This window comes from Rissa tridactyla, chromosome Z (assembly GCF_028500815.1).
Source record: "Rissa tridactyla isolate bRisTri1 chromosome Z, bRisTri1.patW.cur.20221130, whole genome shotgun sequence".
Lineage (NCBI taxonomy): Eukaryota > Metazoa > Chordata > Aves > Charadriiformes > Laridae > Rissa > Rissa tridactyla.
This window is the reverse complement of record NC_071497.1, coordinates 1,377,325-1,440,939: the sequence shown is the minus strand read 5'-3', so window position 1 is coordinate 1,440,939 and position 63,615 is coordinate 1,377,325. Positions and strand designations below refer to the sequence as shown.

General features: G+C 45.9%; 2 protein-coding genes across 2 annotated transcripts; one reads left to right on the top strand and one right to left on the bottom strand.

The window, feature by feature from the left end:
* The first annotated feature begins 9,832 nt into the window (after positions 1-9,832).
* On the top strand, positions 9,833-42,887 carry RHOBTB3 (Rho related BTB domain containing 3). Its single transcript, XM_054185479.1, has 12 exons — positions 9,833-10,267; positions 10,445-10,661; positions 20,228-20,420; positions 22,796-22,947; positions 24,802-24,913; positions 25,725-26,078; positions 28,336-28,448; positions 30,057-30,168; positions 33,956-34,129; positions 35,338-35,504; positions 36,503-36,599; positions 39,046-42,887. Coding segments are annotated over exons 1-12 (1,809 nt in total). The 5' UTR covers positions 9,833-10,265; the 3' UTR covers positions 39,162-42,887.
* A 4,292-nt stretch (positions 42,888-47,179) lies between these two features.
* Positions 47,180-54,329, bottom strand: GLRX (glutaredoxin). Its single transcript, XM_054185481.1, has 4 exons — positions 54,004-54,329; positions 50,611-50,712; positions 49,832-49,946; positions 47,180-47,461 (listed from the first exon to the last, which is right to left on the bottom strand). Exons 1-3 carry the CDS (start codon positions 54,193-54,195, stop codon positions 49,839-49,841), a joined length of 402 nt encoding a protein of 133 aa, XP_054041456.1. The 5' UTR covers positions 54,196-54,329; the 3' UTR covers positions 47,180-47,461; positions 49,832-49,838.
* Positions 54,330-63,615: the final 9,286 nt, after the last annotated feature.

Genomic DNA, 63,615 nt, shown 5'->3' with positions numbered 1-63,615 from the left:
GCACGTCGACTGCACCACTCAGCTTGGTGGCATCGGCCAACTTGCTGAGGGTGCACCTGATCCTACTGTCTAAATCATTGATGAAGATACTGAACAGCACCGGTCCCAGCACGGATCCCTGAGGGACACCCCTTGTCACCCCTCTCCATCTGGACATCGAGCCATTGACCACTACCCTCTGGATGCGACCATCCAGCCAGGTCCTTATCCACCGACCAGTCCACCCATCGAATCCCTATCTCTCCAACTGAGAGAGAAGGATGTTGTGGAGGATGGTGTCAAAGGCCGTGTCAAAGATGTTTACTGATATTATAATTACTGATTATTATTACTGATATCCCCAGTCACTGTGTGCTGGTTTGGGCTGGGATGGAGTCGACTTTCTTGAGGCAGCTGGCGCAGCGCTGTGTTTTGGGTTTGGGTTGGGAATGGTGTTGGTAACACACCAGTGGTTTTGGGTGTTCTACACTCCCAAGGCCGTTCCTGCTCTTGCACCGCCCCGCCAGCAATGGGATGGGGGAGCACGAGGAGTTGGGAGGGGACACAGCCGGGACCCCGGCTGACCACAGGGACGTTCCCTGCCATTCCATGCTCGGAATATAAAGCTGGGGAAGAAGAAAGAAGGGGGGGATGCTGGGAGCGATGGCGTTTGTCTTCCCAAGTCACCGTTAGGCGGGATGGAGCCCGGCTTTCCTGGGGATGGCTGAACAGCTGCCTGCGATGGGGAGCAGGGAATGAATTTATTGTTGTGCTTTGCCTGCGTGTGTGACTTTTGCTTTTGCTTCTTAAACTGTCTTTATCTCAATCCACAACTTTTCTCACTTTTACTCTTCTGATTCTCTCCCCCACTCTCTGGGGGGAGCGAGCAAGAGTCTAACGTGGTGCTTAGCTGCTGGCTGGGGTTAAACCACGACACAGGGGAATACGGGCATTTTAAATCTCTGAACGTTTTACAATACCTGGAAGAGAAGTTTGCTGCTGCTTAACTGGTAACATTCTGCACCAAAACCACCTTGCCTCACTGCCAATGCAGTTAATATTGTACTTCCGTGTGCGGCCGACGCAGACAAGTACTCTTCATTGCGAGTAGCGCTGAAGTTTCAGTGAGGAAGAAACGAATAGCAAAATTCAGAGTTTTCCTTTCAAATACAGCGTATTTCTATGGTGGAACCCATGTCAATAAGAAAGTAACCTCCTTTTTTTTTTTCAAGAAAAAGTAAAACGAAAGACAAGGTTGCAGTTGCTTCAACAAAACAAAACCAGACACAAAACAAATAAAAAAGCCCAAACCCCATCAGCTCCTGGAAGATGGACTGATTAAGTTGTGTGAATAGAAGATTTTTCACTTGAGACAGTCCATACTAGGCACTTGCTGACAATTTCTCATTTAGTTCCAGAGCTCGAACATCTCCATTAGCTTTGGCATTTTCTACAAGCACCTGCCGGGAAAAACAAACAACGAAGAACTGAAAATTTAATATTTTACTGTTAGTACTTTACTGGCAATCTCAAACGCATTTTAATTTCTGCTGTGCGGTTTCCCTGGAAGAGAAGGTAACGCGGAAGCCCAGGTAGGAAATATCAAACACTACGCATCAGCTTCCTCAAAGCATCGGGCACGTAAACACCCCACCCTCTAGCGACTTGCTAAATCGCAATGGGCTACAGCAGCATCCCTGGCCACCTGAGGCTGAGACCAGGTCTGACAAGTCTGTCACCTGCTGGCAATGAAACAAGCCGAGCTACGCGAGACCCCTCTCCCTTGCCTCCTGCGAGGACGTTTGTATAAATCGACATTTGCCAAACAGGAGCATTCTCCTCAGCTACTTAAAACTGCCAAGGCACCCTTTTGCCTTCCCCATGCAAATTTACCCCTCTTTGATTTACTTTCCACACCTCCTGTTTCCAGCGTTTCTACTAGTTAAGAAAGCTCCCATGGCAGCCTAATGTTCACAGATGTTCATGAAGCTTCTGGCATTTTGCCCTGGTTTCAGTGGGGATAGGGTTAATTCTCCCCAGACTCCAGCAGGGACACAGGTATTCCATCCCATGTGAGCCATGCCCAGGCTGTAGCCAGGAGTGTCGCCGCTGGGAAGCAGGCTGGTGCGTCCTGGGTCTGGTTGAGGAGTGGTGGTACTGTCATCTTGTTCGTACATTCCTCTGTCTGTGTTGTTGTTGTTTTCTCTTGTTCCCTTTGCTGTTCTCTTAAACTGCCTTTGTCTCAACCCACGAGTTTTGCCTTTTTCTTCCAACTATCCCCTCGTGGGGGGAGTTTGAGAGAGTGGCCACATGGTTCTTTGTTGCCGTTTGAGGCTAAACCACAACAATGTCCTTTTATCACGTGCCATTTCTCACATCACACGTATAGTTCATCACCCAGCAAAGACTGCTGAGCAGTCAAATACCTCTTGAGAGTGTGCTCCAGCATTGGAATAAGTAATATAAGAGTGCAGAAGAACGCGAGAGGGTATGAGACAAAAATTAAGTGATTTTTCTCTTGCAGTGAAAGCATTATGGGCAACAGTCAAATCCATGGAAAACATCTAGCTTCCACAGAGATCATCCTCTCTCTTGCTGCCTTGATACATGCTTCTCTAGTTAGAGTTCTATGGTCTATGGACAGCAGAGGAGGCTGAGAACTCATGAGAACAAGAAGGAGTATTAAATAGCTGTGAAATCATAACAGAAGGGAAAAAAAAGAAAGCAGGAATAAGATAAATAAATAAACAGCCTATTTGAAGGCTAGACCTGGACTGGATTTGGTGATTTCTGGAAACAAAAACAATTTTTCAAACATGAAGTGACCATCCAATGACCACTTGGAAGATGTTTAACATCTGTATCAGGAAAGCTAATAATAATGTGCTCTGTGTTTTAATTGTGGAGAAGTGCAGTTGTATAAAAAAGGTTAGAAGGTAAGTTTAAATAGAAAATTTACTCCTTGTGAAGTTTTATTTACTTATTAAGAATTTACAACATTGATAGGTGAATAATTAGTGCTGTTTTGCATACACATATGGTGGATATTTGTATATCTAGGTATAATCTCTAATTTTCGTTTTCTTAAAGTGTACATTAACTCACGTGTTTAGCTGACACTATCAGACCATGTTCCTTTGCCTGATGTAATGAATGTTGTCTGCACTCCTGCAATGCATTTTTAGTAATAAAAACTTGAAATTTTATACATTGCTGAACAAAACTGTGGGCGGGCAAAGGGCAGAGCTTCTGCAGGAGCATAAGTAGTTTGAGGCACTTCTCTCTGTAGAATTCACGTGCTGGGTCACTCAGTCTTATGTGCTTAACCAGGGGATCATAAAGTGGATTAAAATAGCCCAGAGCTTTCAAAACAGAGTGTATGCCATGCCTTCCCTGCCCCCAGACTACTGCAGCATCTCCTGCCAAGATGATCCTACACCTCACCGAGCTCCTTGTGGAAGGGGAGACACCCAGGCAGCAGAGACCTGTGGAGCGGTTTTAGCAGTACATAAAGCCAAGCCACCCTAGAAGACACCTTCCCCACCTCTGTGGTGGGGAGTACCTCTCCTTTCCCCATCTCCCTTGGTGCTTGCTCCATGCCCACTTCTCCTTGCGGCTTAGCCACAGCACAAGGCCAAGCCAACAAGCCTTGGCAAGGAGAACCAGGGCAGGCTGGGGTGGGGATGGTTCTCCTCTGCGTGACATGGTGGTCCGTATCCACCCTGGGGTGATGGCTTTTGTTTCTAAAACAGCAGAAATAACATATGAACTACTTTTTTTGGACTCATCTTGACAATGACATGAGAATTACACGGTGCAGCCATACGTCTACAGTTGGGGATTCTTACCACGGTGAATGGGGTGTCATCTGCTGCAGCGTGTAGTGTTTTTAGCCCTTCATCTCTGCAGCAGAATGGGGCATGTCAGTAGCAGATGGGTCACCTTCTTGTGCTACGGGACCTTGTTCCCTTCCCCGCCAAAGGCAGCAAGACTGGAGGACAGACCTTGCCCTGGGCTTCTGCAGCAGCAGAGCTGGCTTCAGGTAATCCACAGATCACCGTCACAGTGCTAGCAGTTTTCCACAACTCCATACTTGCTTTCACCACTCTGTTCTGCTACAACTGGATTGGGTTTAATTTTAAAAAGTATCATTTTTCTGTCTCCTTCTCCTCCCATAGGATGATTTTCCACCCCATTCATACTTTTGATTCAATATTGGGCTGATATTACGTTACTTGATCTGACACAGTAACACTAGAAAAATAGTCAAAGTAGATGTTAGTAAGTGGCCAGGAGCAGATAACATTTATGAGACCGTTCATCAGAAACCCAGATAAGCAACCACAGAACTGGGACTGAGATCTGTGTATCATTGGATGTGCCATCAGAGACTGCCAGTATGTTCAAAACCTGCTTTATCAGGGTCTGGGGAATGCTAAAACAATAGGGCCAGCTGCTGTTCCTGGTGAGATGATACAGTCTGTGATAGAGAAGGAGATCAAAGGACACGTGGAGGAATACAGTCTGTTGGGAAGGTGTTGGAGAGACTCCAGTGAAGTCCGGCATCACTGGTGTTTGGAGGAAGGGCAGTAAGTATGCCGATAAAGGGGGTCCTGTGGGCATAATAATCCTCTTGCATTTTCAAAAAGCCTTTGAGAAGCTTTTTGCAAAGCTTATTAAAATTGTAAAGAAACTAAGTTGCCACAAGACTGGACATGAGGTTGGGTTTTGGGTTGAAAGCTGGTATAAGAAGAGGAAGTGGAGGATAGGACTTAGCGGTCTGTCTCCAGGAGGGAGGGGATTCGTGGAGTCAGGGGATAATTCAGGTTGGATGGAAGGGACCTCTGGAGGTCTTCCACTCCAAGCACAACTAATGACCTTAGATTGTGCAAGGACTTTTTCCAGTGAAACCTTGAATGCCTCCAAGGATGGTGATCCACAACTTGGTACAAAAGCCTCAGGATTTGTGCTGGTTTTCATTGATGTCTCCAGCAGCGACCTCTAGAAAGCAGTCAACAATGAAATCTGTTGGGCTGGAAGGACAGTAACGTCTGGCCAGTGGCACCTGTGTGTCGCAGATGGAGCGATCCACTTCACTTGTAAGAGAGAAGCAGCGATATATTTATTGATATAAAACAATGATTTAACATTTGGTAGTAAATGCAACAGTGGTTTAACAAGATTCGATGGCAAAGCACACTGAGTTATTTACTGCCTAGAGGACAGGGTCAGACAGAGCCGTCAGGGAGACTGTCCCGTTCAGTCGAGGTTCAGAAAGGACCCCCTGGCTTTCTAAACTCCTTCTCAGAGTGGAGTCTGGGTGAGCTGGATCCAATCCTACTCCCAGACTTCGTCAACACTTTATGTCTGAAGGATTATATGCTCAATCAATCCTTTCTATCACTTCGCTAAGATTTCAAGGTTTAGCACGCTATTAGTCACTTAGTGAGTATTTGTTGTGGCAAGGAATCTCTGAATCTCGAGAAGTAACCTTGAGCGGGCATCCCTACTCAAGGGGGGGTCCTGGTGTTTAGCCCGTTGCCGTGCAGGAGAGCTCAAAGGGCTCTTGGGCTTTTCACTATTTATGGGGGTAAGATGATTGACCTACAGTCATGTTTGCATATTGACCACAGTACCAGCATTGCTCAAGTTAGCCCTTGGAGATGGTGTTGCTTTCTGACTCCTCAAAACCACACTGAGGCCCAGATGGAGCCCTCACAACTAGATGCACTCATGATCATCACCACAGGTGGTTATCGCTAGGGCAGGGTGATGGGAGATGATGGTCAGGTTGGTGCCCAGGGTAGGGGGAGCACACCGTCACCCTGTGCCGTTTCTGAAACTGGCTCGAGTATTCATGGGGGGAGACAAAATCCCCACATTCTTCCAAGCCTGATCAACCCTACACCATTTTTCTGGCATAGTTGTACTGAAGAATGTTAGTCACAACATTTATTCCTCGCTTTCCCACTTGCAGACAGCTTTTGTTGGTTTGGATGCAGCAGATGGCTACAACAACAGAGAAACTCCTTTTGTTTATGGTGCTTTGTCTGTGCAGGAGGTCTCAGCTGGCAGATCTTGCAGCAGCCATCTCTAGTGTGGACAAGCGCCAACAAAGTCAAGCCTGTCACAGGTTGTATTTTGCAGCATTAGGAGGAAACACCTCTATCCACCAAAATGTACTGTTACCTGGAGTCACCTTCTATCTCTGAAAAAAAAATATGGAAATTATTCTCTCCTAGAATAATGTCATTTCTTGTGCACCTAAAGCTGCTCATAACATCATCATCACCTCTGTGCAGCCTGCAGGTTCAGCTAATGGGTGGGCTTGGCAACGACTTTGAATCCAAGTGCATTAAATTCCCTCACTGTCCTGAAGATAGCAGTGCAAGTAAGGCAGCAGCTTCCTCAAGGAAAAAGTCCTTCTCCTTAATTTGGCTGAAGTTATGTCCTTGCTGTGGAAAATATCAGCAAAGGCTGCGTATTTGTTTTCATTGCTTTATCTGAGATACTCACTGGAAAGGGCGAGGGGCAATGGTTTTAAACTAGAGCAGGGCAGGTTTAGATTAGCCATGGGGAAGAAGTTCTTTACACTGAGGGTGGTGAGACACTGGCCCAGGTTGCCCAGAGAGGTGGTGGAGGCCCCATCCCTGGAGACATTCAGGGCCAGGCTGGATGAGGCTCTGAGCAACCTGATCTAGTTGAAGATGTCCCTGCTGACTGCAGGGGGGTTGGACTAGACGGCCTTTAGAGGTCCCTTCCAACCCAACACAGTCTGTGATTCTATGGTTCTATGACCCTATGATTCTATGAAAGCTTCAACAGAAATAATTTGAAACAAAATAATAATGTTCCAGTGTAAAATGCACAAGACCAAATATGCCATTGTTTTCTGAACCCTGTCAAAGACGCCCTTTTCTGCAGTTTTGCCTTTGTATGTCAGCAGCAACGGTAAATGCCTGCTGGCAGAAACGTCCGCTGGTCATAGGATATTCAACTTCCAGATTGCCAAACAGGGAACAGTCAAGCAATCCTCCATAATCCTCTTCTCTCAGCTAAGCAATCTTTTATGGCTTTCCCTTGCAGCGCCTACGGAACTTTCAGAAAGCATCTGAGGTAACGGCGCCAAGAAACTTCTCTGTTTGTGATGTTGTTTATTGCCCTGCAAAAGTTAACTCATTCCCTTTTCTGTTGTTTTTTTTTTTTGTTTGTTTGTTTGTTTGTTTGAAGTGTATTACGCAGTCCCCTGTTAATGCAGACAAAAATGCGGTTATAGACCTACTTTCAGAGAAGAACAGACAGCATTTTCATCCAGTTCTAATGCTTGCTTTTTAAATGTTGCTTTAAGTCCTCTGAGTGCTGAAGTGTTACTAAAAATGTACAGCATTTTAGTGCAGAAGGCTTTAAGTTCTGCTCATCAGGCGAGATGAATCCCACATCCACCATCTGCATGATCTGCCACAAATGATGCTTCTGGCAGTCCTAATTGGTTTCCCAGGTGTTTCAAGGAAGGCACGAGAGGAAAACAAGTGTTTTCTGTGCCCCTCCATCTCTGTTGGTGCCCCTGCCCTTTGCCTAAGCTATGCTAATTGGCGTTTGGGTTAATTGGGTCACTTCTACGGCTGCCTTATTTACCAGCCCAGTTTTTCTTGGTGTTACAACTCTCTACGTGTGCAACAGTCTGCACGTGTTTATGTATATATATTTTTTCCATGTATAAATGTATGTAAATATATGTATATGTACTTGTGTGTGTATATACATGCGTGCATGTTTATTTATTTATTTAGCTACACTAGGTTATGTTCACTAGTGCTGCAAAGAGCTTTTATCTCAAAGGTTTCCTCATTTTCAACACCCAGACCCCTGCAAGTTCAAATTTAAGGATTCCAAGGGACATTCAGTGCCCTTTTAAAAGTACACGAATAGTACACGGTTCCAAGAGTGTGATGGCTCTGAGAATGTTGCCTCTCATGAGACAAACTTCATCCACCCGGTGTTTGGATGCTACTGAGGATTTGGCTGTAGAGGAAGACACATCACAGTCCAAGGATCATCTGGGGAAGAAGACACTGGCTTCCTTTGATTGCCTGGTTTTTTTAACTCACCTAAGAAACATGGGTTCAAACTTTATTTTTTCTGGGGGGGAGAACAAAAACAAAACCTCCACCTGCCATTTGTCTTTCAGTTTTCTAAGCAAAGCTAGACTGAAAAGCTGGAATGTGATAAAAAGTGGGGAAACAAAAATGTTGGTAAATTATCTGTTGTTGTTTTGATTCGTTTTATGGTAGTTTTCTTTCAGTAAGCCTGTAGAATTTACAATAAAAATATTAAAAAAATAAAAATCTAAAATCTAAAATCTAAAATATAAAATAAAAACAATATAAAAAATATAAAAAAATATAAAATAAAAAATAAAAAATAAAAAAATAAAAATATAAAAAAATACTATTTGACTTTATTAGCATACAACAGACATTAAAAAACATTTATTTTTTAAAATGGCCCAGCCAATCAATAAAAAATAGGTATAAAACTTTGGCAGCAATAGTGCTGAAGGCAGAACAGACCATATGTAGTTAAATAAGACGAGACCTCGGGCAGTGAAAGAGAACAGATGTATTGTGTCCGGCTGTAGACAGCAAAAAGACAGAAGGAACACAACTCGGGAGAACTGGGGCATTCCCCTAAAACCGCACGGTTGTGGTTGTACAAAGTGGTGAAAACAAACAGTATGTGCCCTTCAGGTGAACCGCGCTCATTACAACGTGCCCACCACACCTCCACCTCTGAAGCTCCACGCCTCCTAGATGAGACCCCCACTCTCCGGGCTCGTGCAGAGATTCAGGACGGTTCTATATCTTTAATCGAAGGGAGAATACCAGTCGCCAACAGGCGCTTCTTGTGAAATCGTGAGCCGCCAGAGAGAAGCGTAGCATGGCAATGAGTGGATTTTTGTAAAATATCAAAGCTTACAATGCATAAGCCAAGGTGTGCTGGCTTTGTGGAGCTTCCCCCAGCGCCCAGCTCCGCGCAGACATCAGGAAACACAGATCTGGCCTCTGGGGGTGGATCGGCTCTTTGCATCCCGGGTGAAGAGCCCAGGGTTGGAACAACATCAGTTGTCATCTCCCACATTTGCCAATAGCAGAATAGTACCTTTCCCAGAGCATGGGCTGTTACAGGCAAAGGTCTGTTAATTATTCTGTTGATAATCGTATCAAGACCCATGTTGAATGAGTTCCTGCCTGTGGGATTAACAGCAGAATGTGTTCACGTAATAGAGGGTGTTTATTTATCATGTAGTGTGCTTAAAATATTTTTACTGTTTTTTTTTCCTCTAAAGTGTATAGTGGTATCTGACAGAGAACGTGCCATTTTAGAATGGATTTGCTTATAGGTATTTGTATATATTTTATTATAATTAGAGATTGTCCTTTTTGAAAACAGTGCTTTAAACATCACACGAATGCTAAAAAATCTACATGGCATTTAAGAAATTATCAACCTAATATTGAAAAGGTAGATACTATTTAACTAAAAAAAAAAAAAAAAAAAAAAAAAAGCTTTAAATACTTTAACAAAGGATCTTCGCACTGCCCTCTCCCTTAGCCGTGCTGGTCCCTCGGAGCTGGTCTCTCCTCCAGAGCAGACGAGCGGTGGCAGTGCCCCGGTGTCGCGATGTCGGTCCTTTCTCTGCCGCACACGCAGCCCCTGCTCCAGTGCCTTTCCCTGCCTTGGCTGAACGTCAGCTCGCTCTGCCCATTGCGTCTGCTCAGCTCCTGCCGGCTGACAGATGGCCGTGACCAAGCGGCTGGCCGCTTGCCTGGCGCCTCGAGTTCACCTACAGATGCTCAGTAACGCTGACACCAGTGCTGGGGCTGCTGCTGACGCTGCTGTTGCTGTTATTGCCTCTACTGCTACTGCTGTTACTGCTGCCACTGCTACTGCTACCAGTGCTACCGCTGTTACCAGCGCTGCTGTTTCTGCTGTTAGTGCTGTTACTGCTGCAGCTCCTACTTCTACCACCGCTACTGCTGTCACTGCTGCTGCTGCGGCTCTGGCGTGGGGCTGCATCCCGGTCACTGGCCTGGAGCTGCGGGCAGCCTGTTAGCCAGGGTGGCCGCGGTCGAGGGAATGCGACAGGAGCCCCGGAGGTCACAGCAGCGGGGCTGAGCCTGGGCATCGGCAAATAAAACGCCAAGCCAACTGGGGGTCTGTAATGCAAGCGGCGTTTCCAGGTCTCCTTTCGGCTTTGCTCTCACCCTGCTGCTGGATTTGAGATCATGTATGTGTTTTGCTTTTGATTACAGGGGATGGGGGGTGCTAAAATCTGGGGAGGGAAGAGGATTCGGAAGGATTAATATGTTAGTTTTGATTTAAGGGGATTATTTTTTTTTTCCCCTCTCTTGTCCCTGCCTTCATCTTTGTTAACGCAGCTTTGTCTCTATTATTTTCATTTTAGGTCAGTTAATATTGTAGCCTTTGGGAATGAAAGAGATGGGTTTTCTGAGGACAATCAGCAGCCGAGCCTGTTCTGGAGCTATCTCAGGAGAAGCGCTCTCATTTCCCAGATCGACAGCAGCTTGTCTGCCAGTCACGTCGGAAACCCAGTTTTTACTGAGTATCAAGCCTGCGTGTTCGGCAATGTCAGGCTGGTGGTACACGACTGTCCTCTCTGGGTAAGAGATCGGTCTCAATCTTTTTTACCTCTTTTTAACACTGAACAGCATTAGCTGATTTAATCAAATGAAAATAGATTAGAAAAAATTATTTTCATTCTTGTGGGCTTTTATTCTGATTTACTTATTGCCAGCAGCAATAAGCATATAAAATATAACCAGGCAAATGCTGCAAAGTCTTCAAGGTGCTACAGAAAGTTTCTCATTAACCAGCCACTGCCCACCTCCTCTGTAGGAAAGTGATATTTTCAACTGGGCTGTTGAGCAAAATATTGAAGGTAATCCCAAGGTAAACAAGAACCCTTTTTTTGTGACATTGCACCATAAGCACTCTCTCCAAATACTTGTCAGCAATAAAACAAAGCAATTTATTTTTTTCTGTAGAAAACGAAAAGGCAGTCAGTTTCCCAGATTTGAAAAACAACAGATTATAAGATTTGATGTCTTGCAAAATACAGTATATGGAGTCATTTTACTTCTGTTGTAATGAATAATCACCTCTTAACATTATCTCCTTTATTTGAAGGTAAATAAAAGGATTTTGGCACCGTTCCAGCTTGTCAGCCGTTTTGTTAGTAAGTGAGATAACTTAGTTGGGAGTACGAGCAGATCAATGATTATGCAAGAAATGATACTGATAATCTAAATTAAAACATATTAATGACTACTTAGTAGCCTTAAAAAAAATTAAGCTTAGCAGCTTTTAGAAATTAAAACAATAATCAGTTTCAGCTCCATAATTCTCTGCTTGGGTTGATTTTTTCAGTGCTGTGAGGGAAAATTGTTTTGGAATCTGCAGGAATCCTAACAGTTCCAGAAATGCGCCATCAGAAGTTTGTAATTAGGCCAGTTCAGCGATCAATCCATTCTCTATTTCCTGGACTTTTCTGCCCACTGCACTTACAGCCAGGGGTTCAGAAGGGCCAGGGGATCCTGCTCTTACTCTGTGGAGCTGCTCGTGACCCGCAGGTGCAGTTTGTGGGAGCCATTGGAGCGCGGCAGTGAGTAAAAGCTCCTGAATGCAAATTAAGGCTGCAAGACTTCAAAGGGTGTTTCGGAGGGTTGGAGGCTGGTAAAGGGAGGGGGGAAGGCAGGCAGGGGCAGCTGGAGAAGGGCGAAGAAAGGACCTAGGTCGGAGTTGCAGTTCATGTGTTTTTATGTTGTTTTATTTGCATTTGCTCTTCTACAAAACAAGGTCCTTCAGTTCTGGAGGCCTTATCAGTTTTGCCCTTGAAAAGCTAGCTTGTTATTGCCTGGAGCATTATGTTTCTGAGGCCTCTTGTTTTTTGCTTTCTCAGCTAAAGGAGGCAGGAGATTTATTGCTGGGAATGGTGAAGAACAGTTGGCATTTTTTGCTTAGTAGAAGACTTCTCAGATAGTTATACTGGGCTCTGCAGGAGGGCATTAGTTCCGAGAGAAGCTGTCCCCTTTCTAGGGTTAGGCAGAACAGGATTTTTTTCCGTATTTTGGATGCTTGAGGTTTGCTATGTCACCATGGTCCTGTCAGGACTATTCCTCTGCTAGCCTGGCAAATGGCACAGGACAATCCAGAATGTTGACTGACATTGCCTCAAGTCATATTCTTCATGGAAAAGGATTCTTGTTGTGAGTTACTGAAAGGTAGAGGTGGTGGTATGGTGGGCCTTGCATTATTTCCACCTTTGTTGTCTGAGCCCAACATAAAAGCAGGTTGGCATTTTATCTGAGATTTATATCTCATCTAGATTAAATCCATATGCTTAAGGCAAATTTATTAGACGTAAACTTGTCAACTGATAGCTCTGTGTCTCCAAAGTCAAGGGTACCCACCTGCTCTTTGTCCTCTACACCTATTGGTCTGGAAAAGCAGCATGGATGCAAGTTTACCAAGTAGGCCTCCCCAGTGCATGGGGAGACCCTTTTGTGAGATAGATTGTGGAACAGGGTGGATTTGCTCATGTTTTGGTCTGCTACCTTTGTCAGCCCAGGACACTGCTCCACTTTTTGAGTCTCCAAGAGGGGTCAACAGCTCACGTGTCTTCAGTTGAACTCTTCCTGATGATATTTGCAGCACAGCAAGCCAACTCCATCCTGGGCTGCATCAGAAGGAGCATGACCAGCAGGTCAAGGGAAGTGATTCTCCCCCTCTATACTGCTCTTGTGAGATCCCACCTGGAGTACTGTGTCCAGCTTTGGAGTCCTCAGCACAGGGACATGGACCCGTTGGAGCGGGTCCAGAGGAGTGCTGCAAAGATGATCCGAGGGCTGGAGCCCCTCTGCTGTGAGGACAGGCTGAGAGAGCTGGGGGGGTTCAGCCTGGAGAAGAGAAGGCTCCGGGGAGACCTTATAGCAGCCTTCCAGTAGCTGAAGGGGGCCTATAAGAAAGCTGGGGAGGGGCTGTTGGCAAGGTCATGTAGTGGTAGGAAGAGGGGTAATGGTTTTAACCTGAAAGGGGAGAGACTGAGATGAGATGTGAGGCAGAAATTGTTTGCTGTGAGGGGGGTGAGCCCCTGGCCCAGGTTGCCCAGAGAAGCTGTGGCTGCCCCATCCCTGGAGGGGTTCAAGGCCAGGTTGGACGGGGCTTGGGGCAACCTGGGCTGGTGGGAGGTGTCCCTGCCCAGGGCAGGGGGTTGGAACTAGATGATCTTTAAGGTCCCTCCCAACCCACACCATTCTGTGATTCTATGATATTCTGTGATATTGGGCATCTTAACTATGTACTATATGTCTCTCTGAAAGAGCTGCAGAGAAGTTTTTCAGCATCTGCTGAAGTGCTTGTGCACTGATGGGTTCGAGAAACATGAAAGGTCTGGACCATGCAGTGAAGGCTGCCATGGTGGCATCATCCTGCTGGGCACGTGGTTGCTGAAACACCAGCAGCGTTGCTGTGAGAGTATTTTCTAAGCTGAGGGTGACCAAAGGTGGCTGCCAAACTGCAGAGATAGGAAGCGAGGCTCCTTGGCAGAGGTACAACAGCAGCAGCACATTGTGAGAAGCTCTCTTTCCCATGGCAGTTGCAGGGTAGAGGATGGACGTGCTGACTTTGAGGAGGATGTTATCAGTAACGCAGACGACACAGGGTTGTAGAGATAGTGGTAGAGCATAATTTTCAACATCTGGGGGCAAAATGTCACTGTTTCCAAAACCACGTTGACCTCTGTGTGTCAGTCACTGTGTATCGCAATGGCCTGATGTCTCCTGCGCTACGTTTTCAAGGCTGCTGCTGGTATCTCCCTCGTGCGGGGGATAGATGTGTGAGTGGACCCACATCCTTTGATTCACGGGGCTGGAAAACGCTCTTACAGAAAATGCAGACCCAGGATGAGAAGAGATATAAAGAACCAGGGAAAATGTATATGTGTGCTAATGTCAGTGCTGAATATTGTGATTTTAATAGCTGATCGGTTGCTAATGCTGAATTCGTGCTCTCATTAGGCATGTTGAACTAGCATGTCCCAGTTTTTCTAATTTTTTTGGCGAGTAAACCTCAGTATGGGAGCTAGTAACTTACAAAGGGTAATTTGCAAGATGAATTTTAAGATTTGCTTTGGAAAAGGTTGCTTTATTTGGCACTTTGAGTATGCCAGATTTGACAGTCTTAGGGACTGAGTTGCTGTTTTATTGGGTTGTGTGTAGTTTGCAACTCCAGTCAGTTTACACTGAATTTTCTTGTGCTTCTGCATATGTACAAGTAAAAACTGCAGAAAAAAAGTGCAGGCAAAATCTGTAATATCTGATGGCAAGAGAATCTTCCTCAACTTCAGAATGAAGCATAGCACAGGAGCAATATTTCATATTTTGATTCATTTAATTATGACGCAGGAAAAGAAATGGTGGAATGAAAACTTGACTGTGAGTGTCCTCCAATCTGCGTTACCTCTCTTGTTCTTTGCTCTCTCGTTCAGAGCAGGACTATAAGGATACAAGAACGTTTCGGTCCTGGGCTGGGCGGGATATTGTCATTCTTTTTAATTTTTTTCCTCTGTGAGCCACCTGTTGGTTTGTTGTTTTTTTTTTCCCCAAGGAATGCCACTTCCAAAAATTTTTTGTTTTCCCCTAATTTATAAAAACTGCCTGGTTTCTAGAGAATCCCTGACATAGCAGAAATGTTACAAGAGGAGAAAACGGAGGAGCTGGGGTTTGGAGGGTTCTCTGCGCCGGGTTCAGCACCTGCAGGGCGATGGGTGCCGAGCTGTGTTTGTCCCTGCTCTGGAGGCTGCACGGAGCTCCGCGCCTCTCCAGGATTCGCTGGTGCTCAAATATCCTAACCGCGATTTTGAAAAGCTGTTCTGGGAATTATTTTTTTCAGATTTCTCCCTTTTCAACCACCTCTTCCGCTGAATCTTTTCTCTTTTTCCCGTCTGCTTTTCTTACCGCACCAACAGTAGTAGTTCCCTGAACCCTGTGAGCTTTCTTACCCCCGTGGCATCACCCACAGTGTAGTTATCTGGCTTTTCCCCAGCAGCAACGTCCTTGCGCTCTCTGTGCTGGCCAGCCTGGCTGGCCCTTGGCATGTCTATAGGTAAAGGAACCTGATCCACTTTTTAATTTCTTCACAATTTTTCGAAATCCAGTCATATTACTGTTTCAGTACAAAACCATAGTTTTTCATGATTTTTTTTTAAACTTAATTTTTCTGTAAACTTTTTCATTTTTTGGTGTGTTATCCTTTCACATTTTTAAGCTTGGCTGCCTCAGGTTGACAGTTTACAACAAGCGATTGTATCCTGGTAAATTATTTTCCCTACTGTGGTCTTTATTTTTGCGTTTTACAAATATCATTGTATTACTGTATGAGAGGACAACACGGGCCAACGCTAGCCTTCACTGATTTTGTTTCTGGGTCAGCTCAACCAGTTAAAGCTCTTTTGGAAAGCCTCAAGTGAAAAACAAAAGTGTCATTCTAGTGTTGTGCTCTGAATTCCCTCGTTTTCTGAAGAAGATACTTCCTTCTGTGCTGCACGTTCAGTTAGATGAGCAAGTTCAGGGAGGTCTAGTAAGTTACGGAGAGCGCACCTGCAAAATTTGTTCTGCCGCGGGCCTGAATGGTTAGAAATTGTGGAGAAACCTTGAAAAAATGTGGGAAAGGCTCTGATGAGTGCGAGGCATCACTGGGGAGAAGGGTCTGTTAGTGGAGGGTGGGTCTGTAAATGCATCCCTAGACAGGGATGAACTTTACAATATTCCCAGCGCAGCCCTCTGGGATGCCGAGAAGTCCCAGGGGGACGGTCCTAGGGGGTGGCCAAGCTCCCTAGTCCCCACAGAGGGCATTTGCTGTAGCTGCTGCCCCAGTCCGCGGGCTGGACTGGGTGGACCTGGGGATGTTTACGGGCAGCTTTTAGAAAGAGCGTGGGCATTGCAAGGGCACGGTGGATTTCACTGCCGTTCCATAGAGGCATTCATAAATTATTTTTAACAAAGCAAGTATTGTCCTCGGGAGGGGTCATGTGATTTTGTAGGAAAATCAGGTCTTCATTGCCTCGGCAGGCTTTATTTTCAATGTTAATGCCTGAGACGTATGGTTTACTAATGGGAAGAATATATTAGGAGACGTGCATAATGGAGAAATGCAAGGAAAGAATGAAGCTTTTTTCTAATCAGCCCTGAGAGGAGTAGCAACAGCAGTATAATTATAATTAAGAAGGTCGTATTATAATAACCTTAGCTATGCAGTTACTTTTTCCTTCTGTCAGTGGCTCTCTTGGGAAATGACAAGAGCAGGAAGCGCGATGAGGAGTAGCTGCTACATAAATCTCATAGAAGAAGCTGGGAATTAACATTACTCCTGTATCTGAACTCTTGTTCACCATCTAAAGAAATTCCCTCTGGCATTTTTGCATGAAAGCTTCCCTAAAAGTGATAATGCTCTGTGTCAGTGATGCCTTGGGCAAATAACCCTTTGTTGTCAGAGTCGTTTTTTGGAAGATTTTCCTGGCACAGAGCCGCAATCTGAGCAGTCTTTGCCACGCTTGATGCAAAATGAAAATAATTGCAACGAGACCTCTGAAAACATGTCTTTCTCTGGGTTTTTTAATGTAGCATCCATACTCAAGAATGGGCTTTCAGGGGCATTAAATCAAATATGTGAGGGCACAGGGAAACCGCACAATGGTAACAGAGTTTGGTTGTTGTCACACGTTGGGTTGGCACATTCTGCTTTTTTCGCTTCTTGATGTACCCAGGGCTGGCCCTTACCCCAGGAAAATGGGCTCCATCCCCACCAGAACTTCATGGACTTTGGTAAAATCTTCCCTGGTAGGATTATCAGCGACACGCAGCGGTGTCACAGGGAGTGGTGGGAAGCACAGACCCCCCCAGACCTGCTGCAGTGCACGGCCACATGTGCCTTCGGAGCTGTTAAAGCCCGCACCACGCTTCCATAGGAGTTCGTTCCCCTAATAGTTAAACACAGAGGTGTATTCACACACCTGTGTGGCTGTTTTCAGGAAGGATTTTGCTACGTTTCCCCACACCTGCAGAGATGGAAATATGGCCAGTGGGGCTAAGTACAAAAAGGGGAGGGGAATCGTGTGAGGTAATGGACATATTTTCTGTTTGTTGTTTTGTTTTCCAAAATATAATTGCTTTTCTTAGTAGTAGTAGTATTTTCACTAGGAAAAAAAAAATCCCCATGTTTTGGTTTTGGTTTTTTTTTTTTCCCTGTATGATATCAACCTCTTAAGCCACTGTTTTGTTCTACGCATGGGCGGGCACATGCAGACAAACACAGGTCCACTTCAGCATACTCTGTTGAGATTCCCATCGACAAGAAGAGTGTTAGAGCTGCCACCGGTCAAGGTTAGGGCCTGGAGGGTCTTCCAGGCTGGTGTTTTAGTGTGCGATGCTTTCCTGGGAGAGCCAGGACGAGGGCTGGGGCCAGAGCAGAGCGCATGTCCGGGTGTGCATCAGGTACCTGGTGTCCTGTCCTCTGCTGCTGGTGGGGCTGGTGGCAGGATGGAGCCACAGCGTGGGGCACTTTGGTATCTAGAAGTGCTGTCCTCTGCTGTATGTGAGGACCAGGTTTATTCTGAAGATAAGCACGAGAGTCAGAGTTGGTTCTTCCCTCGGGCATGGTGGTGTTCCTATTGACCAGAACCTTAGAAATCTTCCCAAAATCTTTTCATTTTGTAAAGCGAAATTGTGTCACTATGCACCGGAGATTTAGTTCTGTTGTAAAATGGAGGGAGCTGCAAACCATTTACATGACTACATGTAAAAAATACATATTACATTCTGCAAGAAGTTGCCATAAACATTTTTTATTACTAGCGCTTGACGTTGTGGCGGAGTTCTTTTGTGTTCGTGCGCCTGCAACCTAGACCTTGCTGGTGATACTGCTGGTTATGACCCAGCTCAGCGAGATGGGCATGAGCAAACCTGGGCTGAGCTTGGACACAGGCAGCCAGAAGGAAATTGCAAAGGAACCAGCACGCTTTCTTCTGCCAGCATGGAACAACTAAATATTCTATATTATTTTTTGCTTTGTATTGTATTTTTCTCTTAAGCCTTTGCTGTGTTAAATGTGTACAACCCTATGAAAAATTCTCTGTTGAGATCTTAATCAGCTAAAACATATTAAGGCTGTCCTTTGAAAATTCTGCGGTTTTGCCTGACTGTGCGGTCAGGTTCTGCCCGCCCCGATCTGGCTGGTTGTCTCAAAGCGCTGTAGCTGGTGGTCATACTGCTACAGGTGCTAAACTTGTGTTGTGTGTTCACTTTATACTCTTAGCACAGCTTAAATGATTCTGTTAAATGCTGCTGGACATTCCCCTTAGCCTGGGATTATAATAGTCTCTGAAAAAAAAACAAGAGCAGTGCTCTGACAGCTCTTGCGAACATGTTGAATTGTTGAATAGCTGTTCTTGATAATTTGAGAATTTTCTGTGGTTTTCTTATTACAGAACAAGAACTTCTGTTAAAGACATTAACGGGAATAGCTATTATACTTTAAGTTTATTTCCGGACTTTTTTCTCTGTATAGACAAGATCTAAATTGGGTACAACGTGCACTGACAGTCTAGACAAATATTTGCCGACTGATACATTTCCGTCGAGTTCATGCTACCTCTGGTACTTAAAAGCGTGGCAGCTACTTCACCACAGATCTGAAACAATGACTCTTTTGAAGTGATCAAAAATAGTTATGTTGACAATGCAACCCACTTGTTGATATTAATAAGCTTTTATGTATTTCTCCAGCTCCCATCTGTAATGCTCTTACTTCTGTGACCTGCTCTTCAAAAATCACATTGACCATCCCCAACACACCCTTTGGGTCCCTTTTGTCACTTCGTCTGTGCTCACTTACTCCTCTCTTCCACATCTTCTGTATTTCATCATTACCTGTTTCTGTTTTTTTTCCCAAGATCCCAAGTTCTTCTAGCTTTGCCTTGTGTTGTACAGGACTGTTAAAGAATCACAGAATGGTTTGGGTGGGAAGGGACCTTAAAGGCCACCCAGTGGCACCCCCTGCCCTGGGCAGGGACACCTCCCACCAGCCCAGGTTGCTCCAAGCCCCGTCCAACCTGGCCTTGAACCCCTCCAGGGATGGGGCAGCCACAGCTTCTCTGGGCAACCTGCGCCAGGGGCTCACCACCCTCATAAAAAAAAAAAAATATGTTTTTTTCCTTATGTTGAATCTAAACCGCCCCTCTTTCAGTTTAAATCCGTTGCCCCTTGTCCTTTTACTACAGGACCTGGTAAGAAGTCTGTCTCCATCTTTCTTATAAGCCCACTTTATGTATTGAAAGGCCACAATAAGGTCTGTCTGTTCCAAGAGGTCATAGTATTTCAATTTTTTGAGTGATTTTCAGTTCTCTGGACCAGTTCCAGATTTCTGTCAAGAATTTTCAATTGAACATATATGCAAGACTTCCACCGGTATTTCTGAGCTACCTTTAGGTAAAGTAGAAATCATGAAATTATAGTTCTCATGACAGTTGTAAATGAACAGGATACAAAATAATTTTAGAGTGCAAGGCTTACGCCTAAAGCACAGAACGATGACAAATTGAATGTGAAGTCAAAAAAGAAAGTTTAGTTGTGTGATTAAACTCCTTATCCTGAAGACGTTAACACTTGTTAAAGCTAAATGGAAGCTCTTGTGAAGCAGATAAAAATCCCACCCAGCTGATGGAACTTGTATTTATAGGTTCATAAATACATAGCATAGTTCTGTGTGACCCTTTCCCTAAAATATTGTGGTAAGTAATGGGTTTGTATGAATTGCTGCAAACGTCCACCACTGAAGCTGCTTTTATTTCCTTAATAAAAACTTTTGAAGATTAAGTAATTAAACCAGTGAAGTTTCTTCCTGCAAAGTATATTCCTAGATTAACCCTATTTTTTCCTCTTCCTGAAGAATTCCTGAATTCATAAAAGAGATTTATTGTTTATTATAATGAACAACTTGTTCTCCAAACAAGGAAATTACACAGCATGAATTCTGCTCTTTGTTTCACGTCTTCAAATAAGAGATTAAGTTACCATTTAAAAATACTTTTGTAAGGTTTTGCGTTCAGACTGTTGAATAGTTTGCCTTTTCCTTTATAGACAGGAAATTCTTGATCGTTTTTTTTTCTGTTTAGGATATATTTGACAGTGACTGGTACACCTCTCGCAGTCTCATTGGAGGAGCTGATATTATTGTGATTAAATACTCCGTCAATGACAAGACTTCATTTCAAGACATAAAGGAGAGTTATGTCCCAATGATAAAAAAGGCATTAAACCACTGCTCAGTTCCAGTAATAATTTCTGCTATTGGTGCAAGAAAAAACGGTATGTATCCAGTTTCCTGTAGTAACAGTTAAAATCTCACTTGGAAGTTAGACGTGCTGTAATTTCAGGAGAAGCTGATTGTTTCTCCAAGTTACTAACAGAAACAATTAGTCTGTCAGGATGACAGTAATATGTGCATGTATTATGGCTCTGTAGGCTGGTGTATTGGCAAGAAGTTTATGCTTAATTAGCCCAGGCGATGAAAGGCATCCTGCCTTGCTTTGACCTCTGCGAGGACTCCTTGTGGAGCCATCACACGTGGGGGATTAAATCTAGTGCGTGGCATTTAGCAGCGTACATTCGAGTGCATGGACCCTACAGTTACGAGCTCTGCCTGGTCATGTCTCAGGTGTAAAATATCTCTAGTGTATGAGATTAAAACGAAGTCCGCCAGCTTGCAAACACTGGAGAGGGGGTGGGAAAAGCCTGGAAGTTGTCTGGGATGTCATCAGAAGAATGGAGACACCAGCTCTTCGGGTACCACAAGGGGCCACGTGCTGAGGTATCCACAGAGTTGATGGCTCATGGCAGTAGCTGTGGTGTAGATATGGTATAGGTATGGTAGAGCTCTTGTGTTCGCACCGTGCCTTGTCCAGGCTGGTCTGTAGCCTGCTGTGAGAGCAACGCAAATCAATTTTAGAATCACTGTTTAAAGTTGTTGTTGTGGCTGCTGTTTAATCAATATGAAAATCACAGTCGCACGACTGCGTAAGGACCCAGAGGACCTCCGAGTGTCCAGCAGCCGATGAGGGCGGCGCTGCCGAGAGCGTGGTCATGGCTTAGGTAGACGTTAGTGACTCCTGTCTGTTTATATCAGGGAAATAAAGTTCAGAAAAAATACCGGGGATACCAATAAAACAAACATACAAACTCTATTCTCTATTTCCAAATATTTTTAAATGAGCTTTTGTTGATTTTCATGTGGTCTAGTTGGTCATGGGGCCTGATTTTTAAAACTTATTTTTTCATAAAGCAATGAGTGTAAAACTTGAGCCTGTGAGTTGTCTTTTACTTTACAAATTTGACTAAACCAAGTGTTTCTAAGCATCCCTCCTGCTATGAGTAAGGGACATGATGGATGTAGATGTAGACGTTTACTTTATAATGTAGAAAGAAGTACTAAGCTATATGAAGTGTGTCTCCTGTGGACATAATGTCAGGTTTGACAGGGTCTATTTATGTGTCTTTTTGCTCAGTGATTGAGAAAGAACTGTTAAAGAACTCTATAACAATTAAATCTTTATTTTCTTCCCTTTACTAATTCACTGATAACGATCAAATGTTTTTATGCTCTGGTTTATATAGGGGTGATAAACCTGCCATTCTAAAGGCACGGTCTTGCTAAACTAACGTTTGTCTTCCCAATGCCTTTTCTTACACTTTTTATTTAAGCATGGGATATCACCAATCTGAGTGACTCCACTACTGGCATTTTTCCACTTTTTTTTTTTTTTTCTGTATTCCTCCCAGAATGACGTGGCCGTGGGAGAAGTCAGGCTCCCCATCAGCGGTTTTGCTCTGGGACCTGCCGGAGCAGACTGCCGTGCGCACACAGAACCCTTTTGTTTCTCGGAGCTATGTGTGAACACAGCAGTTTGCTCATACAAATTACTAAGATCTTAATCCTCTGTAGTAGCAAATGGGGCTGCCAAAAGAAAAAAAAAAAAAAAGGAAAAAGCTGTGTTATTACGTGTTATCCATAGGTCTGAGCAGCAGAAATTAGTGTAGAGCATGCTTGGCACATTTGAAAGCATGACCGTGGCCAGCAAGTTCTTACTGGCATTAAGAGAAGTTGAGCCAGGGTGGCTAAGAGATTTTTATCAGTTAACCTACATAATCATCAAAAATACCTATTTTGGCTTTAAAAAAAAAAAAAGTAAAAAGTAAAATATGTGTAATTGAATCATATTCTGCAGTATCTACGTGCCCATAACAGCTGGGACTGCTGTGGAAATTTTCCCCTTCCGTTACTGTGCGTGCTTGCTGCTCGGGCAGGCCACAGTAATTAAACAAGTTTAAGGGTACATTAATGAATGGTAACACCTGCAGGCTCGTAGAACACCTGCGCGTGTAAGGATGTGGGGCACCAAGCCAAATCTGATGGAAGTCATACTTGACCTTTCCGCCTTAGCAAAACTGAATGTAAATTAATGCTAATGAAATGTAAGGTGAGTTTTGCATAGCAGCTAACATTTTGAACTGATCAATAAGAAGTTTTTTTCAGTAATTTTAGATTTCTTGCTATGAAAGGACTATGTTTCCATTTCCCTTTCTGCTCTTTTCTAAATAATACATCTTTACAATTATTTAGGAAGCTAAATATTCCAGATTGTTTGACAAAAAAATAGCTTTTTTTGCACAATTTTTTACCCCAGGAGTGCCTTGCACCTGTCCTCTGTGCACTTCGGACAGGAGGAGCTGTGTCACCACCTCCGAGGGTGTTCAGCTTGCCAAGGAACTGGGAGCCACTTACCTCGAACTGCACACTCTCAATGACTTCTACATACAGAAGTACTTTGGAGACGTGGTGAGTGAGGAACTGCTGGGTTGAAAGACGGGTGGCATGCATGGGAGGTGGATGGCTGATGTCAGGGCTTTGGAGAGCGAGTGGAGGCCCACCACGAGCCCTCCCACCGAGGGCAAGATCCCACTGGTGTGAGATTAGGTATAAGGAAGAAATTCTTTGGTGTGAGGGTGGTGAGCCCCTGGCCCAGGTTGCCCAGAGAAGCTGTGGCTGCCCCATCCCTGGAGGGGTTCAAGGCCAGGTTGGCCGGGGCTTGGAGCAACCTGGGCTGGTGGGAGGTGTCCCTGCCCAGGGCAGGGGGTGGCACTGGGTGGCCTTTAAGGTCCCTTCAAAACCAAACCATTCTGTGATTCTAGCCAAACTGACAGTACTAAGGTTGCTCCAGTTTTAACTGCCTTCTAGGAAGTTTCAGGAAAGTCACAGTACATGCTGCAAGAATTTCCCCTCTTTATTCCTGTCCTTTTGTCTTGCTGGGATGGGATAAACAAAACCCAACTGGACGAGGCACCCAACAATCCCACCCCACTCTGAAGACGAGTTTTGATCCGGTGCCCTGAGTGGGTGACATCCACGGGTCCCTTCCAAGCTGAATTATTCCATGATATTATGATATTTTTAATTTTAATTGCTCAAACTCTCACAGCTGTTCTACCGCTAAAGTGAGACAGGTATGATTGTTGAATTGCCTGTTTTTTTAGCATGTTCTTGTGCTTGCTCAGTTCACAGTCATGATGCAGTCTGCAAGCCTGACCAGAACCTGGGGTCAGACGCAGTGAAGTGGAACGAGACAAAAGCAGATAGACTTATTAAAATGTCCCACAACTAATGAGCTTGTTCTTTTTCTGCTCTCCTGAAGACAGGGAAGTCTCCTGAGCAGTTTCTAAATATGGTCTTTTGGATTTACTTGTCTTCTCCACAAAATTATTTCACGCTGATATTTCATTTTCAGTTTTATGATGTGTTTTAAGCTCAGCCTTTTTTGGAACCTTTTGGGCATTTGGGCTTGAATAAAATGCAGTTCTTTTGGTGCCGTAGTTTCATATGGTCCGTGCCGTTGTTGTCCCCAGTGTGTAAGTACAGTGCGTTTCCATGGGTTTTGATAGTAAGTTGGAATATCTGGCACAACAATTAGCCTGGTTTTATTGTATCCCTTCATTCCCAATTAAAAATGAGGAATCCACTCAACATCTGGTCCCCCAGAGTATTTTTCTAGTTTTCAGAAAGCACTATGTGTGCTATGATGATACCTTGGGTGGTAAAAGTGTTTGAGACGTGCATTAACTCAAACTGAACCCCGCTTTGTGCCTCTTCATTCCTGTAAGAGGGAGAATTTCCCCTCAGATCCATTCTTATTGCAGTGATGACGCTTGTAGTCTGTCCCAGTGAGACAAACCGTGCCCACAAATATCGCGATGTAATGTGACTTTTTCGGAGGGCATGGTAGTAGTGCGTGGCAGTGGTGGTTAGTTGGAAGGTGAAGAGCTTTTGTTATGGTGCTATTTCCATCACTTGCACTTGATCATTATCCTTCAAGTGTTATTATTCTGTGTAATTCTGTAATTAGCATCTAAGGAAGTTGGTAAATTGAATATCTTTGTGCCTGGACTTTCTGGGAAGGTTAAATACAAGAGAATTAACCACCATCATTTGAATAAATAGTCTTTTAAATTGTGCTGATTCCACCTAAATGTGGTACCTTCCCCTGGCAAAGGGGCATCGGGGCTCGGTGACCTCGGTGACTGTTCATGGTGGCAGTAGGCTCAGCCCTGCACACAGCACCCGCTCGTTCCCCACGGTTTGATGTCTAGGTTGTTCTAAATAACTAGGATTTTTTAAAAATAACATTTCATGTTTTAGCTGGAATATTTTATGATCCAAAGTTTGAATCAGAAGTCGTCTGAAAAGATGAAGAAAAAGAAAAAGACGCAGAAGTGCCATCGAGTTCAACCACCGCAGCTCGAACAGCCAGGTGCTCGCTGATGTCTGGTCTCTAGTATCGTTCATTACGTGTGACATGTTCTTTGTGCAATTAGCATTTTGTAATCATGACTGTGACCTGTGCTATCTGTCATCAGCTATTCTGGTTATGTTGCTCTAGTTGCTTCATCTTTTAGTGATGGCTTAATTAATTTGGGGAGAATTGGGTGGCAATACATAACATTGCTATAAACTTCTAATTTATTTTAGGCAAAAATAACAGGAGAGGTTTTCTGGTGTAGTTGATGAAATAATGCAAAGGTAAATTAATAAAAGCTTTACAGGCAAATTATAATATGAAGTCATTACATCATACTTTATTATCCCACAGTATCATCAAATAATATTTTTGTTTCCTGCAAATAAAACAAGGGAGAGGTGTATGCGCCTGCACGTAATTTCCTGCACGTGGTTTCTGAGCATCTGATGCACTTGCTCAGTGAAAGAATTACTGACAATTACTTACCTCTAACTATGTGATTGCCTCTTATCACACATCCTCACATTGCTCACATCCTCTAGGTTTGAGGTTCACAGGCAAGGTTTCTTTCAAATGTAAATGCCTAATGAGATTTCATAAAAGGATGGACACTTTTTACTAAACTAAGGATTTCTTATATTTTTTATTTTACCATACTATTTCTGTTTTTAGAGTATTTTACTAAACGTATTCAAACAGCACTTAAGAAATTTTCTCATCAAATACTTTTTTCAAAAATTGTCCTTCGTTTGATCAGGTCTCTGGGAATAGAGTTGTCCTGCAGTTAGTACTTGCTTCGAGCCCGACTCGTTATCTTTCGCAGAAAAAATGCCAATCTTGAAGGGTGAAGCCTCACACTATGACGCGGACCTGCACAACCTGCTCTGCTGCTGCCAGTGCGCAGACGTGGCGTTTTGCCCTGAAGACCTCAGCACGGTGGTGGAGGCCCACAAGGTCATCCTCTGCTCTGCCAGCCACCTCTTCATGCTGCTCTTTGAGGTGAAGAGCCCCGCCGACATCCACGATGCCTCCATCGTGCACATGGCGCAGAGCCTCTTCGCGGTGGAGGAAGGGGCTGCCCGCGGTGTCCCACCCGGCGTCCCGCCAGTGAGGGTGGTGGTGAAGGACGCCGTCTTCTGCTCTTGTCTGCCAGACATCCTCCACTTCATCTATTCAGGTACCCCCTGGAACGGGTCCGGCTGCTCATTTCTCTTACAGCCAATGCCCTGCGAAGGAGGGGCATCACCCTAAGGAGCATGCCCGTGATGTTGGTAGATGATGTTCTGCCATGGTGCTACATCTGTTTCATCCTTGTGATTATGGTGAACAATGTCTATATGAAAGAAGCCCTTCACCTAGGTTTAATAAAAACTAAATTGCCTGTTATTCCACATCTAATGAACATAAATCACGCTCAGTAATTTACTGAACAAAGTCTGCAAGCTACCATCAGTTAGTTAACCAACCTGCTGCAGGTGAACCTATTTTAGCAGGGGGTTGGACTAGATGCTCTCCAAAGGTCCCTTCCAACCCCGATCGTTCTGTGATTCTGTAAATTCAAAAGCTTTGCCAAAATAATCTAGAGTTTGAGACAGTTTCAGATTTCGGGCTTCTGAAATACTTTAAATGGTTGCATGTTCTAAACACATTGATGAGAGTGTAGGGTTACTTAAGAAGACTCAAGTCATTTCTCTTCTGGGTATGGTGGTTCTGAAGAGAAAACTGGGATAACGGGTCGGCGTGCAGAGGGCTCTGACACATCACGTGTGCTTTGCTACCAATCCAGTGCAGGCAGTGACCTCACCTACCTGATCCCAGCTGTCTATTAAAATGGCACTGATATTCTTCTCTCTTTTTTAAAGAAGTTGCTTAGGAATCCTCAGGTGAAAGAGAATTGTTTTTTCTTTTGGAGGTACCTTTTGTTCTTTAGAAAATATTTTGCAAGCTGTCAGTACATAAGAATATACATTTTATATTTGCTGAAAGAATTAGACAGCTTTTTAATGATGCATTCTGATTTTAGATGCAATTAAAAAAAAAAGTTCTAAGTAATTCTATTGTTAGAGTTGCATCCATAAAGAAGCTCATCCAATCTCTGTAGGCTGATACCTGCCTGACATGTGAAAAGTATTTCTGCCTTACTGGCTAAGACATGAATGCTTGCTTGTGAAGACACAAGGGAGACTCTTTCAGCTTTCAATTAGAGTTTGTTATAGAAAACATCCCTTTCAGTTCTTTCCAAAGCAGTGTCAAACATAAAGAACAGATGCAGAAGTTTTTCAGCATGAACGGATTGATTTTTTTTTTTTATTTTTTTTTTTTATTTATTGGTGACATGAATAAGGGATTAAACCTGGAATTTCAGCAGGTTAAAGTGTGTCTGCTGCCTTCGGTGTATTAATTTTCCTTTTGCTTGTGTCAGCCAAAGAGGTGGAAACTTTGCCCAGCAGCAGCTGAAGCTCCGCTCTCAGTCCCAGCTCCCCACCTGAAGGCCGTTGCAGAAGTCGTTGCACCGTTTGGTACCTTTGAGAGGGGACGAGGTCTTTCAGAGACACTTCAGGCAGGGCCTGAGGAGAGGCCATGCGGCAGTGTCATCGTTTTCAGCCTTTCAGGACCATGACATTATGCCCACGAGGTTACAAGCACTTCCATCCCTACGGTACACGTCGGAGCTGGTAGAGCCAAGGAGGCCGTGTGCTGTGTGTGCTTTTTCTGCCGCGGAATTCCTCCAGGGCTGTGCTGAGTTGTGTTTCACCATGAGCTTTATCCATCTCTGACTCCTCCTCGCTGCCTGGCCCTGGGGATCAGAGCTGAAAGTTACCAAAAACCCCATGGTGTCTTTGAGACTTACTCCAGCAAAATGTATAAGGATAAACTATGTTCGTTTTAACGCTGGCCAACGCTTTTAGTGGTTCCAGGAAAGTTATTGAGAGACCTAAGAGAATATAATGGCTCTGACTCTGAAAACAAGAGAAAAAGAAACCCCACTGCAAACTTTGTGCTGGTTTTGGCTACCAGTATTCAGAATATAACTGTGCGTGAAGCGTTTCTGGTCCAGACATCTGCAAAGCGATGCAACCAGCAATATGAGCAGAATTTAAAGAACTTCCATAACTATCAAAACATTCAGGACTTTTTTCTGAATGTCTACCTGCAATATGTAGTGATTGAACTGGGAGGAAGCCAGAAATTAATTTTGGAAGCAAGACAGATGCCCTGATCTGTCTGTACTTGATTGCATTCTTGTAAAAGTACCGTGGAAGTTTTACTGTGCAAGAATTGCATCTTTCCTTTCCCAAACACAAAGATCTGGAGGATTTATGTGCAAAAAATAGAGTCTGCAGGATGTGTTTAGCATCGTTATCGTCTTTTGTCTGCCTGCTAAGGCCTGTGCCCTGCTGATTTATAATCCAATTTACTTGGTCTTGTGGCAGGTGCTTTCCAGTGGGAACAATTAGAAGAAGACATAAAAAAGAAGTTGAAGGATCCAGAAAAAACTGAACATGTGCTTGAGAAAGTTAAATGTATCCTGAAAACTCCAGGGAAGGTACATCTAACTCTCTTGGGGTAACCGCTAGCATTAGTTGCTCAAGTTCTTGGGAAATTGTTTTATAGACAAGATTTCCTTGTCAGTCTTTGTTTTAAGCCCTCTTTGGCTTACGTGTCTTTTATTACTTTATTGGTGGGTTGTTCATGGGCACTTACAAAACAGAAACACAGAGATGCTGATCTAATGTGCAGAATTACTGTAGCTGGTAAAAAGCACAGAAGTAGGTTTCCTAAATGGATTACTCATATTCACAGCTTTCCACTTTGTCTAACAATGTGATATGTGTTGCTAGTTCTCATGTAATAGAGGCTGCCCAGGAAAGCTTTGCTTTCCCGAGTGTGTGCCGAAAGTTACGCTTCTGCAGTAGATCAGGAGAGATGGCTTCTCTTCTGAGTGTTGTGATGTGGACATCTGTCTATAGCTCAATATATTAGATGACTTCAGCAGATAAATGTGATTTATGTCACATTATTATGTTAAAAAAATTACAATACAGAATTAGTTTCAACAACCATTTGTTGATAGAGTAAATAGATACATTCCCTGAAACTACAGAACTCACACAAAGTACTTCTGTCAATTTAAATGGGAAATCTTGGACTGTCTTGAGATTACATAATCTAAAGATCAGAAAGATTTTAGCTGTTTTAAGCTTCTGATCGCTCAGCTGTTGGCTCGCCAGTCCTAAGTGTCCACAGCTAAAACATAAGGCTGGTCTTAGAAAATCCTGAAAACTTTTTAAGATGATAAGCCTGAGTTGTTGTTGTTTCTTCTGGGGTTTTGTTATGCCATTGGGATATTTTCTTTCACATTTAAAAGTTTTTGTTTGAAGACATGAGGACTAGAAATGAATTGTGACTGCCTTGATAAAGATTAGTTATATAAATCAGATAAAATTTTAACCATAAATTAAATCTCACCTGAGTTTCACAATCCGGCAATATGATTTTGATGTTGTTCCCTTTGGTGGCTTTAGATTACGTTCTTAAGTAAGGAAAACAAGATTGAGAAACTAACTGGAGGTACTGGGGTCTGGAGGGTCTTGATTATTGTCTTTAGTGTATTGGAGGGCCTGGATTATTGTACGAGAAGTCCGTGCTTCGGACGGTGAGCTCCCCCTGCCCCTGCGGAGGCAATGCCAGGGCAATACCAAGAGAAGCGCAACTTTTGCCTGCCTTGCATCTGTATGCGGCATTGCGCCAGGGTGGATGTGTGACCCCCAGGAGACCTCAGACCTTGTGTTTCTGCAGCCTTGGGTCCAAACTCTGGTGTCCGGGAGATTGGTGCTGCAGCCAGGCCTGCCCGGAGGCGCTGCATGGGGTGGTTGTGTGGTGGGTCGGAGCGCCAGGGCGAGAGCTGGGGTGTGAGCGCAGGAGACAGGGACGCCTCGGAGCTGCTGCCCGGTGGGAAATGGGAAAGTAAGACATAGAGATGGTTGCAGAGGGTTGCACGGGAGAGAGGCACGGCTGAGCAGCATTAGCGGAAGAACATAAAGTAGACAGCAGAAGGCTGTTGTTTAGTTTCCCCATATAAATGGTGTCTTGTAATCTTTTATTTTGTGGGCAGCTATACATGGCGATGTTTAATTAATAACTTATTTTGCAGCTAAACGCTGTAAAGGACTGCAGATCTCACCAGATAAAGCGGCTGTATAACACCTCTCTCAGGCTGTTCTTTAATACGCCTGTCCTAGCTGATGTCATCTTCAAAATACAAGGTACGGTACCTCTGCTCCCGTTGACATGGGCACTGCTGCACCTCCAGCTTTTGTCCTCTCTGCGGGAGAGTGGGAAATGGAGTGACTGCATTTTCTGTTCCATCAAAACTAAGACAATGTACGGACTTAGCTATCATTATGGAAAGTGGGGTTTTTGCTTAGAGATAACGCTTGTCCTTATAGATGCTTTACAGCAGCGTCCACTCTCAAGGTGGTTTGTGAGTGCCGATAAACCTGCCCACTGCAGCAGACTTTGTGCCTCTCTGATTCTCACGCGACCCTTGGAGGCTTGGCAAAACGAGGGATGTGCTGCAGGAAAGGCTCCTGCAATGGCACAGCACCAAGGCTAAACCAGAGACTGCATCACAGGGGACGGTGGGTTTTTTTTTAAATGTATTTATCTTGCTTGCGTTCCCACCTGTGCAAGCACCGGGACATGTCGGCGGGCTCTGCCCAGCATCAGACCTCAGAGAGGCATGGACTCTGATGGACACATCTACACTCGCTCTGAGTGAAAAGACCAGAGGTACTGGTTATTGACTCCTTACCACCTTCACTCTGCCTGTCTCAGGCTGGTGCTGGCTGTGGATGTGCCTTTTTCTGCCCTCCAGAAGCTGACAAGGACTTCTGTCGCAGCATCCCAGACTGGCCGGGGCTGGCAGGGGCCTCTGGAGATCACCCAGTCCAACCCCTGCCAGAGCAGGGTCACCCACAGCAGGTGGCACAGGATGGCGTCTCCAGGCAGCTCTGGAGTATCTCCAGAGCAGAGACTCCACACCTCTCTGGGCAGCCTGTGCCAGGGCTCTGCCACCCTCACAGGAAAGGAGTTTTCCCTCACGTCGAGATGGGATTTCCCGTGTTCCAGTTTGTGCCCGTTGCCCCTTGTCCTGTCCCCAGGCACCACTGAGAAGAGCCTGGCCCCGTCCTCTTGCCACCCGCCCTTTAGCTCTTGCTGAGCATTGATGAGACCCCCTCTCAGCCTGCTCCAGGCTAAACAGCCCCAGGGCTCTCAGCCTTTCCTCATCAGAGAGGTGTTCCAGTCCCCTGACGATCCTCGTAGCCTCCGCTGGACCCTCTCCAGCAGTTCCCCGTCCCTCTTGAACTGGGGAGCCCAGAACTGGACACAGCTCTCCAGATGTGGCCCCACAAGGGCAGAGCAGAGGGGGAGCATGAGCTCCCTCCACCTGCTGGCCATGTTCCTTTCAGTGCCCCCCAGGAGACCATTGGCCTTCTTGGCCACAAGGGCACATGGCTGCCTCATGGGCAACTTGTTGTCCACCGGGACTCCCGGCTCCGTCTCTGCAGAGCTGCTTTCCAGCAGGTCAACCCCTGACCTGTACCCGTGGAGGGGGTTATTCCTCCCTTGGTGCAGGACCCCCCCCTTGCCCTTGTTGAACCTCAACTGGAACAGAGCAGCTGTGGCTGTCCCATCCCTGGAGGGGTTCAAGGCCAGGTTGGATGGGGCTTGGAGCAACCTGGGCTGGTGGGAGGTGTCCCTGCCCAGGGCAGGGGGTGGAGGAGATTCTATGATCCCGCCATCTGACATGGTCAGCCTGGCCAGAGGCAGGTAACAAAACCCACCCAGTGTCCCGGCCCCAGCCAGGCGGAGCCCAGAGCCCGGCCCCATCCCGAGCAGAGCCAGGCGTGGGCTCAGACCTGCCACAACTCAAGGACATGTGAATTATTGTGGTTTTTAAAAAAAAAAGAAAAAAATACAAGTCTGTTGAGGTGATGGTAATTATCTAGTCCACTGTGTGGCCGGGATTAAAAAGAAGGGGGAGGCCAGAGGCTGGCTTTCCGTGATGGCTTGTCTGTAACAGAGCGTGAAGTTACGGAGGTTGTTGGTGGCGTGACGTGAGGTCTGCTCACAGGGATCCTTGGCGAGGGCTCAGGCAGGAGCCGCACTGGTGGCAGCACCTTCTGATCCCATTTTGTCTGCAAAGAACGTGCTTGGGTCCACCAATATGCTGCAGTGCCACAGGTGATTTTTTTTTTTTAAATTAAATGCGTTCACCATTAAAAATTAAAGTACGGGGGAAAACAGCATCACATGCTTTTGTGAGAATAAGAATGAGACAATTTTTAAATGCTAATGATTTTCCCGATTTGTGCACGCCCACCCTCCAAGCAGAAATGGTCTTTTAGGATTACACAATTGTTTAATTATTTTCAGTTTTAAATCTCAGAGCCAAAAGTGAAGCATTAATCCCTCAAAAGTAAGCACATGAGGACAGGCAGATTCTTTCTAGATGTTCTGTGCAATATGCAGAAAAAAACAAAAAGATCTTTGAAAATGAGAACAAAGCTCTGGTGCTGAGTGTAACGACACAAACAATTCCTCTCAGTGTCCCACTCCCGAGAAAGGCTTTGTGGGAAGATGATGAAACCAAACCACCACTATATATTTCACAAAAAAAAAAAAAAAAGTTCCTGTCGAATGGGTTGACATGTATTTTTAAAAGAGTGAGCTTATCCACTAACAAAATGTGAACTGTTTTTCCTAATACAAGCCTTTTCCCGTAATTCATTAGCCACAACAACTCTATTAAAATTAAATAATTACTAAGAGAAACTGAAGGCTTTAGTCTTGATCAGGCAAATACATTTTTAAGTCTTCAAGTAATTCTTTGAATCCTGACAGTTGCTTTGAGCTTTCTAGCTAACAAAAGAAGTTGGGAACCATTGAAAACAGGAGCACGTTATGTCCGTGTAAAGACCCGTTACGTGACTGAACATCCTAATTAGTAGGAAAATATCCAATTGCATGCACATACAAAACTACACGCATATCTTACATCACATCTGTGTATTGCTCACGTTACGTGCATAAATATATAATACCACTGACGTGTTCTCTCTACCCAGAAATAGAGACATTTTGTATGCAGCTTAGAGAATTTGGAAGTAGAAGCACAGGTGAATTAGAAATAGAAGAAAAATGAAAAAGTGCCAGATGTCTTCAAGGAATTAGGTAGGCGGCAGCATTATGGTTAAGAAGGAAATTAAGACACTAACTTCTGTGTAAGGTTTTACAGGTGGTGAGCCCCTGGCCCAGGTTGCCCAGAGAAGCTGTGGCCGCCCCATCCCTGGAGGGGTTCAAGGCCAGGTTGGACGGGGCTTGGAGCAACCTGGGCTGGTGGGAGGTGTCCCTGCCCGGGGCAGGGGGTGGCCCTGCCCTGGTGGTACTGCCTTTAAGGTCCACTCCAACCCAAACCATTCTGTGATTCTATGAAATTCACTTAGGCAAAATACTTAATCTCGTTAAATTCATACTTAGTGGATTTAATGGAATTTCATCTGGGATAATTTGGCTTTCTCTGCTTTGTGTGGTTATGTGGAATTTTGACTTCTGGAACACACATTCATTACCAGTGGGTTTACTGATGAACACAAATTACTCATTTGCATAATAATTCACAGCACTGCATATTTGTGTAATGGGCCAGAGGCTCAGTTAGTGTAAACTGGTGCGACTCCAGTGGTGTCAGATTTTATACTAGTTGAAAGCCTGTTTCTGACTTACAAAAGTTTTCCCCATTTGGAATACCTTGTGTTGGGGGCGGGTTATCGTAATAAATTTGGTATTTTTGTTCACTGGTGGCTACAAGGCTACCAAGTAGACACTTTGACTGGTATAAAGTGAGGGTGTTATTAGTTATATTGGATATTGTTAAATACCTTAATCATGTTCAGTGAACTGAAGGCCTCCTAAGAGAACATGAGCTTTAAAATCAAGGTCTTTCTGTGTGAATAAAATCATCACAGGTTTTTATCTTGCTTCCGGCAGGTGCAACTGTACCAGCCCACAGAGCAGTTCTGGTAGCTCGCTGTGAGGTAATGGCAGCTATGTTTAATGGTAATTATCTAGAAGCAAATAGTGTTCTCGTTCCAGTGTATGGGGTTTCCAAAGACACTTTCCTCTCCTTTCTAGAGTATCTTTATACCGACTCCTGCTGCCCAGGTAAGAAAATTTAAAAATACACATATATCTGTTACTTATTTTTCCGTAGCGGGGCATTGATAGAGAGTAATGTAGCAGCATTTATTTCATTGAAAAATGCCAATATTTTAATATATAATGTCCCAAGAAAGAGAAATTGTCCATACTGGGCAATAAAAAGAGAAATCAGTCTCATTCAAGTAAAAATCAACTGCAGGCAGAACAAGTGTCACAAGTAAAATGCTGTATGTTTTCTGTGCTTACATCGCAAGACTCAAAAAATCATGAAATTTCATTTCTAGTCCATTACAATCACCGTTAAGAATTACAGTTCTTTCTACATCACAATAATAATGCTTTCTAATCTTATTTCTGCTTCTAATTTCAAAACTGTCATGTTTTTTAGCATATATTTTATTGTGTTTAATATAAACAAGGTTAAATTGTACCTTATTTAAACACATGGATATCTTATTTATATGTGAAACCAGGGAAAAAAATACGTCAACTGGAGTATTTAGCAAGAAAAATTGAGCTAAAGTATTCTTTGTGTCTTAACCTTTCTCTTTTTTAATGAGAAGAAAAAATACATACTAAATATGAAATATAATTTAAATACAGATAATTTTGCTTTGATGTAATGAACGAATTAATGATGTTGTGATATGTGGTTTTGCTTTTGTTTTCTTTTCAAATAATTCTACCTTATTCTTAGATTTTCCATATGTTTCTCCTTATAGTGCATCTAACATTTCCTTGTCCATCAGTTTAAATATGCAACCAGTGTACCATATATTTTTTAAAATACGATTGCTCCATTTTCTTTTTGGCCTTTATAATATATTTTCTTGTACATGTATCATAGAGGTTCTTTTTTGAAAGACAAGTTAGAAAGCTAAATCCCTCTCACTAATCATCACTTACTTTAAATAGACCAACAGCACTTGACTCAGTCTCTTCAAGATAAAGGATATTGATAACAATTTATTACACATACCTTGTAAAAAGTGCTAATTACTCTTTTCCTGTTAATTAGATAGTTTATCTGGGAAAAGGGAGTGACGTGGCAAACTTACAATGATAATAGTGAAAAATAGAAGAAGGTGATCAACAGCCGCTTGATTTTCTATTCACTGTTAGGAGTTTAAAAGATAACTCGGTGAAAATTGGCTTTGATCGTCTTGTCAAAAAGGTAAAATACATGTAACTTCTGTTTTCTTGTTTTTCAGCCAGTATTCTCCAAGCCATGTCTCTCTTGATCTGCGCAGAGATGTACCAAGTAATGAGACTCCAACATATTTGTGAGCTTTACATTATCACGCAGCTTCAGAGCATGCCTAGCAGGGAACTGGCATCCACAAGTCTCAGCATTGTCAGTTTGCTCAAAAAAGCTAAGGTACGTGTCGCACGTATCAAGTAAAAATATGTGTGTTGACTCTAATTAGTGAGGGTAGTTTAATTGCTAAGATTTTTAAGATCTTAATAATTTCCATTCCCAAGGACAAACACTGATATACAATCCATTGATTGGGGACATCTGGTGGCACAAGGCTGGCTAAAATACAGCCTTCTTCAGCCTTTCATAGCAGAATGTGCAGTCATACCATAATGCGTGTGCTTCCTTCATCAAGGACACATTGCGTTAATTCAGCCTAATTGCAGCTTCTGCCAGAAAATATGGGTTTTAGGCAAGTGAAAATGCACTACTTCCTCTTCTAATCAAAAAGAAAATCGTGTGATATGCAAGTGGTAAAGGAGATCTAACCTGGTAGAATATTGAGTGAAATACATAAGAAGCATGAAAAGAAAATATTAGAGGCTGAAAAAAGAGAGAAAGGGAGACACTAAGATGGATTTGGAAAACAGAAGAGGAAAATAAAACCTGAATTGTTTACAAGGCTGAAGCAGGATATTGTCTTAAATGAACAGGATTTTGTGGAGAAAGAGGAGACAACAAAACCAACATGCCACGCTCCTTACCTTCCTCTTTCTCAAGCTCTGCTCCTGTGCAGAAGACAGAAGTTTTCAAGGTTCATGACCAAAGGACCCTGAGGGGTTAGGTCGCGCGTCTGGGGGAGGAAGTTTTATTGTTACTTTTTGGGTTTCCATCTGGTTACATATTTCTGTCAATGACTTTTCCTTCGTTATCTCCTCCAGTCATAGAATCATAGAATTGTCTAGATTGGAAGGGACCTTTAAGATCATCGAGTACCACCATTGACCTACCACTGCCAAAACCACCACCAAACCATGTCCCTCAGCACCACATCAAAACTTTATTTAGTAAACTGCTATGTTGACAGTGGAAATCAGAAATATTTTGACATGCGAGGCGTGGTTGTGTTTTAGACATGGTAGCGTTAATTGTTGTTTGTGTTTCCTTTCTTCTCACAGTTTCACAATTCTGATTGCCTTTCAACTTGGCTTCTTCATTTTATTGCCACTAACTACCTCATCTTCAGTCAAAAGCCTGAATTTCAAGATCTTTCAGGTAATTTATCAATTACTTTTAAAACAAGAAATGTTTCCAGTTCTGCTTAAATCAGAAGTGAGGTACTAGACAGTACTACTCCTGCATGAGAAGATGATTAGGGATCCTCTAGACTACACTGTCTAGCCCAGTCCAGAGTCTGTCTGAGCTGGATGGTTCACCACCTAACTGTGGGACCAGCATGTGACGCATGAAGAGCAGCACAGCCAGAAACCGCATCCCCTCGTCTGTTGGTTACTGTGCTGAGGGCCAGGTTCCTACCTATTACTGCGTTGACTGCGGCAATTTGGTCATCGTATGTCGACCCCTCCATGCCCTTATGTGTATAAGTTTGTGTAGTTTGTACATTTGAATCAAGGTAATGAGTCACCTCCAATACTTGCTTTTTAAGGGTCAGAGTTTTCTTTGAAGAAAGTAGGATTTTTATAGTATTCTCCAGCAGATCTCACAAAAATCAAATAACTAATGTCCACTCAAGTAAATAACCCAGGTTCTTCCAGGGAACTGATATTTATTTTCCTAATCGGTATATTTGTTTCCTGATATGTAACTCTGGGCAGTTTTGCTCCTTGCCTATGGGATTTTTCATCACCCTGATGAAGGTGATCTTGACGGGTGTATCTCTTTGACCCGTGGTTCTTATTCAAACCGTTGGTACAGAGACAGAGTATTCCAGAAGGCAATTTTTCTTCTCAGTGAGACGATCGCTTGGTCCAAAGTGCATTGAAGGTCCTCTTTCCTCATTTGCAAGGCTCATATACGTATATGTGATGATGGACAACTTTGCAATCGTTATGAGCAAAGAAGGGAGAGCTAGGTCCTCCCTGCTTTGTTTGGACCTGGAGTTTGTCTTTCAGCGGCCCATCTGCGCACCCTCTGAAGTGTCCATTTTGTGTAGCCAGGTCTGGATTAAACATGAGAGTGCAGGGCACCTGTGCTGGCGGGTGTCACCCACCAGTGGGTTCAGTCCACAGTAGACCTGCTTTGCTTTCTTCCTTCTGCTTCAGGTGACAGGGTGTGTTTGAAAGCACTTTGTGATGTCTTCCTCACTACAGGGCTTTGGTCTCAACCACACGGAGGTTCTCCTGAAGCTGCAGGAATCAGGTTGTCCTCCCCGTTTAGCGAAGGTGGGAACTGCCTCTGGCTTCCCCTTGGTGAGGCAGGAGAGCACAGACACATGGTGGCTTGGGGTCACCACAGGGCTCGATCTAGGCCCATCTGCTTGGTCATTTCGCAGTTCTCCAGTGGGTTATCAATTTATCAGTATCATTTATTTTTTTTTTTTTTTTCTGCTGGGGAAAGTAATAGTAATAGCGCTTCTGTCTCCATGTTGTAGTTGTCCTGATGGAGATCAGGCTCTGTGTGAGCCTGTTGTGAAACTTATGCGGTGATGCCTCTGATAAGCATCACTCACCGGCCCTCGTCAGCACGTGCTCCAACAGCTCCAGTATAACTCGGGGATGGGCTGTACAGTGTTGCCGTGGCTCATGTCTGCTGTGCCACCTCCTGGAGCTTCCTCCATGATTCCGACACTGGTGGAGCATCCAGGGCTGATGCAGGGCACTACTAAGGCTGTTGGCGGCTAGATGAGATTTGTGAAGGCTCTGGCGGGTGGCTGGTACCAGGCTGGCTGCTTTGGAAAGCACCTGCGGGCTGACGGGGTGGGAGGAAAAGGGCAGCACGCCAGTGGACTGATTCCATTGAGATTTGGTGTCCACATGCCCGGCAGCCTGCCCTTTGCTTTTCTCTTTCCTCTCAGTCCCTTCCACATGATTCACAGAGAGGGTGACACGCTCTGCTGCATCCCACTTGCACCGAGGTGCCTGGAGGAAAGAAACAGGAGAGAATAAGTAAATAGGGGTCGACGGGGTGGAAACGTTGTGATCTGGCTTGCCAGGGCACACACACGCTCCAGCACGGTCAGCTGGGAGCATGCTCCCCCAGCAGCAGCAGTTGGCCTTTCTTACATGCTTCCACCAGTGACAAAAAGCACGTGCAGTGAACGATAAAAATCTTGCTGAATTCTTAATTGCTCTCTTTACCTTGCTCTTCCTAATGATCTTGAGACAGGCTATTGGCATAGGGATTGAAATACCCTCCTCTATAGTGCTGCAGCAGAGAAAAACCCTCACAGCTGATGACCACACCTGGTTATCTTCTAAAGATAAAGAATATTCATCTTTAGAATCATCTCTCTGCTCTCTTCAATGAGTATTGTATTTATTTTATTAAGTAACTTATTTATTGCTGACTTAATAGCAAGGGAACATCGTGTGGTAACTTTTACGTCCGCACTACAGTAAGATCTAGGCAAAACGGATAGCACTCATCCTTGCTTTTCTAATTGTTTACGTCCTTAAATTTTTTTAACCTGTTTTAAAAGACTTTTTGCAGCCTGTGTACTTCTGCCGTATGTTTGAATATTACATTTAATTCCTTTCTCTAGCGGAGGAGCGCAATTTTGTAGAGATGCACAGGTGGCCTTCCCACTTGTACCTGAAGCAGCTTGCTGACTACAGGAACTACGTCCACTCCCAGAAATGCCACTGCGCGGTGATGTGAGGAGGCTGAGCGGGCCCCAAGTGCGCCTCCACCGGGAAATTTCAGACTGGGAATTACGCACAGGATAAAAATCACGCCGGGAGCAAACCCAGATACTGGTGTGCCCTGGCATGCTGTGCGCCGTAGCGCTGCAGCGCGCATACTGACCTCCTTTGCTTTGATAATGAACGGCTCGACTTCTCTGCTTAAAGCACTGAGGAATGTGTCATGAAGATTTATTTCAAGCACAAGGATTTCACACCTATGGGGATTAAACACAGTGTGGGACAGTGTCATGACTGTCATCTGTTCCCGCTTCTATTTTCTTTGTTGGTTATTTTATTGGTTTTCTTGGTTATTTTTGACTGCTGAGACAGCAGCTGTTGAAAGCAGATTTTTTTTGTAAATCTGTGTGCAAGAGTAGCGCAGTAGTAGTGCAGGGAAGCTGAGAAGCCAACTCGTAAGTTCTGTAAGTATTTCAGAATGCAAAAATTTACTGCAGCATCTGCTGGTTTGCGAAATAAAGGGTAGGCTTAATGACCATTTTAGTTACTATTCATTTTGTACTTCAAGTTGTCTGTAGTTCCTTTTACTGAGACTCTTACAGTCATATGACTTATTCCAGAGGAATACCTATGCATCACTACATTCTGTAGTGCCTCTCAAATATCTAAAAATTGAAATAATTTCTCCTCCCAGTAAATAGCAGAAGAAAGTCTGCTTTAATAATCTGTAGAACACCTTTGGTAGTGTGGTCATATTATATTTTTCCTCCTGAGAAAAAAAGTCAGGAAGAGCTCAGAGCGTACCCATACGGTGCTGCTAGGGACTGGGAGGAATGGGAGGGGGGTCAGCAGCCTTTCATAGGTTTTGTGGGAGAAGACTCAGTGGCACTCGTGACTTTTTTGGGAAAAATGGGTCTCGTAATCCAAGGCATCCCCCTGGTCACTGACAGCGTAAATGCCCCATGTGCTGGTCGTGGAGGGAGAGGACCCTCATGACCAGCCCTATGGGGAACATCGGCTTTTGTGACGGGACCTTGAGCTTGACCCTCCCCAGCGGAGATGCAGTTTAAATTTAATTATATCACGGGCTCATAAACTACACCGGGCGAGACAAACCCGATTGTGTTTTCTGGCTGCCTGGGGTCTTGCGCAGGGGTAACAGAGAAATCCTGAGTGTTATGACTAGGATGACCCTTGCAGACGCTATTGAGAGTTTTCTTGACCTAAATCCTTGGTTTGTTGTGCCACTAACTTATACGTATGTTGTAACGTTAATGACAGAATGAACCCAACCTTTACATAAGGGTGTCTACCGAGCACGGGTACTTTTCTGGACGTGAAATCTTATTGAGGAAGTAAACCCTTCATTATCAGTTTTGTTGTACTTTAAATTGTGCTTTGGCAGCTGCCTTTAATTTTGGTATGTAATCTGAGCCTAGAAAAACAACGAAAGTACACTGAACGTATCATTCATCGTTTCCCCAACGTCCACAGTAGGCCAGCTCAAACGTACCTGGAAACCGCAGCTGTGAGACGAAGATGGAACAGCAAATTGCTGCAGCTGAATCTTTTTTTTTCAGTAAGAACTGTTTTTGTATTTCAAACCAGTTTTATAGGTGAGTTGTTCTTTTCAAATTCCATCCTAGAGTCATAGGCTTTTTTTTTGCTTGGTTTTCTGGTGACATTTTGCAGAGGTTGAGAGGGTATTTCTTATTTTTGGACACAAAAAAAAAAAAAAAGAGCTTGTGACTCAGCTGGCTGCTGCAGGCTCAGAATTCTGAGGTTAGTTTTATGTAAGAGTGAGAATTCATTTTTATTTTTAATTTCTCATCTGGAGATCCTAAAGTTCTTTAAAAGATGAGATGTACTTATCGACATCTTCCATATAAGGAGTCTAAAATATAGAGCATTACGTTGCTTTCCCAAGACCACTAATGAAAACTGAAAATGTTAAAGCAAAAAATGACTAGGAAAGTAATATGTATTGAAATTAAATGTGAAAAAAAGGTTATTTCCTATCACTATAGTAGAAATTTTAAAAATTAAGCCTAAGTGGATAGATATGGATAGAACTTAGTGGTTTTTGAAGCATGAAGTCGTGAACAAAAGTGAGCGTGCAGCTGCCTGGACGCCTGACAGTCACAGCACGTGCTTCTGCCGGCAGCCGCTCAGTTACCCAAAGTATGGATTATACGCCTCATACTGACTTCTTGTACAAAACTGATATAAAAGATGTGTGAATGTTCATCTGCGTTGCATGTAGTCCAAAATTTTTAATATTTTGAAAGCTTTCCCAGGTTTTTGGTAGAAGTTCGTCCGTTGCCACTAATTTTAAGTATAGATAACAAATAACAAAATACTATTTTTAACTTTCTGTAGGTGTTTTATAGGCATTTAGATATTGGCTTAACAGAAATGCAAACTCTTTATGTCCAACCAAGAGAAATATTTTGCTATTATATATTTTAGTCAGTGGTAACTACAGGTTTTATACAGAGAAGCCAGGCAGTGTAAAAACATTCATTATTTATTCACAAACCAATGCACACTACTATTCAGACATAAACCAGCTTTCCATTTAACTCAGTATTCCCATAAGGCCGCCTGTGTCAGGTGCAAAAGTGCTGTCCTGGCAGATATAGGCCATCTGATAAATTTAAATTCTTAGAATAATTCTTATTATAAATTCTTATTTTTATTCTGTATGAGGATTTTCTGTAGAAATGTATTTATCTTAAAGCTATTTTTAAAACTGCTACTTTATCGTTCAGAAGCGTGACTGAAAGTAGATCTTGATGCTTGGTGAGTTGCTGTCGGTGATTTCTTTTTAGTGGAGGCTTTAGTGGATGACACCCATCACAGAGAGACAGGAATTAGGGCGCTACCGAGTTCGGTATTTATGAATAACTTTGTATGGTACAAAGTAAAAATTGCTACGGTATAAAATAACCCACCTTTATACCATAGTATAAAGTAAAAATCAGGAACCAGCTGAAGAAAGGTTATTCAAGCAAGTAGTTTTGAAAAAAAGTAAAATGTTTGAGGAGGAAAAACTTCCGTGTTGGTGTGGGAAACCTGCTGTTTGAGATGTTTCCCAGGCAGTGCAGAGGGTTATCCTGTTAGTAACACCCAGGGCTCTTGGAAATGGACTTCTTGTGCTTTGATAAGCAGTTTACCGCATTCTAGTCCTCTGCTTTGGTGGCCACCACGAGAGCAGTCTTGTCCTGCAGGAGGTAGGCTGTGCCAGAAGGGCATCCAGAGCCAGCGACCGCCCCGGCACCGGGGGGAGCCTAGGGGGCAGGCGGAGGGACCCCACCTCCTTTGGTGCCATGGGACTTCCCCTGGTCCCAGCATCTCCCAACCCATCCCAGGCATCAGCAGCATCGGGGTCAAAGAAGGAGGTCGGTGGGGAATTTGGGTGCCCTTCAGCAGGTCTTAGAGGGCTTGAGATTACAGTTTCAGAGTCAGGTTTGAGTGGAATTTCAACTCCCGAGTCCGTCATTAGAGCAAACTCTCAAAGTCCACTCCTAGGAGACAAATTTTTGAACAGTAGATCGCACCGTGTAATTCTTGCTGTACTGGTACATGTGTATGCTTGTCCCAATCTAGCACTAAGCTTTATAGACACTAACAAAGAAAGCTTTCTGCACTAATAATCTTTTCCACATGATAGTTAAAAAACCTCTGCTATCGTCCTTTAGGTCTTGGTGTACTGTTTTTGAAAAAAAAACATTAGAAGGAAGAAAAGCTATTTTATTAGGTGTGTGCTGAAACTCCTGTATGTTTTTCTTTTAATACACCCTGACTAAATGTGACTAAATGTACAAGGTTTCAGATAATATGTAAAATTTTGTTACAAAAGTAAAAAAATTTTCTCTAGTCAGTCTCATGTGATTATTTACCCATGTGCATTAGAAGATTTGAGAGTTAGGCTGGAAATATTTTTTGTAGCTTATAAGAATCATAGACTAATAGATTCATACAGTAGTTTGGGTTGGAAGGGACCTTTAAAGGCCATCTATTCAAACCCCCCTGCCCTGGGCAGGGACACCTCCCACCAGCCCAGGTTGCTCCAAGCCCCGGCCAACCTGGCCTTGAACCCCTCCAGGGATGGGGCAGCCACAGCTGCTCTGGGCAACCTGGGCCAGGAGCTCACCACCCTCACACCAAAGAATTTCTGCCTCACATCTCATCTCAATCTCCCCTCTGTCAGTGTAAAACCCTTCCCCCTCATCCCATGGCTCCCCTCCCTGCTCCAGAGTCCCTCCCCAGCTTTCCTGGAGCCCCTTTAGGGCCTGGAAGGGGCTGGAAGGTCTCCCCGGAGCCTTCTCTTCTCCAGGCTGAACCCCCCCAGCTCTCTCAGCCTGTCCTCCCAGCAGAGGGGCTCCAGCCCTCCCAGCATCTCCGGGGCCTCCTCTGGCCCCGCTCCAACAGCTCCGTGTCCTTCTGCTGTTGGTGCCCCAGGGCTGGAGGCAGCACTGCAGGGGGGTCTCACAGAGCGGAGCAGAGGGGCAGAATCCCCTCCTCGCCCCTCTGCCCACGCTGCTGGGTGTGGGGGGCTTTCTAGGTTGCAATCACACATCACAGGCTCATGTTGAGCTCTTCACGCCCCTGCACCCCCAAGCCCTTCTCTCAGGGCTGCTCCCCATTCCCAGGTGTTGCCCCAACCCAGGTGCAGGATCCTGCACTTGGCCTCATTGAACCTCATGAGATTCACAGTGACCCACTTCTCCAGCCTGTCCAGGTCCCTCTGGATTGCATCCCTCCCTCCAGTGTGTCAACCACACCACTCAGCTTGGTGTCACCTGCAAAATTCCTGAGGGCGCCCTCGATCCCACTGTCCATGTCACTGATGAAGATACTGCACAGTACTAGTCCCAGTATGGATGCCTGAAGGACACCTCTCATCACTGATCTCCAAGTGGACATTGAGCCATTGACCACTACCCTCTGGATGTGATCATCCAACCAATTTCTCATCCACTGAACCGTCCACCCATCAAATCCATATCTCTGCAATTTAGAGAGAGGGGTGTTGTGGAGGACCGTGTCAAAGGCCTTACAGAAGTCCAGAAAAACAACATCAGTAGCAAAGCACTGTATGTTTTTCCTTTCTATTTTTGACCTTGCTGGAAAAAGATGGAGCTGATGACAAGTGCAGATCTGTGTTCAGGTTTACCTGCCAGGGTGGGGTATGTTGCTGCACCTCTTTCTATATTACTGTATGGCTTCTGGAAGTTGGGATTCCTCTTCTGCTCAGCCCCTTGACTGGTGTTTTCCCAGTGAGTTACTGGTTTGAGTGGTGGTGAGGTTTGTACTCAAGCTGTTTGGCTGGTGGTGGGCTTTTCTCTTTAGAAGCAAGAAAAATATGACAAGGGAGAGATTTTGTTTTCTTGGAGTCATTTACCAATGAGGCTAAGGAGGACGTGTAAGACTGTAGAGTGTGGATTTTACTTGTCAGCCTCCAACAGACTCATTAAAGCACCACATACCTGCCAGTGTGTGGTATCAAGATAAAAATGGTCATTGTTCATATCCACCACCCTTCGTTTCCCCCTGGCTATTAGGAATTCTGATTAACATCCTGGTTGCCTCTGTAGCAAACGATTTAGAAATTATCTGAATATCCAGGAAAAATGACCAGATGTTTTGACAGCTAAAAGTGACTCCTTTGTCATGCACCCAACTAAACCTCTCGCTCCAGATCCCCAAGAAACCTCAGCTTCTACCGTTAAGCTTTATCAATCCTAACTTATTACTTAACTGTAAAACTGGTGAAGACCAGACGCATCTCCAAGCTGAAACCTGCAGTTCCCAGGCCGTGGACACGGACAGGTGCCGGAGAAGGTGTGCACCAGCAGTGTCATTTACTGTAAATTCAAACTGTATCACATGAGCAGGAAGCATTAAGCCTTTATGGGAGCTAAAATGGAAATATTTCATGAGGTGAAGGTTTTTAGACCTAACGTCTGTATTTAGCTATTTCTGCTTTCCTGTCCCAGTTCAGCTTCCAATGCGTATGCAGTTACTCAGCTGCGTGGATAGGGTCTTTCCTGCCCTTGGGAAAGGGCCATGGAGCAGGTGCTGCTGGAGGCCAAAAGCTCCAGCTTTTCACCGAGACACCCCAACACCGGAGTGCTCAGTTTATGGCACAGAATTTAACTTTGTCAAAGCTACCCGAATATGAATCTCCTCCGAAATGTTAAGCAAGAAGGGAAGTAGCATGACTTTTTCAAGCCTTAAAAATAGAAATTTGTGGCTGCAGTTTTAACTGTTACTGAGCAGTTTCCCTCATCATCATCATTGGCAGGAATAATTACTGCCCGTCCTCTGAAATTCCGTAGAACACACCCCCAGCAGCAGCTCTGACGCAGCTCCAGACGTGCATGGTGTGACCGTGCATGAGAAAATTCCTACAGCAGCCTCGCCTGGCACTCGTTCTGCATCGCAACGTGTTTAAAGTTTGCTATTAGATTTTAAACTTTGAATCCAGTGGAAATTCTGCCCGCACAGAAGGACTGGGAGCTGTGAGTTCTGCTTGAGAATGGCTTGAAAATAAATATCTGTCATGCAATCTAGGAAATGTCTGCATTGAACTTCCCATATTTGAGGACTGCCCTTTGCCCGGGAGAGGGTTAAGTTATGCTGAGAAAACATGAACCTGCGGAAATTTGCACAAGTCAGCTTAAGTCGTCTGGGGCTCGCTGAAATAGGAGATTGCTACTCTGCCAAGAGCAAGAAGGAGTTTATTGCCAAGAACGAAGCTTTTGGCTTTCCCCTTCCTTTCCAAGCAGGGGAGAAAGCCCGTGATTTCTTCTCTTTCGCTCCCGAGGAGGGTAAGGAGCACCGGCAGCCCCAGACGGTGTCACCGGGGTGTTTTGCAGCGGGAGGAGGTTTCACGGCTTCTCGCCGAGCTGGGGGAGGCTCGTGCCGCGAGGGAGACTGTGCCCGGGGGAGCTTTGTCAGAGATGAGTGGTCGGGGGCCACGCTGACACGGGACGCCCAGCGCTGCGACGGGCTCTTCCCCTAAGGCTGTGTCTGCGCAGCAAATCCTAAAGGTTGAACTGTTTATCAGAAATCACAGAAGTGTCAGGCTTGAAAAAAACAGCAACTTTAATTCCACGGGTTTTAGCTGAACTTCAAAAAAACAAAAACAAAAACAAAAACAAAAACCAAAACAAACTAAAAACAAGTTTTTGATTTTTTTTTATTTTTAAAAAAAAAGGAGGGGGGAAAAAGGATGAGAGAAATAAAGTGAAAGGAAAACGAGCTTTTGATTTTTTTTTTGTTTAAAAATAAAAAAAAGGAGGAGCAAAAAAAAGGATGAGAGAAATAAAAGTGAGACGGGTTTTATACTTTGAGGCTTTTTGCCTCATCATCAAGTTGAAAAGGTCTTTAAACTTTTTTTGTTCGGAGATAGTGTTGTTTTAATGCCAAGAATTTAAAGCAAACTCTTGACCCAGCTGGACTTGGCAGCAGTCGTGCTGTGCGTTTCCCGTCAATCCATTTGCCGACCGGGCGCTGCTCGGGCCGGCTCCGAGTCCTCCCCGCGCCGTCTCCGCGGGACGTTCCGCGCTGAGCAGCCTCCCCGACCCCTGCTGCCCCCGGAGTGACTGCAGCGAAAAATGGAAAAAACGCTTCCTCCCAGCAGCTGCCTTGTAACGAAACCCTTACCAAAAAAAAAAAAAAAAAAAGGGCTGCTCAGACGATTCTGCAGACCGTGGGAGGTCAACCACAAGACGATGGGTCACCAGGGCAGGGGATGCGCGGACGGGCTGCAGTGGCTATTTGCAAGACAGCATTCAGGGGACCCGCGCTATAGCAGTCTGTGGGACACATTATAGCATGTTATAGCAGTCCAGCTCAGACCACTGCAACGGCATTTTTTACACGACACGGAAAACATTGGAGAATTTCCACAGGGTCATTTGGGAGAGACAGGTAGGAAAAAGTTTGTAGAGGGAAAACAAGGCATTTAGGGTGTGTGCATGAATGGGTCTGTAGAAAAAGAACCACAACGGTGAACGCAGCCACTTAGAGCAAGTGTATTTTATTGGGCTGATCAGGTCATGCTCTGGACCTCTTTCCATAGCTACAGAAAGCATGAAGAGATACTGACGTACTGAAGCACTGATCAATGAAAGGAAAAAAACCTGCATTTGCAGAAAAGGTGCATTTGATCCCACAGAAGGAAGTGGCAAAGAAGAATTTCCTTGAATGTCCAAGAAGCATGTATGTCGAAAGGAGGCGGCCATGGCTCGTGGTCATCTCTCTCCCGAAAGCAGAAACAGCAGGCATAATGGGTAGAGGTCACCGCTGTTAGGAACAAGTTGATTAATACGATACCATTATAGAACAGACTTTGGAGACTTGTAAATAGTGCTTTTACATTGAAATATACTTATATATCTCAGCGGTACACAGATTTACGTGTGTGTCTGTATATATGCACACAGGTTTTGCGCATGTACACACACATTCTATATATTGCACATATTGTAAGTCTTTCCTAAACTCACCTCACCAAATGAGTAAGTTTTATTCGGCAAGGAAAACAAGTCCAGTCGTCAGCCACTCGAGCGCTCGTGTGTTTGGCTCAAGCTACTGTCATGGTTCCAAGCTGCTTATTGTGCCGCACACGCAGGAGCTGAACTGTGCGCGCACACACCCACGAACACACCCCGCTCTGTTTGCACAGTGAGCTGCATCTCAGCTTCTGGCGAAGCGGAATATAAGTTTAAAAACAATATTCTATGTGCTGCGACGAGCTGTTGGAGGGACGCTTGACGAGTGAGAGTGGCAGGCCCCGGTCTGTGTCGGTCTTTCCCCGTATGGTTTAAAGGAGGACCCAGTTGTTCTCTTCTTGCACTGGGATTTACGCAGCCCACACGTTTACATGTATCTGGGCTGTCACTCTTGGCATGGGTTTTTTTCCTTAATGATGTCCCTAAAAACTCACTGACAGCCCATTCCCACTCATGCCCCACACAAACACAGCGGTGGCACACATCACCCAAACCACTTGCTGGAGCAGGACCCACTGCCCTCTTTCTATGGGGCTGTCTGCCCTGACACCTCTTCGTCCTTTTCTGCAAAAAAGCCAAATATTCGAGACTTCCTAAAAGGCATGACCCTCTCCTTGCCTCCATTCCCTGCAGTTGCCCTTGGGTGCAGTGAGGACCAGAGATGGTCCATTGCAGCATCTTCCTCCTTGTGCTCTGCATCTTCTATTGCTGCTGCCCTGCTCGTTTAGGTTATTGCCCTGTTTCTGCTGTGCATTGTGGACACGTATTTTAGGCTGCTCTGTCCTGTCCTCTAACCTTCTCCTCCAAAAGAGGTCTATCCAAAACCTGGCACTCTGGAGAACAAGGGGATGTGTCAGGAGAGCATCATGGCTGAGGGAGGGAGGCACAGCTGGGCTCTACGGCAAAAGGGCAGGGCCCGGGAGGCGGGAGCAAGGACAAGCTGCACAGCAGGAATTTGGAAACGTTGCCCAGGATCTAGGTAGGGTGGAGGAATGGGTGGGCAGGAACCTTATGAAATTCAGCTGGAGGTGAGTTTTGTCCATCAGGAGCCGCCTCGTTGGGTGACACAGGCTGGGGCTGACTGGATGGAGGGCAGCTCTGCAAAACGGGGCCAGGAGGGGGTCTCGGCAGCCAGGGAGGTGAGCACCAGCCATCAGCAATGGCAGCAAGGAGGGCCACCAGCACCCTAGGCTGCCTTCACGGCACTGCCTCTGCAGGATGGTGCCTGGCGGGAGGGCGAGAGACAGCAGATGTGTAAGGGAAGAAGTTTTGCCCATTTGGAGAGTGAAACAGTGGCAGAAAGGTTGTGCAGACTCTGTCCTTGAAGGTATTCAAGGACCTGACTGGGTAAAGCCCTGATGAACCTGGCCTGATCCCATAGCTGACCCATCTGGGAGCAAGGGGTTGGATGAGAGATCTCCAGAGGTCTCCTCTGACCTGACCAATTCCGTGATTCTCCTCTTGTTTGCCAGCAGTTTGTCCCAGAAGCCCTCTCAGCTCCCTTAGCCTAAATGTTGAAGAGCTCTTCCCTGCTCTGCTCATCTTATGCGTGCTGTTTCCCTGTGTGGAAGGTACTGCACGCACGTATGGGACCTCCACAAACTTCATCCGTCTCCATGTGCTCTGACTGGTTCCTGCTGCAGCATTTCTCCACGCCTGCGTGCGAGGACCTCAGAAAGTCCATCTGAGGGTCCCCACATTCCCCACTCACAGAAAGATACAGTGGGTCCTCCACAGAGTGTCCACGCCTTTTTTAAAGCTGATTACAGTATAAGAAAAGCCCATCTTCTATGAGGCTGAAACTTCAGAGAGTTTGTTTGAGAGAAACAGGGTCAATCTTCTGATGTGGGGGAAGAAAAAAAAAAGGAAGATCTACATGCTGAACCATTTTGTCTGGATCCTAGGGAAAGGCTAGCAACTGAAACCTGCGCTGTCAGAGGTTTTGGTGACATTTCTTTCAAGTATGCAGGAAGAAAGTCACAGTGTATACACTGCAACGGGGCATCCCAGAAATGAATTCACGCTGTGCTGCTGTGTAATGGCACACAACGCTGCTCCGTCAAGTCATGCTCCAGTATTAAAAATATTCAAATTTGTCAAAATATTCAAAATACCACTGAAAAAGCATTGCTGTTGGCCAGAGAGCCTGCCCAGGACTTACCCCGCAGCTACTTCCGAGCACCGATCCGCTGCAGCATCGCAGGGAGCTTACAGCTCATCCTCTCCAGCTCGGACAGCCCTCCGATGCATTGTTTCCCGATGAACACGCAAGGGACCTGGGCACAAAACACCGCCACGGGTTGATGAGTGGAGCTGGGCTGCTGCAGGCAAAGAGCTGGGGGGGGGATTTGTCTGGGAAGCAGACCTCATACCGAGGAGACTGTGGTTTACCAAATCCTCCGCTTGTCCCAAACCCCATCTGCCTGAAAGCCGGCTGCTAGAAAAGAAGGGGTAGGGGAACATGCTGCGTTTTACAGAGTGGAAGGTACTGCACGCATGTGTGGGACCTCCACAAACTTCATCCGTCTCCATGTGCTCTGACCGGTGCCTGCTGCAGCATTTCTCCACACCCGCGTGCGAGGACCTCAGAAAGTCCATCTGAGGGTCCCCACATTCCCCACTCACAGGAAGGTACAGTGGGTCCCCCCTTTTTACAGTGCAGGAGGAGAAAACCACGCTGCAGGGTAGCGCTGGGAATGCTCCAAACACATCACCCCCGAGAAGCGAGCGAGCAGCTCCGAGTGCCGAGAGCTGGGTGTCGTGGACCACGCGTGAACCTGCGGCAGGCTCTCCAGGAGTCCCACCGTCCTCCCCAGCGTGTCCCAGGCAGGTGAAGCTGCCGGGTGGGATGCGCTGTCGGCCACCCGATGGCCACCACGGCTATCAGAGTCACTTGCCACTGCAAACTTACACTTCTGGCACAACCCCTTCTCCGCGTACCCTTTTCCTGGCCTTTTGCCCTCCTCCTGCTTCACAGCCCTGGCCATCTGCTATTTTCCTGCCTGTGCTGGTCCCTTGACTTGCCCCTTTCACAACTGTCACCTGGGTGCAAGAAAAGTGGCAATCAATCAGTGCAGAGTCAAAGTCAAACGAAACCCAAAAAACACACCCCCCCCAAAAGAAACCCAAAATACTCCTCTCTCGAAGACCAGGAACAGTTACTGAACCTCAGCATCTGAGTCTTCCTTAAAGCGTGCATGTGCCACTCTCCACAGAGGGAAGTGAAAATAACTGTCGGGCTGGGAAAAAGCAGCCCAGCTGAAGGCAGGGAAGATAAAAAGAAATGAAAACACAGAAGTGAAATTATTGAGATGGCCATAGCTCAAGAGTTCAAGAGAAAAGACATGGGCAAGAACAGGCGTAAAATACAAAGGGGAAAAGCACATGGTTTGTAGACAGCGTCTCGGAAAGCCCTCTCCCCTGCTCCTGCGCGGGCATGGGCAGGTGTAACTTCGGGAGGAGGGCACCCCCACCCTGAGGAGGGACCCCCACTGATGCGTTGTGCTCCCCAGCCCCGATGGCAGCCCAGGGGACGCACTGCCCCCCCCCAACAGCGTTTTGGTTTATCCTCCCCCTTTTCCTTTCCCTCTTCACCCTGGATTTCTTGACCTCAGCTGGCTCTTCTCCCGGCCCCTCACATCCCCTTATGGGTGAACATCCCAAAGGAGCCATCCCTGCTCCGTTCGCTCCCAGCCCTTATCCCCCCGCACGGAGTGGGGGAGACGTCTGGGCACCTCTCCCATCCCTCCCGAGGGCCGCACACAAGCAGTGCTCGGAGGACCACGCTGCAGTGCTTTCTGGTAGCGAGGAGCCCCTGCTGCAGCGGGGAGCCTGCCTGCCCCACGGGTGCCTGGGGACCGGTGGTGTCCCCAGGAAGGGATGAGACTGGGCAAAAACCAGAAGGCTTCTTCTGACTGGGATGGACAAGGGAGGTAACGTACTACTGGCAGGACTGGGAAAGAAGAGAGCTTTGAAGAGAGCTCGGAGAAGTTTGTTCTCCTTCATCCTGCACGGCCAACTTGGTGAGTAAATGTTTCCCGTCACTGTAAATCCCCCAAACCCCAGCAGATGCCAAGACAAACCTTCTTCTGGCACTTCAAACAGTGTTGTCATGACCCTTTTGTCCCCACTAACGCCAGCCATCCCTCTCCCCCGTCCCTCTACTTCTGGAAATTACCTTCTCCTTCCAGTAACTGACTTCTCTCACTAGCAAACCTCGCACCATCCTTCTTCAGCCTGGAAATCTGCTTCCACTTTCTCTTGCTGCTAATCCTACCAATCCCCCTCCTGCTGGGAAATCGGTTTCTCTTTCCAGTACGTTGAGTCACTAACAAGGCTGGCCATCCTCTCCCTCCCTCCCTCCCAAATTCCCCCGCTGTGGGGAAAACACTTTGCTTTTGGGATATGCCCGTAGTTCCCAGTGCTGCTCGACACTGCCGCTGTGATTCAGTGGATGCTCAGCTGTAGGGCTGTGAGGTTTCCCGGCGTCCACAGGGTCGGTCACCGGCACATGGCAGCATATGGCAAAGCTTGGGAATGGCATGGCGGGCCAGGGAAGACATAAAGGGATTAACAACACGTTCCTAAAAGGTCCAGTGCTACAGACGGCTGAGAAGAAACATAAAAGGTATTTATTGGCGGTTGGTGCAGAAAAAGGGTATCAGGAGTATAGGAGGTGTAGGAGCCCGAGGTATAGGAGCCCAAGGGCTGAGCTTCAGGACGCTTGGCTGTTGGATGCTCTCCCCAGGCAGCTGAGCAAGACGCCTCACATGGGCCCGTGTGACGTGTGAGGAGCAGCCCAGGTGCCCAGTGGCACCTTCAAGGCCAGGCTGGACGGGGCTCTGAGCACCCTGGTCCAGTGCGAGGTGTCCCTGCTCATGGCAGGTATTTGGAGTTAGGTGTCCTTTAAAGGCTCCATCCCACCCAAACCATTCTATTACTCTGTGATCACCGTGCCCTTCTGGGACCAGGCGTCAGGCAAGAGACACAGATTAACAGCCCGACAGCCCCCGGAGAGCAAAGACATTAATGATGTTGCCCACATGGCCCAGACAAACCGCCCACCACGTCTGGGGTGAGAGGGTGATGAGCTGGTCCGTGATGGACCCTCCGGGGCTGTCTATGCCTCCGAGGGGTGGGGGAATCCAGACGCACCCCCAGGTGCTGCTGCCCCCCTCCCAAACTCAGGATGGGGACGGGGAGTCAAGCAAGAAATATGGTCCTCTCTGCCACCCCAAAAGGGTTAAAATGAAGCAGGCAGGATCAGACACAAGCCGGGAAAAAGGCTTGGCTCTGAGGGCGAGGACTTTACAGGAGGTATGGGCAGCATTAACGCCAGCGCTGTGCCGTCACCCAAGTGGGACAGACACAGGGACACTCTGTCAGGCCAGCTGGAACTCCCGTTGTCCCGAAAGCAGAACTACGGGTCCAAATTTTCCCTGGGCTGAGTCCAGCCCGCGAATGGATGTGAAGCCAGCGCAGGAGAAATCCCCCCAAAACCCAGGTATAGAGCGTTTCCCTTCCGCCTCGCTGTGTGGAGACTGTTGGCCTTTGGCATCATCGAGGCAGATTTTGGGGGGAAAGAAAAAGGTGTGTTCATTACACAGGGGTATAACTAACGCTGAAGGGTGAACTGTCTGCCCTCTGTGACAGCGCTTACGAGGAAATTACTTCCTGAAAATCTAGCACAAAGCGTTGCTCCCTCGGACAGATCTAAATGTTCAGTGAAGATTCAAAATAAACAGCTGCTAAACTTCATGAGCACAGCACCCACGTTACGGCCAGCTGCAAGGATGGAATTCAAAATGCTTTTTCTGCTCTAAGTCAGCGGGGAAAGCAAATGTCCAAATTCAGACAAATTCTCAGCTCTATGTTCTTGCTCCTCTGCCAACCTGTGCTGCCCCGGGCAGCGCCGCGGGAAGATGTTTGAAGGAGCTTTGTCTCACTGCACTAAAAGTGCAAAGGTACCCTACCCCTCTCCACCATCCCTTCCTCAGCCAGCGCAGTCACGAACCGAGCCTTAACATCAGACTTTTTCCACGCTTCTGCGTGTCGCAGCAGCGAAGGGTGTTTGGAGGAGGCGGCACGTCCCCGGGGCTCTGCTCCCCCCCCGGGTCCCGGCTGCGCGTCCGGCGCGGCAGCTCCCATCCCGCGGCGGCAGGAGCGGAGACGTTGGAATGAGGAGCGTTTTTAAAAATGGGAAAGGGGGGAACATTTAAAAATGGTCTGGCATAGAAAGAGACCGCGCTTCAGCCTCTGGCAACATCTGGCCAGACTGTGGGGCAGCTGGGAAAAAGGATCAGCAAATTCCGGAACACGAAAGCGAGAACTTACGGTTCTTTGCCTTGTTGTTTGCTGTAAGTAATCCTGGACATCCTCCAACCCAGTAATATCAAACTCTTGCAGGCATTCAGGCGCGCAGACATATTTCAGCAACTCCAAGGCGTTCCTGCAGTAAGGGCAGCCGTTCTTCTTAAAAATGGTCACTTTGTCGTCCCTGATCCTGCTCTTCACGTAGGTAGCCATGCTGCTGCTTCAAGGTGAGCCGGAGCGCTGCCCTTCTCCAGAGGGTTCACAGGCGGTCGGGACAGCAGCGGTCTCAGACCCAGCTATTTATGAGCCACACGGTGCCTTCCTCCCTGAAAACTCCTCCCCAGGAGGATGTAACCCCACCACCAGGCTGAATGCTTTAAAGCAGACATGTGTTCACTCTCTATCTGTTTTTATAAATACCCCAATTGCCGAGAAAAGTATCCAGTACAAAAGCAGGAAGGCGGTTTGCCACCGGGTGTTATTTCGGTGCCTGCGCTGCAGGGCGAGCTTTGGTTATGCCCATCCTGCCCCTCACCTCACCCACCGCCGGACGCTAAAAACACCTTGGGGGTACAGTAGCGACATCAGGAAACCTGCAGGGAACTTAATTCCAGGCTTCCCACCCCAGAAGTGGGGGAAAAAAAAAATTGCTTGTTCTGTGGGTACATATTTCTCCCTGCAAACCTTCCACAATGGGTGGGATTCTTTGCCTGCAATTTCCAAAAGTGCCTAAAAGGCTTGTCAGCCTTGCTTCAGTTCCCAAAGGGTCTGTGTTTTGCCACCAGACACGGTCTAAGAACCAAAAGTGTTCAAGGAATCAGTTCCAGAATTGAAAAAAAGGTTCAAAAATGTTACTTTAGCAGACCTATGTTGAAAATGTATTTAGGGAATGTATTAGCGGAGTCGAAGGGATTCAACACACATGTTCTAAGACAGAATTAAGTACAATTTTGTAAACTTGGCAGAGGGAAAAATGTTAAGACTGTAATCCTTCAAAGATTTAAAGTTGTACAAGATTCAGTCAGGTGGCCAGCCCCGTAGGGCTAAATCGTGCCAAACTTTGGATGTTGAGCTGCGGGATGACTTTGCACCCACAGTGGGACCACGGCTGTCTCCAGCCCGCAGCATCCCTCCTCCCGGCAGAGCTCGTCTCATACACCCACTCACCAACGAAAAGCTGCTTTATTGCAGTAAACAACCATACGCAACGTGTCACACCATTGCTGGGCAGACTCAGCCTTATATTTGGTTCAGCTTTTCGTTAAACCGCTCAGCCCTGCTCCACTTGATTTTCAACTAAATTTGTTTATTGCCTAGGAGTCCCTAGCATTTTCCACATGTTTAATTTGCAGAGGACGGCAGACACCTCTGGACGTTACTCAGCCCGAGCCCCTGCTCCAGGCAGGGTCACCTCAAGCCGGTTGCTCAGGGATGAGTCCCATCAGGGCTTGAGTGTCTCCAAGGATGGAGCCTCCACAACCGAAATAGACAAAAAGTTTTCCTTATGTTTGGATGGACCCTCCTGTGTTTCACTTTGTGCCTGTTGCCCCCGGTCCTGGCACTGGGCACCACTGGGAAGAGCCTGGCTCCATCGCCTCCATTTCTCCATGAGGTATGGATGCACATGGGCAAGAACCTCTCGAGCATCCTCTTCTCCAGGCAGAGCAGCCCCAGCTCTCTCAGCCTCCCCTCGTATAACGGATCCCTTCGCCATCTGTATAGCCCTTTGCTGTCCACACCTCTCTCCTGCTGCGGAGCCCAGGGCTGCTCTTCAGAGGCGAGTATCTCGGGCCACTTGCCAATATCAGCAACCAACTCCTATTTTAGCTATTTCAAATAACAAGGCTTAACACAGAAGGGGAACAAAGAAATTCAAGTTCTTATTTTCATGAGTTCGGAAGGGGAAAACCGGCACCAGATCCCACGCTGTCTTTTTATCAGTTAGTTGACATTGCATGTGATGGGCAGGCACAAGAGCTCTGCCCCTGCCCCAGACAGGGCTTCCGAAATTCAGTTTTCTGTAGCATCAGCATTGTAGAAAGAAACTCGCTCCATTGTGCACAGGAAAATAGGCATTTTGAGTCCTTAGTAAGTAAAATTTAGGCAGCTGGGCTTAGGCGGCTCTTGGAGCACCAGCTGCTTGCCAGGCACTGTCCCTGCGCTTGCTACACCACAGAAAGTCCTGGGCAGCGTAACTTCTCCCCACTGTGAACTTTCAGTATTACTTTTCGTCCTCTTATTTATAGGAAAACAGAAGATTTCTGAGAGCAGACGCTCTTCCCAGGCTATTTTCTCTGCTGGTCGATTTTAGCCGGTAAGCATTAGCCTTCAGAGTTAAGTGCCATCCGGTTTAAATACTTGATTTCCCATCCTGAAACTACAGCAAAGGTAGGCACTACCTGAGTGTGCCTTTGAAGTCTTCATACATCGAATTAACAGATTTAAAATGTGACTGGTCTGGGGAAACCACAGTGGGGGAAGTAAACTAAGTAATCCTACCCGCAGCAATAAGAACTCTGAAGTAGTATTTCCTGCAATTTGTCTAATTCTGGCTACAAGCATTTCTCTTCCTGAAGAAGAAAAGTCAGCTTCTGGTTTTATCGCCCTTTAAAAACGTCCTAAAAGGAAAACCAGTGAAAGCTGGAAGCCCAGCTGGGCCACCTGGAGGTTTTGTGATACCCATCATTCCCGGTGTCTTTGGGGGCACAGCCCCAATTCTGCATCCCCTGGGTGATGCCGAGACCATCTCCAGAGGCCGCCGTTGGACATCCACCTCACCTGGCTGGGGATCTTTCCATTCAAGAGGTTTCCTCACCTTTCAGACAAGGCTGCTCTCATTGCAGTCAGCGTGGTGGCCAACCTGGAAACTTTGAGTGTACAAGAGCCACAAGGACAAACCATGAATTTTTCTGATCTTGTTAATTTGAGATGGTGTCAGTGTATTGGCAAATAACTTCCAAACCCCCTTTTTTAGCAGGGGGGGAAGGGAGAAGGAAGCGAGGTGGGAACAGGAGGTGATGAACGTACCACTTATATATGCCGTTTTTTTCTTGTCTGGGTTCAGCACTGAATTTATTTTTGTTGTATTGTTTGCTGAACTTTCATACATAATACAGGCACGTGGTTCCCGGCTGGATGCTTGATAATATCTGGTGAAAACTAAATGAACAACGAGAGGGTTGCTACTAAAACTGGAGAAGCAAAACCTCGTGGTCTGTAGCATCACCTCTCGGTGTGGAGTTAGCAGAGCTCTAACCCTCTGTTTGAATCCGTGTGTAACTGCTGCCATGCCGTAAGACCAGAAAATAAGAATTATAGTCTGCTGGTGAAAGGCTCATTCTTCCCGGCATGTGGTGCCCACGCGCGTCCAAGCTGCGGGTTGCGTTTCCATCCGGCAGGCTGGCAGCTGGCTCTCCGTTGGGAGCTTGGGAAGGCTTGGCTCACATCTGTCGTACAGGACGGGCCGCTGTCGGGACAGGCATCACCAGGGTTAAAAACCACCCCTGAATGAATGGTCTGCGGACATCTGCCTGCTGTGAGGACTGCCAGACCGCACCGGTGAGGGGCCGAGGGGGGAACCATCAGTGGGCTATTGTCAGCAAGGAACATCAGTTCCTCTTTCTTGGCTGTTTTTGTGGCATTATTGCCATGAGGGAACTAATCTTCTGGTAGGTGAAATCCTACCAGGGCTACTGACAGTACTTTGAGATACTCACCGAGGACACTACACCTCATGTGAAAATGGGAAGGTCTGCTTCCTTTGGGGAAAACCACTGCTCTGAGGATGGGTTAAAATGCATCACTAATATAAGGAAAAAGGGAAGGAGAAGGGTAGTGCCAACTCTGAAAAAATGCGTGTAAAAAAGTTAATAATATTTAGCATATATTTGTGCAGGTTTTCATCCTATACAACCTTGAAAAGTGTGCACAACATTGTTGGCTTCCTTAGTGAAGAACTTTCTCTGCATCCAAAACATTTCCTATAACACCATGATTAAATACTCTCCTTAAAGCTGGGAGGGTGCAGATTTCGGAGAGAAGGTTGAATCTGCAACCGCCTGCCCTGGTACCAGTCATCCCTGCAGGAATGTTTATGAAAGCATCCTGGGTGACCCCAACATCTCACTGCATGAAACAATAACTCTGCAAGCTTTTTTTCAAATACCATATTTTCCACTACTGATTTCAGCCCCAGAAATTACATCAAAACATTAACTTGATTTATTTTTTTTTTTCCCAAAAAGGAAAGTAAAGTCTCTGTTCCTGTATTTTTCCCAGTTTTAAGGATTGCATTTCAGGGAGATTGTGAGTCAGACGAAGTGCAGAAGCTGGTGGCAGAAACAACCACAATCCCTAGAAAAAGAGTGAAGTAGTTAAAGAGTTAGCTTAATCAGTCAAAGGAAGCAACCAGAAGCCCAATGATAAGAAGAGTCAGGCTTACAAGAGGAACAAAATGGGTGAAAAGCACCACATTAAAGACATTAAAGGAAGAAACCTGGCAGTATAAACCTCTGTGACTTTATAATACAGACACTTTTAAACCTCTTTGGGGGTTGTGCTGCCTTGAGCATCCTGGGCTTGCCAAAATCCTGAGCGCCAGGAATGCACGTACAATGGATGGCTCAGAAGAACCAACCCACACTTTGCACGTGAATGAACTTTTCCTCCTGAACCAGGTAAGCCTTTTTGCCGATCCTTTATAAACGAAGTATGTGCAAGTTTTCTGCAGATTTGGAACATCTGAATTGCGTATTTGCATGCTAAATTTAGACACGTGAAACTAACTCTGGAAACCTAGTATCTCAATATTTCTATCAGATTGTGTAAAAACCTCCCCACACATCTGTGTTGACACACACACTTAATCTTTAACTTCTTTTGATGATGGTTTCGATGAAATGGGTGGTATTTTGGATCTTTTGAGGACGAGTGGGAGGGTGAACAGCCAGGGTCTTACCCACGCAGAGGAAACCAGGCAGGGCGCTGGGCCATCTTGTCTGACCGTGCTTTTGCCAAGAAAGCTTGGCCCAGATGATCCTTGAGGTCTCTTCCAACCTGGTGTTCTATGATTAAAAGTAAACACAGGCCTTTAATACAGGGAAAATAAAAATTTCGGGTTTTGTTTTGTTCACTGCTGGAGGGCTGCAACCTGCCTGGCTTTTGACGTGATCAAATCACTTGAATTTCTCAACGGCACTTGCAAAGTTTTTTGGCTCTCCATGGGACTTCCTTAGAGATGCTGCTGACTCTACCCAGTAATGCCTTCTATACATCAAGGATTTCTTGAGCTTTGAGTAATGCCTGACCGTGGAAAGCACGCAGGCACATTCATTATTTAACACATCTCAACCCCTGTTAGTCCCCCTGTACAAGTAGAGGGTTGGCCACGCTTACTTCCACCCAGACAGCCACGAAATAGGGGTGGAAATGGGAGCGTCTTGGTTACCACTCCAGTGAATATCTAGTGGCAGGTTGCAAGGTCCATGAGGTGCCCTGTGAACTTGGGGCCAGATCTCAGGTGTCTCCTGAAAATGGGACCACGTGGCTCCATCTTGTGCTGCCAAGCAAAGGCCCTAATTCCTTGAAAAATCTGAACTGAGAGTTTACCTTTCAAAGTCCTTTCTGCGCAAGGGAAGGCACAGACCTGAAGATAAAAGGAAATGATTTTTTTCTTTCCTTTTCTTCCCAACAAAAGGAGAGTCACAGTCCAGAGATGGGCAAAACCGGTGGAGAAATAACCCAGAAGGAATTATTATTTTTTTTTAAATTCCAGCAAACTCATCGGATTCCAATGATACAGCCACACGCACAGCTGAAAGCTATTTGTTACAGTTGATTAGTGGTCAATGAATATCCCATCAAAAAAACAGTAGCACTACCACAGTTTTGCAATTGTTTCCCTTAATGTTGGCGTTGCACCACAGGGGACAGAATGCTTGGGATCCCGGTTGAGAACTGGGTTACAGGGACAGGCATGCTGCGTATCTGTAGGGATTACTTAAGGATGGCGCACAGTGATCAGAATTGTTTTACGAGCTTAGGAGAAGATGCAGCTCCCCTTGTTGTGCTGAATTGTTGCATTTTTAGAATGAAAGGTTATGCTTCCCGGGTTTTTGAGTGGGATGTGTATCGTTGTGACTGGCAGTAGGTGGGTATGGAGCACCCAAGAAATCTTGTCTGGTTAAGGGAAGCATTATGAAAGCCAGCCAGGCTCTTCTCCCTGCCTGCCTTTAACCAGCAGTTCGCAGGATAATTAACACCGTTTGGGCATCCCAGTGGTACGGCAGGAGTAAATAGTTGTGTGTATGAATGAGAACATTCCTTTGAGCTGGGAATGTGCTATTGCTGCCAGTTTACACACAGACAGCATGGGCACAGCCATGTTCCCAGGCTTGCTCTCTCTGTTCCTATAATTGCAACTAGATTTTTACATTTATTTTTTTTCCCAGAAATATAGTGTGACAATTGTCTAGACTTGGGAAACAACCAGTATATTCTGTGTTTCTGCCAGAATTAAGCAGGCCGCCTGCCACCCCCTCGTGTGTTCAGGGGTACCGTCGGGCCACTCTGGTGGGGTGACCAAGGGAAAAGCACCTTGGGGCCTCGGGGATGCCATGGGACTCTTATGGAGTTCGTTGACCATCTCGCCTCTTGTGTCACTCTTTATACCCCTCCATAGTGAATATTAGCAGTTACCTGGTCAGGGTGGATGTTTTAACTCCTGTTGGTAGAGACGAATGTGGCTACGGGATAGTGCAAGCAATGGAGAATGGCATCCTGTGGGATGCAATTGCAGCAGAGGACGGGTGCCAGAGAACCCTTGCCTAGACACAAGTTGCTCTCCCTGGGAGCCTGTGGCTGCCCGGTCCCCAGTGAGTGCCCTGCTCGGGCGCTTTGGCTCCCAGCGGCTTTTTGCATGAAAAACGGGTGAAGGAAACCACTCGGTCAGAATGTTTCAGCACTCTTCCAGTCCCACTGGCTTCTGCTGGAAAGTCAAATCAAAAGCAAAGTGTGAACTCTAGTTTGTTTTGTTGTTTTTTTTGTTTTGGTTGGGTTGGGTTTGGTTTTGGTTTTTGTGGGATTTTTTGGTGGAGTTTTTTTTTTTTCTTTTTTTTTTTTTTTTTTTTGCCCCCTTCTTCCTGTTATCTATCTATCAGTCTATGTATCTATTTATTATTTGTGGTTTTGGTGTGGAGTTTGTATTTTTATTTGGTTTGGGTTTTTTTGTTTGGTTGTTTGGTGTTTTTTTGGTTTGGTTTGGTTTGTTTGTTTGCTTGTTTTGTTTCGTTTTTAAATACTTACCTATCCCATTATCTTAGTCCTCTGTAACTGCCGTTCACAGCATGACCCCGGTACCGCAGCCCCCGTCCTCTGCCTGAACCCGGCACAAACCGTCACCCCCCACCTTCCTCCCCAAAACGGCTGGACGGGGAAGGGGCTGGGGAGGGGGGGAATGGCCACGGTACCCCCAGCGGCCCTGCGCGATGCGCAACCTCCGCCGGGCGGCAGCATCGCCCCGCGCATCCCCTGCGCAGCGCATCCCCCGTCCGTCCCCCCGCCCTGCCCCGCGGCTGCCACGGGGCGAAGGGTACCGGTGGCCGGCACCGCTCATCGTCCCCATTTCTGGGTCAGAAAAGGACGATTCATCAGGGGTGGGTGCAGGGGGCAAAAAGTGCGGCGTTTCCCAAAACGCCCATCGGCGGTGTCGGTGCAGGACACCACCACCAGCGTCTGGGACTTGTCCCCACGCACCAAGTGGCCTTATGGGGGCATTTCTGAGTGTCCTCTGTCCTTCAATACGTAGGAAAACACACGTTTGCTTTTCTCATTGGCCCCACTGACAGCACAAAGTTCAGGTTTTGAAAATTACAGTTTTAGAGAAGGAAGGTATGGCCGCCGAGGTTCTTGGTGTTTTGTGGGAGGCCGGGGCAGTTTTGTCCAGACTGGGGGAAATGCAAAGCGATAGGCTGAAGAAGGTTGCTAAAAAGAAGGAGTTAAACCTGGAGTCTGGTTGGAAGCAGATTTGGGGGAAAAGAGGCCGGTTCACGGCAGGGGCAGGGTGGAGGGTTACCCACACCCGAGGGTTTGAGGTGAACTCACCTGGACAAGCTGGCTGCAGGTCAGCCTCTTCCAATAACCATGTCTGCAGCCGTAATCCACTCCCTGTGGCCGTGGGAGGAACGTGCGCTCTGTATTGTGCTTTTCTAAAGAACAAAAGAAAACAAAATCTTCCTTGGAAACCCCTTTCTGCTTTAATTCTCCCTGTCCGGCAGACCTTGAGTTGAGTGACAACTTGAACAGGTCTCACACAGGCACAGGACGCACCACCTAAAAACGGGGTTTTTCTTGGATGGTCATTGCGGATACCAAATAGGCAAAATCTGGTTTGTTGGAGGACACCATTTATGCTCTGGCACTGTTTTGGACCCTTTTTTAACTCACCTCGAGGTAGCTAAAAACAATTATTCTCTGAGTCTCCTGCAGGGTATGTCAAATAAGAAGAAGGACTGGGAGGACCAGGTGAAAACAAAACAAGGCCGAAAAGGAAGTAAGCAAAAAGGGCACAAGCCCAACCTGTTCTTGCTGCCCTGTGCAGCAGCTCTTAAGCACTGAGTGACGTGGCTGGTATGAGAGGCAACAGACGTACCGGCTTCGTCCTGTGGCTTTGAAGAATTGCTGTCAGAAGGAACTCAATGAACCCTGGTGTAGGGTGGTTAAAAGTTTGATGTGTCCTTGTAAAGAAATCAAGTCTTTCTAGTAATAATGGTACACGTAGTCAGTGATCTTAAATCTGTTAGTTCTGATCATGAAGTGCTGGGGCATCGGTCTCATGTAGGTGTTAGGTTTATGCATTTTTATTTTAAAGCGCTTGCAGCGGTTTGGTTACTTCTGTCTGAGAAGATCCCAAACTGAGGTGCAGCAGGGATGAGGGAGTTTACTCCAGATGACACACGAAACCCCAGGCTCTGCCCTCTCCGTGCTCTGTTATCACCAGGTCTCGAGCTGGTGAACTTAAACCTTCGCTTTTTTTTTGTGCGGAGCAGTTTCAAAATCTGTGGCGAAGCCTGCTGTGGGTTTGCTCCAACAGAATAAATAACCCGCATGTTTGTTTTACATATGTAAAAAAAGCCCTGTCTCGTCCGTGTTGGCTTGTTGGGCAAACTCCAGTGTTTTTGTCCGGCTCAAGGCAGGAGCCCAAATTCGCCTTTTGTATCTCCTTTGCGGATTTTGGTGCCGGGGCACTGGGAATCATTGTGCTCCAGCATCTCCCCCCTGGCCTGGCTTCAGGTGGTGATTTCTCGTCCTCTGGTCCTGCTCTGTGTTTGTCTTGTGGAGTAGATTTCCCGTCTTTATGTCTCTCCGAGTCTAATCGTGTTCCCTGGGTGGTGGAGTGTTTGTTTAATTGAATAATGTTGCGGCTGAGAAATGCTCGGAGTCATTTATCGCACAGGACTGCTGGAGGGCTGGAGTTCAGTATATTTCCTCTTGCTTTTGTAATTCTATAGAAATGCCAAAGCAATTTCCCGGGGGCAACGGCGCTGGGAGTGCGTGCGAGCCTCTGTCGCTGCGTTGCTTTTGCTGCCTTTGGCTGCTGTTGGCACCCGTTGGCCGTTGCAGTGTGAAAGAAGAACT

What these genes read in the sequence shown, in the direction of transcription:
- GLRX (XM_054185481.1), bottom strand. Translation starts at nt 54,195, where the DNA reads ATGGCTACCTACGTGAAGAGCAGGATCAGGGACGACAAAGTGACCATT. An exon ending in AAACAACAAGGCAAAGAACC is followed by an intron (nt 50,713 to 54,003) that starts GTAAGTTCTCGC and finishes TCTTGCACCCAG; the next exon opens with GTGACAGTTGTGAAAGGGGC. An exon ending in GGCAAAAGGCCAGGAAAAGG is followed by an intron (nt 49,947 to 50,610) that starts GTACGCGGAGAA and finishes TTTTGTGCCCAG; the next exon opens with GTCCCTTGCGTGTTCATCGG.
- RHOBTB3 (XM_054185479.1), top strand. An exon ending in CCTCCACTTCATCTATTCAG is followed by an intron (nt 26,079 to 28,335) that starts GTACCCCCTGGA and finishes GTCTTGTGGCAG; the next exon opens with GTGCTTTCCAGTGGGAACAA. An exon ending in TACCGACTCCTGCTGCCCAG is followed by an intron (nt 34,130 to 35,337) that starts GTAAGAAAATTT and finishes CTTGTTTTTCAG; the next exon opens with CCAGTATTCTCCAAGCCATG.